The sequence below is a fragment of the Euphorbia lathyris genome, chromosome 7, assembly GCF_963576675.1.
Source record: "Euphorbia lathyris chromosome 7, ddEupLath1.1, whole genome shotgun sequence".
NCBI classification, from domain to species: Eukaryota; Viridiplantae; Streptophyta; class Magnoliopsida; order Malpighiales; family Euphorbiaceae; genus Euphorbia; species Euphorbia lathyris.
In genome coordinates, this window is record NC_088916.1 from 65,190,463 (window position 1) to 65,262,551 (window position 72,089).

General features: G+C 38.2%; 2 protein-coding genes and 1 pseudogene across 3 annotated transcripts; 1 reads left to right on the forward strand and 2 right to left on the reverse strand.

Annotated features, from left to right (window-relative positions):
- Nucleotides 1-20,998: 20,998 nt before the first annotated feature.
- LOC136201345 (uncharacterized) lies at nucleotides 20,999-23,378 on the reverse strand (annotated as a pseudogene).
- Nucleotides 23,379-28,466: 5,088 nt separating this feature from the next.
- LOC136234743 (pentatricopeptide repeat-containing protein At2g33680-like) lies at nucleotides 28,467-31,417 on the reverse strand. Its single transcript, XM_066024217.1, has 2 exons — nucleotides 29,227-31,417; nucleotides 28,467-28,972 (listed from the first exon to the last, which is right to left on the reverse strand). The coding sequence occupies exon 1, from the start codon at nucleotides 31,353-31,355 to the stop codon at nucleotides 29,232-29,234; it is 2,124 nt and encodes a 707-aa protein (XP_065880289.1). The 5' UTR covers nucleotides 31,356-31,417; the 3' UTR covers nucleotides 28,467-28,972; nucleotides 29,227-29,231.
- A 5,342-nt stretch (nucleotides 31,418-36,759) lies between these two features.
- Nucleotides 36,760-42,344, forward strand: LOC136235804 (probable alpha-amylase 2). Of its 2 annotated transcripts, none has more exons than XM_066025842.1 (14): nucleotides 36,760-36,933; nucleotides 37,045-37,094; nucleotides 37,340-37,422; nucleotides 37,646-37,679; nucleotides 37,792-37,829; nucleotides 38,105-38,231; nucleotides 38,333-38,559; nucleotides 38,878-39,023; nucleotides 39,120-39,232; nucleotides 39,691-39,779; nucleotides 40,083-40,205; nucleotides 41,295-41,330; nucleotides 41,830-41,928; nucleotides 42,012-42,344. In XM_066025842.1, the coding sequence occupies exons 3-14, from the start codon at nucleotides 37,411-37,413 to the stop codon at nucleotides 42,201-42,203; spliced, it is 1,236 nt and encodes a 411-aa protein (XP_065881914.1). In that variant the 5' UTR covers nucleotides 36,760-36,933; nucleotides 37,045-37,094; nucleotides 37,340-37,410; the 3' UTR covers nucleotides 42,204-42,344. The 2 variants fall into 2 exon arrangements, with proteins under 2 accessions (XP_065881914.1, XP_065881913.1); XM_066025841.1 differs by having other exon boundaries at nucleotides 36,761-36,914.
- Nucleotides 42,345-72,089: the final 29,745 nt, after the last annotated feature.

Consider the following 72,089-nt stretch of genomic DNA (forward strand, 5'->3'; position numbering starts at 1 on the left):
AGAGGCTCGCCTACCAGTGAATGGTGGAACCACTGGGCAATTTCATCTACTCCGAAGGATTCAATAAACATGTCGTGCATATATTCATGCAAGTGCGCCTCGGGATCCCTTCCTCCACTAAACAAACCCAAATCTGGCACAATAGTCCGAGACGACCCTTCTCCGGTCTCTTCAGCACTATCCTCATCATACGGTGCTCCACCATCTAACCCTTCCCCCATCGGTTCATCCTCTTGTTCTTCACCCAAGAAGGACACATACAGCCCCTTTCCCACATTGCTCTTTTCATCGGAGTCCAACAACTCCTCTACATTCTCCTCGAAGGATTTCATCACTACAGTTTCTGTCAAACCAACTCCGATCGTACTCACTCTATGATTAGGCAATGGATTGCGCCTAACGGAAGGGTTCGCTGACGAGGGATCAGCTATCTTCTTCTCCTCAATTAAATCTTGGATTTCATGTTTCAGCCTCTCACAATTCTCAATTGTATGCCCATAACTGCTATGGAATTCACAATACCCTCTAGCCTGTATCTGCGGAGTAGGTTGAGCTTTGTTATATGGGGTAAGGGCTTTCAACAATCCCTTTTTCTGCAGACGCTCGAAAACTTTCGCGTAGGTCTGATCGAACTTGGCGAACCGCCTCTTTTCAATAGCATTAAGATCAACCACTTTCACTGCTGCGGATTCCGTACTCGCGCTAGGCCCTCCGGCACTATATCCATACTTCGTCCACTTGGTATAGGCTTTCTTCGGTTCTCCATCCCCTTCAACAGTCAAGGCACAACTATACATCTGATTGAAATCCGTAAATGGCATATACCGCAACTCATTTTTGATATACGGCAACGTGTTGCCAACCACCATTCGGATCTGATCCTGCTCGAGCGGCTTTTGTTTCATTACTGCGGCCTTAGCCCTCCATCTTTTCACAAAATCGGAAAAGGATTCCCCAGCCTGTTGCTTAGTGCTCTCTAACTCTTTCAAAGTGACTTCCATTATGGTGTTAAAGCTATACTGAGCGATGAATGACTTTGCTAATTCCTTAAAATCCCTCTTCGTCACCATTGGTAATGCATGAAACCATGTGAGGGTAGCCCCCTCAAGATAAGTGTTAAACAGCCCTAAGACTTGATCCTCAGTAAGGATCGTGTGCTTCATTACAGCGACATACTGAATCATGTGGGCAGTGGGATCCCCAGTTCCATCGAACTTTTTCATGTCAGGGAGCCGGAATTTCAAAGGCAAAGCCGTTGCCGATAAACAATTCTTCAAGTTATAAAAGTCCTGACTTCCGGAACTTCCTCCGTGCAAGTCCTGCATCTCCTGCGTGATGTGTTGCTTCCATTCCTCTTCCTTAGCTTTCTCTTTTTCCAACTGTTTTCGGATATAATCCTGATAATCCTCCTCATTCCCAAAGCGAGGGCCATCGTTTACCTCATTCTCAGCGTGTTTACTGCCATTCTTGTTGTCCTTCAATGCTAACTCAGCTAGCTGGGCCAAGATTGCGGCCAGCTGATCATTGATATTGTTCACATAATTTTCCAATTCAGCCACTTTCTCGTCGGTCGCAGACATATTGATGGAAGACTGAGTATACCCGGATGAAGATGGTTCAGAAGCCACAACTACTGATTCGGAACTGTCTACTCGTAGCTGATCAAACTGTCTGACAAGCCGATTACTCTCGCGAAACCACAACCGCTTAATGATGACGTCTGCTCGAACGGTATCCATTAGTATGTATGCATGATTTTATATGCATGATTCGTGGTGTGTGCGTTTATTTATTTACGATTATATAAGATAAGAAGAACAAACGTTAGTCTAATTACATGTATCACAACATCTCTCCTCCACCCTTATTCCTCCACACACTCGTCGGTCCAGGTCTCTTTTCTAGGATTTTGGTTTTTGGCTCACATTGCGGTCCAGGGGACGCGTGATGCCGTCGATTATTGCGGAAAAATAAATCATTCACCATACAACACAGTTCGTTTTCGACGCATCAGCGTTCAGTGACTAAGAAATCGACCAAGTTGGATTGTCCTTTTGGAATAACTCGTCTTTTGTCCTTTCGCAAGACGCATTAATTCGGGTTTTGACTCCCTTTGAGAGCATCTCAGTTTTTAGACGTGGTACGAGTTATTCTTCTAGTCCAATCGTTCGTTATTGTCAATGACTCGTTCCCTTTTATTCGCGTGGGTTCGTGTCTCGATTTTGGATTACAACGGGATCTTTTGGATCTATCGAGAGACGTAACCACGTGTTTATTTAGTGATGGAATCACTTTTGGATTTATTTTAGGGAACGGACTCATCGCGTAACGCGTTTGTTCTTAGCGTCGAGGATCCGTTTGCTCATTTTGCTACACGAAAAGACGGCGAGTCTTATTTGAGCGCACGGTAATCTTTCGGCTAACAACAATCTCTTATTCTTTTCGATCTACGGGATATGTCACCTTAGTGTGGTTATAGAAAATCAACGTTTCGTTGAATCGCATGTTTATCCGAGGCGAGGATATCACCGTTCTCTTTCCTTTAGGCGCGAATTAAGCAAACACGTATATCGGGCCATATTTCTTGCAGTTTTGGTAACGGTCGAAATGATCGAGTCGTTAGTCAAAACCAGTAGTCTCATCCATATGGCGCAATTATATGGTTTGGCTTAATTTGGCTTCAAAGTTTTAAACAGGGTATACACTCGTTCGAGGCACGTATTCAACGGCATTGGTTTATTTTCTTTAACTACTCTTGAGATTGACATATATCGTAGACTCGGAATGATTTTGGTCGTTTAGTTCATTTTTCTTTTCTTTTATTTTCTTAGTCACCTTTGCGGACACATCCATTTCTCTTAAGAACGACATGAGGCATAACGTAAAAGCTCGTCTTTTATTCGGAAGGGACGGGCTACTTGTGCGAAACTTTTCACGTTACGATAGGGTCGTTCAAGGCAGAAATGTTCTTCGTTTTCATTTCATCGTGATCTCGTTTTATCCCAATTTATCTAAAGAATGTGAATAACGGCTACTGTTAATATAGTCTTCTGTATCGAAATATAACTATCCTTAACACCGAACCGATTCATACTAATACGTGCTTATGTCATAACGCATTTCCTGAACACGTGCCTTCGTCGGGACACCGAAAGGGACAAGGCGGGTCGCACATGTTCATTCATACGAGATAACTAAGTCGTCTTTAATTCAAATCGTTTCGATGTTTTAGGGTAATTAGTATGTCGATTCATGAGTATATATTAACGCATCGTCTCATTTTCTTTACATACTCTAGGATTAGACACGTATCATGGCGGTTTGAAAACACGAACTGATTCATTTATCACATCAAAAATAGTAACGGGTGATCCTATGGAAACTTCTAAGGCTACTATATGCTGACACGGCTGACCGCGGGACCTCACAGGACCGCACAAATTCGCCCCTAACGAATGGATGGGGACCCTTTGGCGCCTTCCTGTAAGGGGGAACTTACACTAGCCTCTTTCGAGCGACGAATGGACTCTCGCTAGAGGTTTCGCGGAAATTACCCAAAGGGTTTGCAATAATGCACATGAATGCATACGAAAAGAAGTAAAACGATCCGTCCCCGTTAAGGGCTTAATACACGCCTTCCGGAATGAAAGTGGGAGGAAGCATTTATTCAGAGATCCATTTATGGACTCAAGCAAGCATCTAGAAGCTGGAATAAGCGTTTTGACGAAACCATAAAACAATTTGGTTTCGAACAAAATTGCGAGGAAGCTTGCATTTACAAGAAAGCAAGTGGGAGCTCTATAGCATTTCTCATACTATATGTGGACGATATACTATTAATGGGAAATGACATTGCTCTATTACAATCGGTAAAAGTTTGGTTATCTGGTAACTTCTCAATGAAAGACCTTGGTGAAGCAGCATATATACTTGGTATAAAGATCTATAGAGATAGATCGCGTAGACTGCTTGGTCTTTCACAGGCTACATACATTGAAAAGGTGCTAAATCGGTTTAGCATGCTTGAATCGAAACGAGGTAACTTACCTATGGTGCATGGAGTGAAGTTAAACAATCATCAATGTCCTAAAACTGATGATGACAAACGACGCATGGTTGTAGTCCCGTATGCCAGCGCGATCGGTTCGATTATGTATGCTATACTATGCACTAGACCTGACGTAGCGTTCGCGTTATCAGTAACGAGTCGTTACCAAGGGAATCTGGGAGACGAGCATTGGATTGCCGTCAAGAACATTCTTAAGTACTTGAGAAGGACTAAAGATATGTTCCTAGTGTACGGAGAAGGAGATCTGAAAATTGAAGGATTTTCAGACGCTAGTCATCTCACAGATGAGAATGATTTTAAATCCCAATCAGGATACCTGTTTATCTTGAATGGGGGCGCGGTCAGTTGGAAGAGTTCCAAGCAGGGAAGTGTGGCTTTCTCTACGACCGAGTCAGAGTACATCGCTGCTGCGGAAGCGGCAAAGGAAGCGGTTTGGATTAGAAAGTTCATTACAGAACTAGGAGTGGTGCCTGACATTGTCAATCCCATTACTCTGTACTGTGATAACAATGGAGCCATTGCGCAAGCAAAGGAACCACGGTCTCATAATGCATCCAAACACTACCTAAAGCGATACCACATCATTAGAGAGATTGTGGCTAGAGGAGATGTGAGAATAGAAAGAGTACCTACAGAGGACAATGTTGCAGATCCGTTAACAAAGCCTTTAACCCAGAAAGTACATGATCGTCATTTAACTTCTACTGGGATAAGTTTTAGAAACAATTGGCTTTAGTCCAAGTGGGAGTATGTTGGGGTTTTGTGTCCTATAGTCAATTGTTGCAGGATACAAACTTATTGTAAATGAATTGTTCTTTATATCATTTGTTTTAATGAGATATGTGTTTTATAACTATATAAAGGCAATCCCTTTTAAGCACTAAATAAAGTCTAATAAAAGGAAATCCGTAAGTTTGTTTAAAGTGATTATAAAGTGTTCATACAAGCATGAAGTGAGACAAAACTTTATAATAAACTAATAAACTTAAAACCACCCCAAGTCAAGTGATATATTTAGGATTGATATATCACAGTTGAGACTTGTATGTAACAATGTCTTCTGTCCGACAGAAAGCTGATCTCACAAGCTTCACATATATAGATATCTGGACAGTTACATAGATCCGGTGAAACGTTGTTCATTAGGATTGGGGATCCGACTTGAGATAACAGGATGGGTAGATTCATCCTTGTCACCTGTTCATCTCATTGGTATTAATAGGTATAACTAATCCTCAGACTCAAAGGAATGTTAATTGGTCATCCTGAATTACTGAATGTGAGACTTTGATCGCGTGGTCCCACGATCCTTAACAGAGATGACTCTGGGGTGTGAACTGCAAAGGTTGGGTGTCACAGGAGGTAATGTCAGGGTAGTTATACATTGGATTGAGCATTTATCACTCCCGATGAATGGGAGATACATCCAAGGATCGCTTGTGGAAGACTCGACTCTAAACCCTTGCAAGGTGATAGCTTAAGAGTAGAAATTCGGATTTCACTTAACCTATCTTTTGAGTTGACTCGGCCAATAACAAGTAAAATGAACGTCTCGCTATATGTGACTTGACATTACTCATAGTCATAAGATTCAGTTCAAGGATGTAGTTGATAAAGGATCGTATTATACCGTAACTAATACGGAAGGGTTAACGGCAGAATCAACCTGTCTTCTTAACGGACTCTGGGGGAATGATTACGGACATGCCGATAACATGCTCTGTTCATCATTCCGTTATGCAAGGATTAAATATAATTCTTGAAGAAATTAATTTAATAGTTGCATACGGCCAGAAGTAGTAAGGACCTAATGGATCACACATAAGACTTGGAAACAAAAGAGAGATGGATCTGATTAATAGATGGAAGCCCAATTGAGCCCAGTAAGGCCCACATTGATAGGGGGGTCGAAATTTATATATATGATTAGGGAATGAATTAATTTATTCCACTAATCCTAATTTGATTAGGATTATGAATTAAATTAATTAAGAGATAATTAAAGTAGGAGTTTTAATTAGATTAATATGCTCCTATTATTATCTAACTAGGTTACTTATTATTATCCTAATTATATTAGACATATAGTAAGATAATAATTAGAAATTCTATTCTGAATTGGATTCCTATTAAGTGACCTATTCCCATCTAACTAGGTTTAGATACAACCTAATATATATACCCATACCCTAATGAATTTCGACACACTAATTCCTCCCCCCTTACAAGTGATTTTCGAAATTGCTTAGTTAGAGAGAGAAAAGAATTCCCATCCCCAAGTTCGTGGACAAGAATTCATTCGGCATTCCATCGATTGATTAATCTAATTCATCCCTCTTTCTCCTTGATCTTGTGTTGGTTAATTAGAGGTAATCTATTTTGGTTACATCTCATAAGGGTTGATTCTAATTTAACCTCACCGTGTTCACGAAAGAAGAAAAACAATCAAAAGGGAGAAATTTGTTTTTCTTCGCCTACATCAGGTCAGTTCACTATTTCGAGGATTCCCGGAGATTGAACCGTCGGATCGTCGCGATTTTTGGACAGTAGCTTCTAGACATATTCTTCTACGTTTCCACCGAAGGGATTGTTGTTCGGAGGTCTGGAAGGTCTGTTTCGAATAGGGGCAGATTGGTAAACAGTTTACATCTCCTTTGAAGTTGTGGGCACTTCGTTTGCAACGGTAGATTGATCATCGAAAGGTATATCTTCTTATCCCTCTTTATATGAAATAACGATTAACGGATCCTATGGTTAAAAGGAAGTAGGCTAAAATTTTTATATTTCCGCTGCTATACCTTAGCTCTATTTCCAACAGATATACATATACTTATATTTAAAATAAAATAAAAAAATGATATATAAACATCCCAAATAATTATATAGACCGAATGTCTAAAAATAGTTTGAAAACATACCTTACATAAATATACATATATATATAAAGGATTAAGAGCTTAAAAGTTAAGAAAGATGGACTAAAACAGCATTTTTTACATTCTGGCAGATTTACCGACGGAAAATCCGTCGGTAAACAGCAATTAGTGACAGAAATGGAGAATTACGGCAGCACTCCAATTATTTCCAGATTTATTCAAAAGCTTTAAATTAAATCTAATTCAATCGTTTTGGATTTCCGAACTACCAAAGATGGATCATAGTCAATAACGGAAGTTCCTAAAACGACGTTTTTATTTTAAAACGTTATTTGGAAATTCTTTAAATTAAAACTTATAATTACAACGTTTTCAATACCCGAACTACCTTTTTATCGGATCACGGTTCGTATTGGGATATCAAAACGAGGTTTTTTATTTCAAAACGAAACCGAATTTTATTCAACACGAAACGAAAATTAAATAAATACGCTAATTAAATAAAACGTGACAAAATAAATTAATAACTAAATAAATAAAAACTATGGCATAAAAATAAATAGAAGGAGAAGATAAATAAAATAAAATAAAAGAGTCTAGTCCTCGGATAATACCTTAAATTCGGTATCTGACAGTCGAAGCCGATTGATTCCACGAGTTGCCTTCTTCCGTTTTTTATATTTTTTAGTAAAAATTTAACTTTAGGAAATTCGGAATTTTTGAGAAAAAAAAATATTTTTCTCAAAAAAATTCACTTTCTCTCTCTAAAAATGTTTAGAGTGAGAAAGGCTCCAAAAATCCCTCCCCCTTTAAATGCATGGGGATCCGTGCCTTTTATAGGCAAACGGATCCCCGGAAAATGGGCGACGCCCGAGTAAAATCGGGCGTCGCCCAAGGGGGTTGGGCGGCCGCCCATGGCATGTTGGGCGGCCGCCCAACCCTCCGTCGGGCTACCGCCCAACATTTGTTGGGCGAGCGCCCAACGCAAGGTTGGGCGTCCGCCCGACGTGGTTGGACGCTCGTCCAACGGCCGTCGGGGGGCGTCTTGCGCCGTCGGACGCGCACGTCCCGCGGTCGTCGAGCTCCCGTTCCGTACCGTCGGGCGTCCACGCGTCGTGACCGCCGAACGTGCGTTCCGCGCTGCTGGGCGCACACGCCTCGTGGCCGACGAGCGCGCGTTCCGCGCCGCCGGGCCCGTGCATCGCTCGGATGCCGAGCGCGTGCGATTCGTCGTTGGATGCGTGCGTCCGACGGACGTCGAGCGCGCGCTTTGCGTCGTCGAGCGGGCATCCGACTATCGTCGAACGCGCGCCGGCCGCCGCTAAGCACTCGCACCATGCCGCTAAGCATTCGCGAGCCATCCGATCAACAACAGCGACCCGCCGTAACTCTTTCTTCTTTATTATGTACTTATCATTCTTTATATATTTTTTGTTTTCCAAAACTTCCGGAATCAATCGCTTCAACCGTCTCGTTTTCAGGTTTTCGTCACAGGTCCTCCGACTCGGTGTCTACATCGATATTTTCTTTTCTCTACTTTCTCTCTCCATGTTCCTTTAAAATACTCATTGTTCCTTTACTGACTTGATCATTATAGTGTTTTCCAAAGACCGTTCTCAGTGTTGAAACAAAAGCACACCAAAAACCTCTTGATTCCAAGTTCTCATCAGTACATAATAAATTTTACAAGACGCATGGTTTAAAAGAATGCCAATTATTTCATTACTAATACATTATACTTTTTTGCTTAAAAAAATACATTATACTTCTTTTTTTCAAATTTATTTATGAGATTTCATTTTTGTCCATATCCATTTCAACCCAAATTAATCAATGACTTCTTCAACGACTGCTTTTTTTCATACATTCTTCTTCTTCTTCAATGACTTAGTGGTCTTCTTCTTCAAATGTATAAACATTTGGCATGTGGATTATTATTATTTTATAGCCCTCTAATTTACATTTAATCAAATTTTCTTATTTTATATTATTTTTCGAGTTTAGTTTTCAAGACGTTTTTTTTATTTTACCCTTATTAATAAGTTTAATATTAATTGCACTTTTGCCATTTTGATTTTCAATGCATAAAGAGTGATTCAATTTAATTAATGTCACAAAAAATAAAAATTATTAATGAAATGAAATAAAGCGTCTATATTTTATAGATTTAATACAAATCAATCATTTTATTAATATGTATGATTTGGTAAAATGTGATAATTATTGTAAAATGATATATTTTATATAATGGACACAATATTTGCAGTAAGATGACCAAACTATTTTCGAGGTCAATATTTGTGCGAAAAGGGTGTTGCTATTTACCGTCCCCTACATACCATATTTTCCCTCCTCACTTATTTGCCCCAAAAAATTTGAAAACCCTTCTCTCTTACTCTCTCTCCTGAGCAAAGCACAAAATTGACAGAAAATGGATCCGAGAACTCCGGAATACGAAGACGTCGAAGATGAGGTAACAATCGAGCCTAAAACTAATTTATCTAACAAAAAAAATCAGATTTTAGTGATGGCGGGTCCGGATCCCGCCACTTCAATGGTGTTGGCGGGTCTAGGACCCACTATCACTCTTGTGCGGACGGGTCTAGAACATGTTCGCACAATAGGTATGGCGGGTCCAGGACCCGCCATAACCATGCGGGTGGCGGGTTCTGGACACGACTCGCCTTATAGACATGTGGGGCTTGGACCCACCTATCTATAAAGCGGGCGGGTCCTGGACCTGCCCCGACTATATATGGACCCATTTTTTGGCCGATTTTGTGCTGGTTGGTCTATTTTCCCCCTGTAATTTAATATTTGCTTCAAATATTCATGAATTGCTGTTTATTTTCAGGAGCCAGTTGAAGTTTAGATTGCTGACGGGATTGATTATAGCCCGTGTTTCATTACGAGTATATTTTTTCACACAAGTATAAAAAATGGTTTCGAAATTGTTATTTCTTCGTACAAACACGAAGGAACACAAAAGCTTCTAAGATGCTCATGTGGCGAACGATACCGAGGAAATACGAATTCTTTAGAAGATGATTCACGTAGAAAAACTAAATCTAAGGTGTGTGGGTGTAATTTCTGGCTTAAAGTCAAACAGTTGCAAGATTTTTCGTGTTGGGAGATCATTGTTTATGCCGGGGATAAGGGCAAGCATAATCATGAATTGTGTGTTTATCCACAGGGACACCGATAGATGAGCAGACTCAATCTCGAATCAAAACAAATTATGCGTGAAATGAGTTCGTATCAAGCAAAACCGTGTGCTATTATGACGGTACTTCGTAAGCAACATCCCGGAGACAACCCAACAATAAAGTATGTATATAATTATAGAGACCGATTGAGGAAGGATGGGTTTGAGGGTAGAGATATGATTAGTCAGTTTTTCCATCTTACCGTGGAGAAAAATTATGCTCATTCTACTGTTGCTGATCCGAAAACAGGTGTGTTAACTCATGTATTTATGGCACATCCATCTTCTGTTGAGTTATTTCGAACATATTACTGGTATGTTGGAATGGATACAACGTACAAAACCAACAAGTGCAGAATATTTTTCTTTGAAATTGTTGGGATGACTCCATGTAACAACAACTTTAAGATAGCTTATGCTATTATGAAGGATGAGATCGAGTCAAGCTATCGTTGGGTCATAGAGAGGTTGAGACATTTGATCGGGTTTGATGTTAATCCGACTGTTATTTTGAATGATAGAGAGTTGGGGTTGATGAAGCCTGTTAGTGAGCTTTTTCCAGATTCCACAAACATGTTATGTACTTGGCATATCAACAAGGATGTAGAAAATAGGGTCTATAAACTTATGGGTGAAGACATGAACTTTGCATCTAGTTTCAAGAATGGAAGAAAATAATTAATTCTCTAACAGTAGATGAATTTGACTTTCATGTGGTGAAGATGAAATATTCTATGAGAATGTATAGTCATGTGATATCCTATATTGAGAATACATGGTTATGCCACAAGGAGAAGTTTGTTGTTGTGTGGACGAAAAATTTTCTACACTTTGGCAACACAACTACATGCAGAGTGGATAGTGAATTCTTCTTTAAAGAAATGGTTGAATTCCTCAACTAGAGCCCTCGATACAGTTTGGGCGAAGGTTCACAACGAGATTGAATTGTAAGTAATCAAGATCAGGTATACATTGATTCCATTTTACTATTGTTATCATTATATTTGCATTTATTAGTGATATATTTTGATTGTTAATACAAGTTTATTCGTATTAGTGGTAGTCTTGAGTCTTCAAGACAACGTAAACACGTATTGTACTCCGGATTTCCATTCAGCTACCTGACGTGTAAAATGTCCCACCACTGTTTGGAGTTGATCAGGACTGAATATTTGCGTATGAAAAAGTAGAGTCATGAAATGGATGAACGTTGTGGTCATATTTTGAGAACCTCTCATCAGATCCCGTGTGCATGCGAGCTTAGCAGATTGAAGCTCGCACGTAAACCGGTTAGTATTTCTAAGATACACACATTTTGGAAGACACTTGTCTTTGGCCATTCTGACACTACTGACAATGTCGAGTATGTTGATGGGAATGAGGATCGGGTATACTTTCACTCTCTTATTGATGAGGTCAATAAAAGCGACCCAACTTTTATGCGTAATATTTCTCAATTCATGCACGATCAACTTCACCCGGACGAACCTAGGTACTGTGAACTGAAAGTAAAAATTGATGTCTGAGGACGACCGAAGGGGAGTTTATCAACCAAACATATGCCAAGTGCGTGGGAGTACCATGACATTCGTCGTGGACGTGCTCGATCTTCTAGTTCATCTCGGAGTCGTGGACGTAGCTCTTCAGTCCGCTCTACTGGTAATTTTTACTATTTTTTTAATTTACACACTCATGTGTTTTTCTTTATTGTTTCCATCCACTTATTGTCTAAAAAATTATATTATTATAGGTCCCGATGGGACAACATGTGATATTTCAGATTACTCAAATTCAGACAAACTCGTGAATTAATTAAGCCGTATATTAAATCGTATCTCGATGTCAAAGGCGATGGTAATTGCGGGTTCCGTGTTGTGGCGGACAAAATATTCAGCGGTCAAGAGAGTTGGTATTTAGTAAGAATGGGTATAGCAAATGAAATAATTGCTAAACGTAGCATATACCAGCCAGTTTACTATGACGGTATTGAAGTGACAATTAAGCGAATTTCTTGGGATGGTGGTTCTTGTATAAAAGCACATTGGTTGACAGCTTGGGATGACTTGTATCCGATTGCTTCATTATATAATGCAGTTGTATCTTTTTCGGATACGAGAATGGAAATAGCTTATTTGCATGTGGTATTGTGCTACCGTTGTATGCACCCTCGACCGCTACACGACCACAATGAGAGATTGTTATAGCTCATTTAGGTGCTCAATACGAACATTATATTCAGCTAGATTTATCTAGTAATTTTCCGGTACCTCCTATATTGCTTAATTGGAATAGATGTCGACACAGTAGCATTGAAGGATGGGACTTCTTGTATGCGGATCGACGAGCACAGTGGGATAGACTTGCTAGTATTACGGGATACTGTTAAGTGATGTTAGTGATATCACTGTTTAGTGTTGTAACTATTTAATGAACATTCTTCTTTAGTGATATAACTGTTTAGTGATGTTACTGTTTAGTGATGTTACTGTTTAGTGATGGTACTGTTTAGTGATGCAACTGTTTAGTGATGTTACTGTTTAGTGATGTAACTGTTTAGTGTTGTTATTGTTTAGTGATATTACTGTTTGGTGATGTTAACATTTAGTTATATAACTGTTTAGTGATATAACTGTTTAATGATGTTACTGTTTAGTGATATAACTGTTTAATGATGTAATTGTTTACTGATATAACTGTTTAGTGATTTAACTGTTTAGTGATGTTACTGTTTAGTGATGTTATTGTTTAGTGATATAACTGTTTAGTGATGTTACTGTTTAGTGATGTTATTGTTTAGTGATATAACTGTTTAGTGATGTAACTGTTTACTGATATAACTATTTAATGTTGTTACTGTTTAGTGATGTAACTGTTTAGCAATGTCACTGTCTAGTGTTGTTACTGTTTAATGATGTTACTGTTTAGTGATGTTACCGTTTAGTGATGTTACTATTTAGTTATATAACTGTTTAGGCCTGCTGAAAATACATTTTACTACAAAATACTGTTTAATAACAAAAAGACACAAAATACAGTCCCAAAATACAGTCCCAAATTATTTGGCCGAATGCCAATCACTCATAACCTGCTCCAGGACCTCTGTCCACTCAGCTGACTTATCCGCATCTATCCGTCTGAAATCTGCTAACACGCCACGGCACACGCTAGATAAGCGAGTAACCCACTGCAAAAACAAATAATAAAAAGCACGATCAATTTGAGAATGTTATTAATTAACATTTAATTTAAAATTAACAGCTAAAATCAAAATGACTTACAAGCTCACTGTTCGAACGAGTGAGAACCTCCTGTGGCTGTGCCTGCGTATCGGGCATGAGCTGTGGATGTGAATATCGATAGTACCACGACATGTACGCCTCATCATATGCTGACGGAATCTTAGCGAGAGTGTATATGATCATCATGAGCGTAGACACCGATGGGAAAAATCCCCAACTGTTGTTGGCAACCACAACTGGATGCTCTACCCAATACCGAGAGCTACTCCAAGCACGTACCACCTTCGTGGGTGTGAAAATCTGCATGGGCACGATCTGGACATACCCCAGCTGACGGAGGCATCGATCGGGCATATATGGCTCCATCACATCCCGGTATCGTATCCATCCCCTATAAATAGTCCTAAGAGTGCGGGCTACTACATCAGGACCGTACGGGAGCCACATCACCTGCACACATACACAAGTTAATTAATATACAAGTAAACTAATAAATTTTAAATACATTATTGCTATAATTAAGTGAAAAACGTACCTCGCCCGCAGTCAATCTGTCAAGACGAAGATGAAAATCTCTCAACCGCTGATCAGTCCTGGGCTGATGTGTCGAGATCCAGATCCGAGCTCGTGGATCGTCCGATCCGGGTGTGAGTCCCTCTAGTTGAGGTCTAAAACACGGGAAATACTCGTATATCCACGCCTGAAGAAGAGTCAAACATCCCGCGATCTGTGAACAATCTCCTCTACTAGCAATACCTAGCTGACGGTATAGGTATGCTAGTGTAGCTGAGCCCCATGAGTATCCACCCACGCCCTCTACCCCATTCTGCACCTCCAGCAAGCACGCGGGTCGGATTCGATCGCCACTCTTGTCTATAAACAAGGTGGAACCGAACATCAAAAACATCCACCCGATCGCCTCAGAATCTGACATCCGACCTACGGAACACATAGAGACTATAGAAGTGCCAAATACCCCGCCAATGCTCCAATGGTCACTCTGCAGCACCTCCTTTGTCACCCCAAATAGCTCCATCACTGGGATCATAAAATGCTCTGATCCACTGTCAGCAGACACCAGTCGGCCATCCACTGGGATATGTGAAATCTCCCACACATCATGAAGCATAATAGTCATCTCACCAAAGGGCATATGAAATGATGACGTATCCGACTACCAACGCTCAACAAACGCACATATCAGGGACATATCAATGTGCGGGTACATGGTACTGGGGAGGTGTGACAGTCTCAATCCCCGTATAATCGTCTTGACCTCTGGACTAGCTGTCCTATCCCAATCAATCAGCTTCTTGCAAAATGTCCCCCTAGTATGGCCCCTGAGAGGGGCCCTCAGTTGCCCGCTCCACATCCTAGAAGCAACATGTCCCAAAAAGCTGGGAATCACAGTACCGTCAACTGGTCCACCGGGAACCGGCTCCGTCACTATCCAATCCTCCTCAGCATACCTGGATCGCTTGCTGCTCCCTGTAATCGCTTGCTGCTCCCTGTAATTACATTACACATATAACATTTAAATAATTACAGTTCAATAGTTATAAAAAAGTAAACTAATAATGTAAAATATTTACTAGATGACTCGGAACGAACAAAACGACCGCCTCTCCCCTTCGGCACCCGGCGAACTGGGACAGTATCGACCGCGAGACAATCCTCATCAGCATCCACAGTAACGTAATCCTCATCCTCACTCATGGGCCGATGCACTGTCTCGTGCGCCCTCTGTGCGTCTGCCATGAGTTTCTCTACTGCTCGGTTCCTCCGAACGGAGGTTGTGATACCACGCCTATTCGGGTCACGATGCCCAGCAGCCTCTAAATCGTCGGGCTGCAAAAATATTTAAAAACTGAACGTTAGTATGTAAAAAATATAAAACATTATATTAAAAAATTTAAAAACAATATATAAAAAAATAAAATAAAAACTGAACGCCTATTCGGATCACCGTTCCGAATAGGCCGCGACAGGTCAAGGACATACCGGCTATACGGTATGGCGGGTCTAGGACCCGCCATTCTATAGTACGGGCGGGCCTATAGGCCCGCCCCTGCTCAAAGGATGGCGAGTCTTGTGAAAGAAAATAGGCTAACGTATAGCAGCGGAAATATAAAAATTTTAACCTATTTCCATTAACCCCAAGATCCGTTAATCGTTATTTCATATAAAGAGGGATAAAAGAAATACCTTCCAGAAGTTCTATCTACCGTTGCAAACGAAGTGCCCACAACTTCATAAGAGATAGAAACTGTCTACCAATCTGCCCCTACCCGAAAATACCTTCCAGATCTCCGAACGACAATCCGAACGGTGGAAACGTGGAAGAATATGTCTAGAAGCTCCTGTCCAAAAATCGCGACGATCCGACGGTTCAATCTCCGGGAATCCACGTAATCGTGAACTGACCTGATGTAGGAGTAGTAAAACGAATTTCTCCCTTTTGTTTGTTTTTCTTCTTTCATGAACACAACAAACAAAACAAGTAAACGAGTAGAAATCAACCGATGAATAGCAACCAAAATAGATTGCCTCTAATTAATCGACACAAGATCAAAGATAAAGAGAAAGAGATGAAATCAATTGAATCGGTAGGAAGCGGTGGATTATTTCGTCCTCAACAAGGGGTGTCGAAATTCTCTCTCTTGCTTTAGGGTTAGAATTCGAAATTCACTATCCTTGGATTTCGAAAATCCTATATGTGGTTATTTATAATCTTTCTTGTATCTAATCCTTAGTTAGATAGAATTAGGTTATTGAAATAAGAATTCAATTCGGAATAGAATTCTTAATTATTATCTATTAACTAGTCGAAAACCCGTGCGATGCACGGGATATGGAACTTTTATATAATTTAGATAAATAAATAAATTGATATATTTACTTTTAAGTAATTTTATATCATCCTATGAAAAAAAATTTATATTATGTATATTTGAAATTAATATATATTTTTTATTGATAATTCAATTAAATTAAATTAATTTTGAAAATAATTGATTAATTTTTTTTATAGAATTTTAATTAAAGGTGAATGATTTATTTATTTTTACAAAATTCAATGATTTGTACTTTTTAATAATTTTAATATATTTTTATATAATTGGAATTCTGTGAAACAATGATAATAAAATAGGAGATTAATTAAAAAATATATTAGAATATAATGAAAAACAAAAAATTGAATTAAACTACAATTAAAATTAAATATTATATCTAGGATACAAAAGAATTACAATCTATATTAAACAAAAATTGAATTAAACTACAATTAAAATTAAATATTATATCTACGATACAAAAAAATTACAATCTATATTAAAATGGAAGCAACATCAATATATTATGCTATAAACTATTACAATCAATACTTTTCTAATGTTGCACATGAAGAAACTTTATCAATTCAATATATTACATATAAAAAAAATAAAATTCATAAGAATTAGTCACAAATTCACCTTGATGATAATCATTTTGCTTGATGGAATTTCATGATAACCAAGTATTTGAATTTAATTATTCATTATGCTACAATAACTCAATATATCCAATTGAATCAGCTTAAAGTAATGATTTCTCCTATTTTCATCTCGTAATATCTCATCGAGACATCAATCAATTTGTTCTTCATTCTTTCATTGTATAGAATATCAGTCACACTCGCAGATATCACTTATTTGAGTTCATTAATATTTTCTAATAATTATATATTCTTGAATTTCGTAAGCAAGAAAAACAAACAAAAGAATAGAAAACAAAAATGAAAGGACAAAAAATATAATTAGGAGAGAACTATCTTCTTCTTGTTTTTTTTTCAAAAATAAGAGAGAGTGTCAAGATATAAAGATATAAAGAGGAGAGTGAAAATACTTTTTGCACATTAATTAATTTTTTTTATTTTTTTCTTAATGAAGTATTAAGTCTATAAATTAATTTTAGTTAAATAGAATTAAATCGCAATTGTAACCACTCAGTACAAAAAAAAATTTTATAATTAATATGTGAAATTAATTCTATTAATTAGAATCATTATGCTCAATATTTGAGAATTTGAAGAGATTCAAATAATATTATTTTTTAATTAATATTTTCCAACAACTTGTTCTATGATCATGTTTCATTTTCATCTGTTAAAAACTCTTGAAATACTAACAATTTTGTACAAACCACAATATAATAGTTAAAAACTATATAAACCAATGTTGCAAAAACAATTATCTCAATATCTCATAATTAATGTACATTTTTAGGATTTTGAGCATGAAAATTTATTTTTATTTACCTTCATTTTGAATTCATATCTAGCATAATCCAAATTCTTCAAGAATAAACATCTTATCAAGTATATTAGACGCTTACAATCTCTTTGTCTAGAGAACTGAGAAAAAAATACCTTCTTGATAATAATAGTAATAATAATAATAATATAACATAATTTATAATTGAAATAAACTTCATTATAAGTATAACATTTCAATTCCTCTTTAATATTTTCTTCAATATGTCTCTAACTTCAATGAACAACTATTGTGTGAAACTTTATATCTATTTGTACCAAAATGCATAAAAATAAAAAATATAATCCATATCAGTTAGATAAACTCAAACTAAAAAAAATGAGTGAATTTCAACAGGTTCTGAATTAGAAAAATTAATCTAACTTCAATTAAAGCTTACAATTGAGTTCATATAAAGCCGAAAATCTAAATTTTAGTTAGAGTTAACAATCGAAACGATAACACCTAGCAACATATACTAAAAAAGAATGCAAATATACAAAATCTTTATTTTAGTCATTTTGAAAAAAAAAGACAAATAAAAAAGAAAACATAGATAAGGTAGCGAGAGGTATGGAACCTGGGTAATGACAGAAATGGAATTTCATCTATGAAAGATGAAACTATAATATCTATTGTTTAATAAAAATAAAACAACACAATTGAGAACAAAAATAACTACAACATATGAAAAAAATCGAATAATTACCTTGAGAAACATAATAATTTCTTGTAATTTTTGACACCTTTGTGTTTCCCGATTTTAATTGTCCATACATCTTGTATTTCTATCAGATTTCTTCAATTTGAGATATCAGTTTGGAAAAAAAAAGACAAATAAAAAAGAAAACATGGATAAGGTAGGGAGAGGTATATAACCTGGGTAACGGCAGAAATGGCTTTGAAAGATGAAACTATAACACCTATTGTTTAATAAAAGTAAAACAACAACACAATTGAGAACAAAATAACTACAACATATGAAAAAAAATCGAATAATTACCTTCAGAAATATAATACTGTCTATCATGGCCAATGAATATAATGGTGGAATACTATCTATCAGGCTTTATATAGAAGTTTATTTGTGACTTTTGGATTTCCTTTGCTTTGTGTTTTTTCATCTTCCTGTAACTCTTACTGTCTTTTATTATTTTAATTAATAGGGTAATAATTGTTTAATATATTATAAATATAAATTTATTATTTTTAATTAATTAAATCTTTTTTATTTTGATTTTATACTATGATGACAACTCATCAAAAGGGCTTCTAAAACACTTTTTCTCATTTCTCTCTGCTTCCGCTATTATATATAGTATAGATATATCTAAATATAAAAGATAATAATAATAATCTTATTGGATAATAATAGGAGTAATATAATCTAATTAAAACTCCTAACTTATTTATCCTTTTAATTAATTTAATTCATAATCCCAATCTAATTAGAATTGATAAAATCAAATTAATTATTTATGTATCTCCATACATAAAAATCGCCCCCCATGATAATTGGGCCTTATTGGACTCAATTGGGCTTCCGTCAATTAATTAACATCTGTCTCTCTTTTGGGTTCCAAGTCTTATGTGTGACCCATTAGGTTCTTATCGCTTCTAGCCGTATGCAACGTTATTAAATAATTTTCAAAGAATTATATTTAATCTTTGCATAACAGAATGATGTACATAGTATGTGATTAGCAAGTCCGTAATCATTCCCCTAGAGCTATAAGAAGACATGTTGATTCTGTCGTTGACCTTTCCGTATTAGTTACGGTATAATTCAATCCTTTATCAACTACGTCCTTGAACTGAATCTTATGACTATGGGTGATGTCAAGTCACATATAGCGAGACGTTCGTTTTACTTGTTCTGGCCGAGTCAACTCCAATTAGATAGGTTAAGAGAAATCTCATTTCAATCTTAAGCTATCACCTTGCAAGGATTTAGAGTCAAGACTTCCACAAGCGATCCATGGACATATCTCTCATTTATCGGGAGTGATAAATGCTCAATCCAATGTATAACGATCTCGCAATCACTTCCTGTGATACCCAACGTCTGATGTTCACACCCCAGAGTCATCTCTGTTAAGGATCGTGTTACACCAGAGTCAAAGCGTCACATTCCGTAATCTAGAATACCAATTAACATTCCTTTGAGTCTGAGGATTATTTATACCTATTAATACCAATGAGATGAACAGGTGACAAGGAAGAATCTACCCATCCTGTTATCTCAAGTCGGGTCCCCAATCCTAATGAACTACCTTTCATCGGATCCATGTAACTGTCCAGATATCTATATATATATGAAGCTTGTGAGATCAGCTTTCTGTCGGACAGAAGACATTGTTACATGCAAGTCTCAACCGCGATATGTCAATCCTAAACATATTGCTTGACTTGGGGTGGTTTTAAGTTTATTAGTTTATTATAAAGTTTTGTCTCACTTCATGCTTGTATGAACACTTTATAATCACTTTAAACAAACTTACGGATTTCCTTTTATTAGACTTTATTTAGTGCTTAAAAGGGTTTGCCTTTATATAGTTATAAAACATATATCTCATTAAAACAAATGATATAAAGAACACTTCATTTACATTAAGTCTGTATCCTAGAACAATTGTCTATAGGACACTAAAACCCCAACATTTTGGACCCGCAATCCTTGAGAGAGTGGCGGGTCCTGGACCCGCCCTACCAGTAATTTGTTAAGAATTAAAAAAATTAAAAACTTACCGGGATAATCATCATGCATTTTCCTGTGCCTCCACAACCCACCATGAATTGTTGTTCGGGTTTAAGGTTGAAATGAGGAGAGAAAAAGGGAGGGGGGGGGGGGGGGGGGGGGTTGAACTATTTTTTTCAAATATAAGAGGAGAGAAGGGGCTAATATGTCATTTAGGAGGCGGTAAATAGTAATTTACATGCGAAGCGGTAAATAGTAATTTACATGCGAAGCGGTAAATAGTAATTTACATGCGAAAATTGGGGGAACTTAAATCTGAAACACTCAAAAGCCCTAAAGAAAGACATTCTCTTTACTTTTTTTTTTGTAAACCCTAACCTAAACAAGTTAACTCAATCTCTATGGTAGAAGAATGAACAGAAAAGTCGCAAAGAGAAAGTTAGACCTCAATTTTAGCTAATGTTTTATTGAATTTTAATGTTATGTGATTCTTTAACCACTGTATCCCTATTTGTTGAGGGGTGTGAATAAAATATTTGCCAAGTTGAAGAGTGTAAACCGTTGCTCACAACAAAGTTCAGAGTCGTATCAAGTTTAAGGATGTAACTATATATATAATAAAACCTTCAAAAATTAATAAGAGTAAACAGCTTAAACAAACGACCCTAATTATTTCTATCGTTATGGTTTCACAATTTTCATCTATGAACCTAAAAACTAGATACAATTATCATTTTAGTAAAGCATGAAACATTTAACCAATAAACGGTCTGTAACGATATCTAAATCAAAAAAAAAATCCTCAAAGTGAGTAATTAATTCAGAAGATAAAAAATAAATAGTAGTGAGACATGTATTACAGTGTTCTACATTCCTCAGCTATGTTCTCCACTTGACCACTTACCTTGCAATTAGCATCTCCTTGCTCAATGTTCTCCACTTGAGCACTTTTCTCGGCATTGGCATCTCCTTCCCCATTCATGCTCTCCACTTGAGCACTTATCTCGCCATTAGCATCTCCCTGATCAGTCATGTTGTCCACTTGAGCACTTCTCTCGCCACTGGCATCTCCCCGGTCCGTCATGTTCTCCACTCGAGCACTTTTCTCTCCATTGGCATCTCCCCGGCCAGTCATCTTCTCCACTCGAGCACTTGTCTCGCCATCATTATCTCCCTGCTCAGTCATGTTCTCCACTTGAGCGCTTTTGTCACCATCTTTATCTCCCTGCTCTGTCATGTTCTCCACTCCAGTACTTCTCTCACCTTCACTATCTCCCTGCTCAGTCATGTTCTCTATTGGAGCACTTTTCTCGCCATCCACATCTCCCTGGTTGCCAATGCGCAGATCAGGGTAATTGCGGTGGTTTAAGGAATGCAACCACAGGGCTACAGCTCCTTCCTTATGTTCTGTTGAAGCAATGTGAGAGTATATATACGTCATTTTGAAGTCCTTTGCCACTTCTTCATAATCTTTCATTGAAAGTTCTTCATGGGTGTCTTTCCATTTCTTGTTATATGATGTGAAAAAGCACTCATCCAAGTACAACCCAACTTCAGGCGCTGTAGGTACAGTAATGTTCACATTCCTACAGATTTCAATCCGACACAAATTAGAGAAATATAGAAATTGCAATTGAAATAATGATGAATGTGTGCTTACTTCTGTAATGCAGTTGTTATCAATGACTCAGGGGCGCAATTCCTCATAATTGCAACAGCAAGACCAATCATTTTTCTTATCTGATGAAGCATGAAACTCTGCCCTATAATCTCACACTTGACGAACTCAATGCCTTCAACTGTGACAATTGTCTTCGCATCGAAGGAAATAATGTAACGGACTGCAGCCAGGTCTTCAGCCTTAGTTCTAGTAGTGAAATTATGGAAGTTGTGACTTCCTACATAGTAATTCAATATTCGATTGAACCTGTCCTTCTGCTCTTCCCCATAAATGAACTCATTCCCTTTCATCACTTGTTCCCCTCCATTAATTTCATCTTTTACAGCAACAGAATCAGAGCCTTTCACTATGGCTTCTGATTTTGAAGTTCCGTCTACCTCGTTGTCCACACAAACTGCATTTTCCTCTCTACTATCACATATGGAATCAGCATGTATACTATCAACAACAGCATTGTCTATATCCTCACTAGTTCTAGATTGTACAGTTGCATCTCCATTGTTCGACGAAATGGTTGTTCCAGAAACCACAAACTTCGATTCAGAACTGTGCTTTCCCACCGCACCAATCACCTTCCGACCTCTCTCGGAACACTCAAAACACTTTGCAAGCTCACTATCAGACCCTAAACTAGCCAGGACACTCTCCCTAGCAGGATGGGAAGATGGATCAAGAGCAAAAACAGGAATCAGATACACATACCTCCTACGATCGCAAAATTTCTTGGAATTAAATGACCCCGTCATTCGCTTGTACCCAAACATCTTAAACTGAGATGGAAGAATCGAATTCAATCATTGAATAAGTCCAGGAGGGTCGGTATAGAAGCGGCCGGAAACTACCTGTCCCACGGCGCTCACGCCTTTGTCAGTACGAGCAGAGCGAGCCCAATCATACCGCTTGGGGTTGCCTCGGTCTTGCTCAGGGATGACACCTACGTGAAAGAGGGCTTCTTTGAGTTCACCTTCTATAGTTTTGGCGCCTGGATTTTTCTACATTCCCTGGTAACCCACACCGCAGTACGCGAAGAATATCGCGATTTTGCGGCGCTTGTATCTTTCCTTTCTGGTCGTGGTTGAACCGTCAGCGGCGGTTGCTTCATCGTCAGTGGTCGTGGTGGACATTCTGGGTATTTTAAGCTCCGGTTCGTCTTGTGGTGGTGGGATTGTGGTGGTTTTTGAATCTGGATTCTCCATTTTAGTGATTAGAAAAAGTGAAATTTTTTTCCATGAAAGCTTGTGCCCCGATAAAACCCTAGAAATGTTTAGTCATTAATTAACTATATCTTCAAAGAAATACTAGTGCGCGAGAAGTAGTAGACAAATACACTATGTTCTCGAGTTAAAGGCAGTTCAATATTCGAGTTAAAGAGTTTATATCGCGTGGAACTCTAGCAACCATTGGATTCCTGCCATGTGTCCTTTCATATATGGTAAAAACTTGTTAGGGACTGTTTGGTTCAGCTGTTAGCTAATAGTTGTTGCGGTTGCTGTTAGCTGTTTGCAGTTGCAGTAAGCTGTTAGCGATTGCTGTTAGCTGTTTGTTATTAGCTGTTTAATTACAAGTGTTTGGTAAAATTATATTGAACTGTTGTTGTTCGGATTTAAAATGTCTAAAATGGACATGTTTTAAATTAATCAACGATAAAATTATAAAAGGGAAAATGTGAAAAAATGCTCATAACATTTACAATTAGGAATAACTTTACTCTTAACGTTTAAAATGGTGCAATTTTATCCATAACGCTGACAGCTAAGAGCAATTTTACACCTAAAATTGACAAGTTGGGTGCACATGAAGACTGATAAATTATTTCTCAAATTGATCAAACTTGTCAATATTAGAGGTAAAATTGTTTTTGGCTTGCCAACATTATGGGTATAATTGTCCTATTTTAGACGTTAAGGATAAAATTGCTCATAGCTATAAATATTATGGGTATTTTTGCACATTATCCTATTATAAAATAAAAAATGTGTTACACAAATTAATAAAAATAATCTATATAAAAAATAAAAATTTATTGAACGCAACAAAACCTTGTTCTTTTGGTAATTATGTTGTAGAAATATAAATAATGTTAAAGAATAAACATATTTTGTGGAAATAAGAAGGATAATTCTGTCAATAACAACTAACTACAAACATCTGTTTATGAAAAGCTCAAAATAGGAGCTTTTCGTGAGACGCTCCAAAACGCTGCAGTTTCCAAAGAAAATGTTAAACGCTGCTGTTATATAAACCTAACCAAACGCTATATTTTCTGCGGTTTGGAGTGAAACGCTAAACGCTCCTCCGAAAAGCTGAAACAAACACCCTCTAATTCTTGGGGTTTTTTTTTCAACCCGAATGTTAATTCTCGTTTTTTTAATGGCAGAGAAGATAAACTCATGGATCAAGTATCCTTATTGTCGAGGATAGTTGTTAACTATGGATGACAAAGTAGATAAAACTTTAAGAAGATTGCTTTTAGGTGTCGTTTGGTTCGCGGAATGGAATTGAATAGCTATTCTAAAGAAATAGAATAACAAAGAATGGAATAGAAATTCCGTAGAATAACTATTCTTATGTTTGGTTGGTGGAATAAGATAGAGTGGAATAGATAATTTTTTTATTCAAAAATAACATTACCCTCAAATGTAATTTCTTATTTCTTTTAAAATTTTAATTATTACTATAAATTGTTCAAATATTAAATATATATTGTTTTAAATATATATATATATATATATATATATATATATATATATATATATATATATATATATATATATATATATATATATATCAGTAGTGTTCACATGGACCCTAATGATCACGGGGAATTTGGTCATTCACCGTTAGATGTAGGCTGATTAAAATCCTAAGGTAGAGATTCAAAGTATCATAAGGTTTAGATTTAATCAACCTACATCTAACGGTGAATGACCAAATTCATGTGGTCATCAGGGTCCATGTGAAAAATACTGTATATATATATATATAGGAGATGGCTCTTGTGAGAACCCTTTTTTAGGTGAGGACATTTCCTTAGGTGAGAACCACTCAAAACTACGTCGTTTTGAGTAGAAAAATTAAAAAAAACGGAATGCAACTAGTATGGTTTGAACCCTGGCCACTTCACACATACTCCATACTACTTACCACCAAGCTAATTGTTTCCCTTGTTTATTATGGAGCGCGCTGATTAATATACCATTATCCATGTAGCTTCTATTGTTTAATATTTGACACATGCACCTATTAATATCGATTAAATGTGCATAATAATAAATTATGAATAGAAAAAAAAAATGTGCATAATAATGAATTATTAATAGAACAAAAAATCCAAAAACATGCTCCAATTTTTTATTTATTTAATTTCTCTATATTTTTTTGTAATTTATGTTTTTAAATGTTAAGGACGATGTTGTAAATATTGTTACATACGTTCTAACTTTTATAATTTGCGTTCTAAAAATTAAGTATAATGTTTTAAAAAAATCAGTAAATATATGGACCATTTTTACATTTGTTCTATAATATAATTTATAACTCATATTCTAAATAACATAACGTATGTTCTAAAGTTTATAGTTTGTGTTCTAAAAATTAAGTATAATGTTCTAAAAAAATCAGTAGATATCTGGATCATTTTTTCATTTGTTCTATAATATAATTTATAACTAATGTTCGAAAAAACATGACGCATGTTCTAAAAAATATAACGTATGTTCTAAAAAATATGTCGTATGTTCTAAACTTCATAGTTCGTGTTTTAAAAGTTAAAATATATGTTCTAACGTATTTTAAAAAAAATATATTTTCTTATATAAATAAAATATTAACATGAAATTTTATTAAAATATATAATATATTTTTACTTAAAAAATATTATATGGACCATTTTTGCATTTGTTCTATAATATAATTTATAACTCATATTCTAAATAATATAGCGTATGTTCTAAAGTTTATAGTTTGTGTTCTAAAAATTAAGTATAATGTTCTAAAAAAAATTAGTAGATATCTGGATCATTTTTGTATTTGTTCTATAATATAATTTATAACTCATGTTCGAAAAAACATAACGCATGTTCTAAAAAAACATAACGTATGTTCTAAAAAATATGTCGTATGTTCTAAACTTCATAGTTCGTGTTTTAAAAGTTAAAATATATGTTCTAACGTATGTTTAAAAAAATATATTTTCTTATATAAATAAAATATTAATATTAAATTTTATTAAAATATATAATATATTTTTATTTAAAAAATATAGTATTGGATTTTTTTTAGCATCAGATGCACTTAATAATATATAAATAAGAATTGTATAACGAACAAACTAAAGCAAACGTATTTTTATTTAAAAATTATAGTATTAGATTTTTTTTAGCATCAAAAGCACTTAATAATATATAAATAAAAGAATTGTATAATGAACAAACTAAAGCAAGTGTATTTTTATTTAAAAAATATAGTATTGGATTTTTTTTAGTATCAGAGCCACTTAATAATATAAATAAAGGAATTATACAATGAACAAAATAGATAAGTGGCCCAGCGGTAGATGGTGTGTGTGCGTCTCTCTTACTATGCCCTAGTCCCAGGTTCGAATTCCTCAACCCTCATTTTTTTATTTAAACTTTAATTAAAAGCACCAAAACTACGTCGTTTCATCTAGTTCTCACCTATCAAAGTGTCCTCATCTAAGGAAGGGTTCTCACTTGATCTCTCCCCTATATATATATATATATATAAAACGGAAAAATGGAAAACATGAAAGACGAAAAAAAATACGAAAAATAGAAAAAACATTAAAAACAAAAAACATGAAAACGGAAAAATTGTAAAAACACGGAAAATAAGAGGTGGAAAACAGTAAAAATACAAAATGTAAAAGCGCAAAAAACATTAAAAACACAAAAAAGAAAGAAAAAAACGAAAGAAAAGTGGAAAAAGGTGCAAACGAGAAAAACCTATAAATGGGTTAACACAAAAAAAACACGCAAAACATGAAAAAAACACAAAATGTACAAACGGTAAAACACAAAAAAAAATGCAGAGAAGTGGGAAGCTATGAAAATGAAAATATAGAAAAAATCCATGAAAACAAGAAAATGCAAAAAAACATAAAAAAAAAAACGCGAAAAACACGAAAACCTGAAAAATATGGAAAACTTAGAAATGCAAAAATTTGTTTAAAACACGAAAACGTGAAAACACAAAAAGTGGAAAAATTCAAAAATCACGAAAAGTAAAAAATATTAAAAAGTGAAAAAACACGAAAATTTGAAAAAATGCGAAAAACACGAAAACTTCAAAAAAATATTAAAAACACGAAAATGTGAAAAATGCGTTTATAACATTTTTTCACATTTTCATATTTTTTGCATTTTTTTTACGTTTTTCGTATTTTGCAAGTTTTCTTGTTTTTCGCATATGTTTATATTTTCGTATTTTTTGCGTTTTGTCACGTTATTGTATTTTTTTCATTTTTTCATTTTTTCATGTCTTCACGTTTTAGTTTTTCGGCTTTTTCTTTTTTCATGTTTTTATGTTTTTCGTATTTTGTTACTTTTTCGTGTTATTAATGTTTTTCATATTTATTCACATTTTCGTGTTTTGTTGCGTTTTTCGTATTTTCATGTTTATCGCGTTTTCACGTGTTGTCAAGTTTTTGTGTTTTAGCATTTTTCGTGTTTTTCACGCTTTTGTATATTTCGTGTTTTGTCACTTTTTCGCTTATTCTTGTTTTGTGTTTTTTCGTGTGTTTGCTTCTTCTTCTTTTTTGTGTTTTCTTGTTCTTTGTGTTTGTTCACGTTTTCATGTTTTTCGCGTTATTTTTTCATATTCTTGTGTTTGTAATGTTTTCACATTTTTCGTATTTCATATTTTTTGTATTTTTATATTTTTTAACGTTTTCATCATTTTTCCATTTTTCACGTTTTTTTATGATATAAATTATGGATTGGCCAAAATTTATAGGATTTGAGAAAGTTACCAGACAAAAGATTGAGGATTTAATGGAGGATAATTTTGTAAATTACAAAAATACAATATTAGGAATATGTTATTCCTAACCTAAATTGAAGAATAGTTATTCCATGAAATCAAGGAATATGGATTCCATGGAATAGCTATTCCATAAAAAAAAATTCAACCAAATGTGAGAATAACTATTCTTTAGGAATAGCTATTCTATTCCGCGAACCAAACGAGCCCTTAGGGTTTGTATTTTAAACTTTAAAAATTACTAATTTTGAGATTAGTCAAATCTTCAAAGCAGCTATTAAATGTTTTTTTTACGAACCTTGATTAGTTGAAAGTTAAAGTCGATAACTGAATACTAATTTTCTTTTTTTACCTTATTTTGAATTAAGAAGTTCAGGCTCTTTGTTAATGTCTCAAGCCGATCCCGAACTCGAGCAAATTCGAATAGTATGGGAGGTAACCTAACTCATTAACACCCCTAGCGTCAACATTGCAACAAGAAAATGATGTCTGACTCATAATTCTATTTTCCCATTCCCATTTCAAAATGGCGTCATTTTAGTTTGGGTTGGAAGATAAAAAGAAAAGCAGCAACATTATGCTCCTTGACCAGCCACCATCCGCCACGCCTCCATGGAGTCTCCGAGGTCCCGACCATCAGCCAATCCATCCTCCTCTCCGGAAAGTCACATTCCGGATCTTAGGAACCATTCTAAAAGGAGTTCCAAACCACTTGGAGCAAATCTGTTGTAGTGGTGCAATTGCACCCCAACACATGAGAAAGATGTTTCGTGGATGGGCAAAACAACGTCGTTTAGGATTGAGTAGAAAGTCACGAATAAAAGAAGCAGTAGTCTGCTCCTCAACCAGCCACTGTCTTCCACACTGTTGTGGGGTCTCCGAGGTCCTGACCATCAGCCAAGCTGTCCTCTTCTCAAGAAAAATCACCATAATTCAAATTTTGCTCTACTTCTTGACCTCATCTAATAGCTAAACGGGAACATACATATTTTTTCCTTTTTCTGAATGTATTACTCATCCAGAAACTCTAGATGTATATATATGAGGGTCAAAATTGAATGCGTATTAAAAAATGAATCCCTATAGCCTCAAAAAAGGAAAATAAGAAAAATGAAATCGTTTTTGACTAGCAAATGAATTGAATTATTGCAAATGCACCATACCAAGTTCATGAAGACATAAGCGCTAAATCAGAAGCAGCTAGGTAAGTTTCATCCTTCATTTCTTTGTTTAATCTCTTAATCTCCGCCCGTATTTTCCCAATCTGTGGGTGCTTCTGGTCTGCTACTACAAAAACATGAACATGGCTCTTAAGTTCAATCCAGCTACACCCAGGCTCCTTAATCACTCCTCGAATTCTCATCATGCTCCTCACCCGTTTCACATCTTCTGCCCTGCCCAACGCAGAGTAGATACTTGCCAATAACACATAAGCAGACGATTCTTCTGACCCTAACTCCATTAACTTTTCACCTGCACAGGCTCCCAACTCGTAGCTACGGTAGTTTCGACAGGCACTTAACAAAATGCTCCACAAGCACAAGCCATGGTCTATGGTTACTGACTCTATATATTCTTTTGCTTCATTGAGCTTCCCTGCACGACTCAACAGAACAACCATGCAACCATAGTGCTCTACTCTTGGAAGTATACCGAATTCATCAAACATCGCGTTGAAATACATCCACCCCCTCTCCACCATTCCCATGTGACTACACGCAGAGAGAACATTCACGAATGTAACACTGTCCGGTTTTGTTCCCTCAACTCGCATTTCTTCAAAGAGGTCTAGAGCTTCGATACCATGCCCGTTTAGAGAAAGCCCAGATATCATTGCATTCCATGAGAGTACATCTCGCTCTGGCATCCTTGAAAAGACGCGATTCCCCTCTTCTAGACTCCCACATTTGGCGTAAAACGTTGAAAGAGCACTTCCAACCGGAACTTCCAAACTGAATCCATACTTAATCATACGACCATGTATTTGCCTGCCTTGTTCTAGACCAGCAAGGTTTGAACAAGCTTTTATTACACAAGCCATTGTCAGCTCATTAGGCAAAACCCCTTCCATTTGCATTATACCATACAAGTTCAAAGCTTCTTCATTTTCTCCATTCTGTACATACCCAGCAATCATAGACGTCCACACAACGATATCAGCTTCCCGTAGATACTCAAATCCTTTCCGAGCATCTTCTGTACAACCACATTTTGCATACATATCAACCAAAGCTGTCATGATGTACATTTGGGATTCAAATCCCAACTTCAATAAATAGTTATGCACTTGTTTTCCTTCATCAACGGCAGCCATATCACTGCAAGCGTTAAGTACTCCGACGAGGGCGAACTCAGAGGGATAAATTCCAGCAGAGTGCATCTTAGAAACGAGCTTCAAAGCCTTATCAGAATCCCCAAATTGAGCATAACCAGTAACCATAGCTGACCATGTAATAGAATTCTTATCAGTTGACATCTCAAACAATTGAAGAGAATCATCTAAACTCCCACATTTAGCATACATTGTAACAAGTGCATTTAAAGTAGGAACAAATAACAAAAGCCCCTTTTTAATTGCAAGGCCGTGTATCTTCTTCCCACCATCAATACATTCAGGAACAGCCACAGCACTAAGAACACTAGTGAACACAAACTCATTCATATCCTCATTTTCAACACGCATCAATTCAAAAACTTCCAAAGCCTCCCCGGAGAGCCGTTGAATTGCATAACCAGAGATCATAGTAGACCAAGTAACCGCGTTTCTTTCAGTCATTTTATCAAACACCTTGCGAGCATCCACAAGCAATCCAGCCTTACAATAGAAATTAAGAAGAGAACTTCCGACAAAAACATCATGAAAATTGGCGATTTTGATGGCAAGAGCATGCGCCTGAAGGCCACCCAAAATGCTGCAGGAGTTGGTAGCTGCAGTGAAAACACCGGCAAAAGTGTGGGCATTTGGGAGAGTATTTTCGGCTCTCATTTGCTGAAAAAGTTCCATGATGAAGGAGAAGGAGCCTGCAGAACCCTGTTTTGAGTAACCATTGATTAGGCAATTCCATGAAACCACGTCTCTGTTGCAAATTCGTTCAAAAACAAGCCTTGCTTTGGTTAGATGGCCGCACTTGGCGTAAAAATTGACGAGACTATTTGCAATGTATATGCAAGAGGAAGAAGAAGCAAGCTTTATAATTTGAGCGTGAACTGCTCTGCCTTTCTCGAGGCTTTTTTGGTGGGTATATTCAACAAGGGAATTGTAGAAAGACCGACTTCGAGGGAGGAGATGCATCAGCTTCCAATTTCCCGCCACTTTGATTAATAATTACATTACATTTTATTCTTACCTATAAGAGAAATTTAAGATAAATTTTTACTAGCTGTTTTTATGTATTCCTAACATATTTATAAAGGCAAAAAAAAATAAAGGCAAAAAAAAAAAAAAAAAAAACATTATTAGATTTATGATCTTTCATTTTTTAGTTCATTAAATTCTTGATCTTTTACGGTTACCCTTTACGCCAGTAGTTAAGGATCAGTTTCAGCGTTGGTTAGGACCAAAGGTAAATGCCCTATTCGTGCTTAAGCCGAAAATTTTCACCACTGTATACAAGATTCTAAGTGGAAGATAATTTTTTCTCTTTAATAGTCTTTTTCTCTTTATTGAGTGAGTTATGCTTTACACGCGTTTTTTGTAAGGTAGTGGCACAAGCTAGCCATGGTTCTTTCTCGGAATCGCCTATCTACCATGGTTGCAACCGCAAGCTTGCTGAGCATAGGAATCCACCCGCCTTACTAACCGATGATAAGATGCTAGGATGCATCTTTCCTATGGTGGTTAGGTGTCATCTAAGCCTTTAAGTTGACCAATTCCCTACCCCACTCAAAGTAGTTGATCTCAAGCACTACCTATTCGTCTTTTCAGTAGATGGTTGTTCTTACCTTTCGCTTGAAGCTGCTTGTTGAAAGGAATGTATGGTCAGCGACTGGTGGTCTTGTATATAAGAGAAAGGCTTTATTTAGGGGCTCATCTTCTTTCGAAATATCATAGGAGAATCAAAAGAGAAGTCTTACGCCTGGTTCACGAGGTTCTACCACTTTTGTTATAGGCCCAATCATAGTCAAAAGAAGAGTTTGATCCTGGCTCAAAAGGAACGCTAGCTATATGCTTAATACATGCAAGTCGAACGTTGTTTTCGGGAAGCTGGGCAGAAGGAAAAAGAGGCTCCTAGCTAAAGGTAGCTTGAACCCCTGATCATTTATTTTTGATCTCATTAATCCCCCGATAACCAAAAAAAGGTAATTTTGAACATAAAATCCGGTTAACATAATGTTATTCATTACACATGCATTTGAAATTTGTATAGTTTCACTGTTTGAAAGTAGTTTTAGATGTGTAATGTGGTTATAAAAAACTATAAAAACCTTAATTCAAGATGTAAAAAGCATTTTTTTTAATAATTTCAAATTCATATGAAGTTAATAACGTCTTTTTAATAGAATTACATATTCACAACTTATTAATTTGGTCATGAAGGGCTTAATGAGACAAAAAAAATAAAATAAAAGATCATGGACTTAATGTATCCAAATAAAAGATCAAATGCTTAATAAACCAAAAAATGAAAGATCAGAGACTTAATGATGCTTTTTGCCATTTATAAAATTATTAACATGATTATAAATAAAAGGTCAAAATACACGAAACGATTTTAGTATATTGATAAATTTGTTTGGAAATTCGATATGACATTCAAATAACGTTCAAACTAACATGTACAGATTTTCGATTGGATAGAGTTAAAATTGATTTTAGTTGGAAATATTAGCAATAAATTTTTACTTTTTGATACGTTAACGACAAATTTATGCATTCAAGGCTTATCTCACATATATGTTTAAAAATAAATCCGGACACATAAATAAGGTGGTGTGAAAATGTATAATAAAATCTAGTTGTGAGATAGTAGTTAACGTAAGGTATCTTATATCAATACGTGTTTATTTATAGGGTTTTGATTTAAGGTTGTCACCTCTTTAGGAATCCTTATGGGACTATGATTTCTTATACTTCAAAGAGTCTGAATCTTGGGAGGAATCGTTTATCTCATAGGATTCCAAAAGATTCATTTGTAATTGGAGGTTAGATCTCCATTAGCCGTGTTTAGGCCTCCACAGGCATATTTGGGCTTCCATCGTTGATCTTGAGCTGTTATTATTTGGACTTGGGTCACTTTCGTTGTGTTTGGGCCGCTAGTTTCCACACGTGTCTTTTAACTTTAAGGAGGACGGAAATGACATCATCCACGTGATGTCATTTTGCATGATATCAGTATGCAAATTACAAAAGTCGTTGTATGGATTAAAAGAGGATATTAGGCAATTGTTTGTTAAGTTGCATGTCTTTCTTTTTAAATATGGGTATAAATGTGATTAATAGGACATTATTAACTACTTTATTAGTTTAGTAAATGATATCATTATGATAGGAAATGATGTTGGTGATATTAATAATCTTAAAAATCTCATAAATGATGTGTTTAAAATTAAATTTTTAGGATCTTTAAAGAAATTCTTAGACTTGAAATTGCTCGTTCATTGAACGAGTAAGGATAACAACAAGGAAGTAAGTGTTGGAGCTTTAGAGGATGCATGATTACTGGCTATAAAAATATGTTTTTACACCAATGGATGTAACTTTGAGGCTACCCGAGGATTAAAGGGGTGTTTTGGAAAACCCTATAAAATATAGTTTGATAGGCAAATTGTTTTACTTGACAACAACAAGATCATATATCACATTCTCTATCAACATTTTAAATCAATTTCTAGTAAAGCCAATAAATCTCCGTCTTCAAGCTGCCAAACTGATTTTACAATTTGCTAAAGGATTATTATATTCTACCAAATCTAAAAGGAAGCTTCAAGCTTAGAACAGTCTTTAGTTTTCTAGAAAAAACGAAGAAGCAAGCAACTGTCTCTAGATCATTCACATAAGCAAAATACATCTCAATGGCTTCTATCGAAACTAAAATACATTAACTTGTATACCTTTTTCAAGTTCTACACGTGTGTCTTCATCAACTTGTCCCTTTATTCTATGATAATTTGTCTGTTATTTATCTTACTACCAATTCTACATTTCATGAAAAGACAAAACATATTGAAATTGATTTCATTTTATTTTAGGGTAATTAATTTATTAGTCCCTATATTTTGACAAAATACACTGTTTAGTCCTTGTATTTTCAAAAACACATGGTAAGATCCCTAACCTTTTTCTCAGTGAACTGTTTAGTCTTCCGCCTGTTTGTTAGATTTTCTACCGTTTATGACTTCGGAAATGACTAAATTATCCTTTACTATTTACATTCAAACTTCAGAAGAAGAAATCCAATTTAGAAGAAGAAGCTATTTGCATGAAGAACAAGAAAAAGAACAGACCCAATGCTTACGAATTTGAACGATTAAGAAGAAAATCAAGAAGAAGAACACTCAAAGTTGATTTTAGATGCATTAGAGTTTAAAGGAAAGGAAAATAAAGGAAACGAATAATGCAAATTCAAATTAACTAACAGAATCTTCATGAGAGTCTAACGGCATGGACTAAACAGTTCACCGAGAAAAACATCAGGGACTAAACAGTTTTCCGAGAAAAACATTAGGAACTTTACCGTGTGTTTTTGAAAATACAGGGACTAAACAGTGTGTTTTATCAAAATATAGGGACTAATAAATTAATTACCCTTCATTTTATTATAAAGAAGTCGTCCACTGGTCCCATTCATCCTTTGTCAGCTTCCACAACAAATTACTCTTTATGTTCCATAATATTTGTCTTTCTAGAGAAATTTTTTTGTTCCATATTATTTGACGTTTTGATTCAATCTATATACATTAATTAATGTTTTACCAAATATACCCCTATTTAAGTTGCATTTTTATTTTAGGAATAGATAAAAATTAATTAGATGATGCAATTAATATAAGGGTAACAAAGACTTTTAATTAAAATTAATTACATTTCTTATTTTTTATGCCTTAATCTTAAAAGATAAATATAGTGAAACATAGAGAGTAGTTAGTAGTCAGTCTTGATCACATGCACCTTAATGAGCAAGTAGAATTTGCTCATTCACCGTTAGATCTAGACTTATTAGAATCCTAAGGTGGAGATTCAAAGCATCCTGAGGCTTAGATTTAATAAGCCTATATCTAACGGTGAATAGGCAAATTCACTTGCTCACTAAGATAGATGTGAAAATTCCTGGTAGTAGATGTCTTTATAAGACATTAACAATGAAATTGTTTCAACCTATTAATGGCAAGCTTGGAATCTTAACTAGAACATTATTAGGTTTAGGGTAAGTTTTTTTTTTTTTTTTTTTACTTCTTTGTATTCTCTCCGTCTATTTATCAGATATTAATCTTCAACCAATTGTGAGTTCATTTTGTTCTAAATCTTTTGTGCTTTTCAGTTCAGTTAATTAATATTGTTGAATTGAAGGCTTAAATCTTGAAGCCGTATATCCACGAGAAATTTTACGGTACTCCAGTAGTAATATATATATGACTAATGCAAATCGTGTTGTATACCACTACATGAGATGATTGGTGTAAATAAAAAAGACATATACATGTAATATTAATTGATTCGTCAAGTGTATTATTCTGAGGCCCTGTTTGTTTGCCGGAGTTTTTCTCTAAGAAAACATTTTGCTTATTTTTCGATCTTTGTTTGTTTAGAAAAATAAATCTAACGGAAAATTTTAGATAGTCACCAGAAAAATATACGAAGAAAATGAGAAAAATGTTTTATACCAGAGTAAAATATTTTTCCAAACTTTTTAAAACCTTACTTCAATTTTTTATCCATTTAAAAATATTAATTACTCATAATTTTGTCTCGTTTTTCTTCAATGTTATAGCCGGAGAAAAAATTTGGGAAAATTACACAGAGATTCATCTTTTAAAAACTATTTACAACTATGTCAAATCATAATTTTAAATTATGTCAAACTAGTAAAATCAATACTTTTAATATATTTTAAGGATTAGAATTTATAAATTAGAAGTCTAGAATATATTTTCTAGAGTTTATGATTTATGAAATAGAGTCTAGAATTTTTAAATTATGGCATAAAATCATAATATATAAACAATAATGACATATTAAGAATTAAATTTGGTGATGCAACTTAGTTGTAATTTTATGTCATGTATTTGACCCAAAAAATTTGGTTAGCCAATATTCTCCAAAACACCATTTTCCGGTAAATAAATGAGGCCCAAAATGCCTAAATTTATGGGGAAATTATACAGAAATTCAGCTTTGAAAAACTATTTACAACTATGTTAAATCATAATTTTGGATTAAATTAAATTAATAAAATCAGTATTTTTAATATACTATAAGAATTGAAATTTATAAATTAAAAATTTAGAATATAAAGAATAATGACATATTAAAAATTAAATTTAATTATATGATTTAGGTGTAATTTTGTACTTAATTATGATATTGATGTATTTGACCTAAATTTATTGCATATCCACCTGCCCTGCCCCAATATTTTCCCGCACAGTCGCTTACTAGCTAAGTTAGGTTTTCCTGTTACGGTGAAATGAAAGTATACTTATCTCAATCTCTCTCTCCCAATCAGAAATTAGCAACTGCCCTCCATTTACACCTACTTATGAATTCTAGCCGTCAAATTGGCTGATTAGAATGATCTGCCCCAATTAACCGTTGAAAGAAAGCATGGAGAGTCTTTTCTTATTCTCCCATTTCAAAAAGCTGATTCGCTTTTTCCCAAATTCCCCATTCCCATATCTCTATCGTCTACAATCTGTAATATTCTCCGTCCAAGGTTGCAATTGCGCAATCGAATTCATTTATTCGCTCACATTCAATGTCCCCCTCTTGTTTTTTCCTAATTTATGGATGCAACTGCCTGATTCCAATTTCTTTCTATTTAAAGTCACAGGGTACAAAGACAATTCCACGCTGCGATCGCCTCTTCTAATTCTGGTTAGTGTCCCTCTTTTCTTTTCCTTGTTTTGTTCAATTTAACTTTCTCTTTTCTCTTTTTGATTACTAAAAAGAGGAAGAGCATTTTGATGTTTCCTAACCCAAATGATGTTGAATTTGTATACGGTTGATGTTTTTTTTTTTTTTTTTTTTTTATGCAGTTGTTAGTTCCTGCTGTTCTTCTTTTCTCATTTGATAATATATGCAATTGAAACTCATTACATTGATAATACACTATTGCGTAGGTTGATACTTGGTTGGTGCCCCCAGCATATACGATCCAGACGAATTGTGAACAGCTACTGATTGAATTGACATGGGTTATATGGTAAACGGTCTTGCAACAACTCTTCATTTTCTTCAGCAGCTGCTTAGAGTACTGTATTTTGAGTTTTGTGTTCAAATAGCAAATTTTCTGGGGATTATTTCCATGTTTAGCTATTTACTCTACTCCCTCTTCCAGAATCTAGCAAGTCCTTCTGTTAGTTGCATTTCTGTTACTAATTCTAAGACCATTCTCATTTTATTTCTGCTCTTTTCCAAAACAACAGATATCTGATCAAAATAACCAGCAGACTGATCTTGGTATATTGCTTCTCTTACTCTCACTATTTTTAGTTTTAAATGTGGAGGAATCAATTTTACATAGTCCAAGCTTATGTCGGTCTTCTCAATTTTAGTCACTATTTCTCTTCAGGTGCAACTCTACGTAGTGGAAGAGAAATACTTCTGCAGGTATATTGGAACGACAACAGTTTTTTTGTGGGCTTATTGATGCACATGAGATTCTTATTGTTTCCCTGGGGTACCATATGATAATCTGTACAGGGAACTATTAAATGTGTAATTCTTTCTGCAGTTGGCAATATATAATTGAAGAGACATGTTATTAAAAGAGAGAGCAATGAATTAGCTAACGGTTTTGCTAATACAAGTAGTGCTAAAACCTCAATATTTGAGAGCCAAAACCTGCTACGTTGTGCATTTTTGACTAGAATTATGCTCAACAGGCCTTTAACTGGGAGTCTCATAAGCATGACTGGTGGAAAAATTTAGAGAGTAAAGTTCCTGACATTGCAGAATCTGGGTTTACGTCAGTATGGTTGCCACCACCATGTCAATCCTTCGCACCTGAAGGTTAGTGGTATAAGCTATTCAAGTTAGAATAATGTATGGTCTTAGGTAGACACCTAATTAAGAGGTGATTTGTCTTTTATCTGCTATTCTTGTCATCACAGGTTACCTTCCGCAGAACCTTTACAATCTCAACTCTTCATACGGTTCAGAGCATCTATTGAAAGCTTTACTGCAAAAAATGAAACTTTATAAGGTCAGATCAATGGCTGATATTGTTATCAATCATCGTGTTGGGACCACCCAAGGACATGGAGGAATGTACAATCGCTACGATGGCGTTCCATTACCATGGGATGAACGTGCTGTGACTTCTTGCACTGGTGGACTGGTAACTATATAGCTAAACTGTCAAACTTCCTAATGCATATGGTGCGCCTAGTAGTCAGGCAGTCTATCATTTTGTTGTTTTATTGTTTATGACAAATTTTTGGTGCGGGACTTGGTTTCTGCATGTAGGAAGACTGATGTTAATCTGCCAATGAGTGATTTCCATGAGGTTAGGAGAGGGATTTTGCATGCAACATTTACAAGTTACTAACAGAGCATAATATTCACCTACTAATGTCACTTGATCAATATTTTATTATTTCTTGAGACTATTCTGGATGCAAATTATGAATTTACAGTTCTTGAACGTTAATCCCAGGGTAATCGGAGTACAGGGGACAATTTCCATGGGGTTCCAAATATTGATCACAGCCAACATTTTGTTCGAAAAGATATTACAGGATGGTTGCAGTGGCTACGTAAAAATGTTGGTTTTCAAGATTTCCGTTTTGATTTTGCAAGAGGGTACCATTCTCTTCTGCACCTGAGATTTTTAATCTTGTATCTGGTTAATTGTTTTCTACATCAGTACTTATGTCTCTATCAATGTTGTGCTTGTAGTTACTCAGCAAAATATGTGAAAGAATACATTGAAGGAGCAAAGCCAATTTTTTCTGTTGGGGAGTATTGGGATTCTTGCAATTACAATGGCTCCTATTTGGAATATAACCAAGGTATTACTTTCCTTTTCATGCATGAAGAGAAGATTTTTACACCCTAGAATTGCACAAGCATATTGTTTTCCATAGGCAGTAATGAGCTGAATTTGATTCCTAAATGATGCTAAAAAGTTCCATGGTAAACTTGAACAGGCCGTTTCAAAAAGTAAGGTCTTCTACATATTCTTTTCAATGTTTGTCAAAATACTTTTGGTGTGTTTTCTTTCATTGATGATAGTTTTCCTAGGTTAGAGAAGCTTATTGGCTTCAAATTGAAGAATTTTTCTTCAAAAAGAACTGGTGTAATCTGCTTTGCATCTTGATATGTGGTTGAATGTTTTGTTACTCGAATTTTCCATTCTTGATATTTCTTCGCGAGGAGAGGAGCTTATTTCCTGATATAGGAGAACTTTTTCTTCAAAAAATCTGTAATGCTCTGGTTGCTTAAAATTTTATGTTAATTCCTTTTTCAGATAGCCACCGTCAGCGGATTATTAATTGGATTGATGCCACAGGACAGCTAGCAACTGCATTTGACTTCACAACGAAAGGGATTCTTCAGGTAGTTTTAAGAACAGATTCTACTTGCAGGAAATGACAGGTCCACCCTTGTGAGGACTAGTAGAATTTCACCTAGGAATTATATTTTTTCCCCAAATGATTGCATTATTTACCATTTTATTATTTAGAGGTTATTAAGAGTTCCACTTTTTGGTGTTGGTTGACATATTTCTTCAAGAGAGGAGTAAAACTTTCACTACTTATACAATATATATATATATATATAGAAGGCATCAGTATGAGAAGTTACATCTTTGCATGACGATATCAACCTTGATGTATCTTCATTATTATTACCATGTAGGAAGCTGTTAAAGGACAATTATGGCGACTACGTGATTCGCAAGGGAAGCCACCAGGTGTAGTAGGTTGGTGGCCTTCCAGGGCTGTCACGTTCATCGATAACCATGACACTGGCTCTACACAGGTGCCAAAGATGTTTATTTTATCATCATGCAACTATTTTCATATTGACATATATACTAAATTTTCATTTATAATTCTCAGTGGCCTTTAGGAATTGTTGTGGTATTCGTGCAATATTTCTGAGTCTAGACACTAGGACAAGCAATAAATTAAAAATGACTTTGTTACTTTGTTATTTATTTACTTTTCTGCTATATGTGTTTTTTTCAATTAAGGTTGTTAGTGTTATTCTCATGGCGCAACGGTAAACGTTGTTGTCGTGTGACCAAGAGGTCACAGGTTCGAGTCTTAGGAACGGCCTCTTGCCAAATAAATTGGCAGGGGAAGGCTTGCCCCAGTACACCCTTGTGGTGGGACCCCTCCCCGGACCCTAGCTCATCTGGGACGCGTAGTGCACCGGGCCGCCCTTTAGTGTTATTCTCATAGAACTAGACTAGGCTGAATTGGAAACATGGGAGAATCTTTAAGCATTAGTAACCAGAAATATCCATTTGCTTTGATGCTTAAAATGCCGTGTTCTAGGATTCTTCTCTCGTAGTGATAATTAATTTAGTGTTGAATGCATGAATGTCCAGTGTTGAATGCATGAAAGTCCTTGGTTTCTCCCCTTAGATAGACGCTGGACTGGCATTTCTTTATAATAATGGTAGAGACAGAGTAAGGCCATTTGTTAGCTTTTTCAGACAAATTTAGGTTGCATTTTCAGTTCAAGAACCAGCTTTTGGATTCAGGAGTAGCTGATAAATAACGTCGAAGAAATTTGGTTAGTTCCCATATTAATTAAAGAGTTTGGTATTCATTACTAACTGCTACGTGGGATGAAGATTTGGTTAGGTAGTCTTCTTGAATTGTTTTGAGTTAGTTATCTTGTGTATTGAGTTTATTATGTCTTCTGAACTTTGGTTTTGTTTGATTACTAACTCATTGCCTAGTTTAGCTAAAACCTTTAGATAGTGTTACCGACGAGTTAGATTTGTCTTGAGATTGCTCATCTTGGACCGAACTGTTATTATCATCGCCATAAATGGTGTTGCATTGCTGTGTCCTTAAATTGGAAATAACTATCTTGGTGATCAATTTGCTCTTGCAGGGTCATTGGCCTTTCCCTTCAAATCATATTATGGAGGTTAGTCATCTTTTTTAATGATTTGCATCCTTATGGATCCACTCAACTGATAGTTAACGAGCTTCCCTTTTATATTTGTAAACAACTCCATTTTGGTTTGATTCTAATACTCCTTAATTCGAAGTGTTCCTCAATTTATTCATTTTACCTGGTCACTTATTCGAAAAGTGAGACACTGCCTGCAATGGACCATTTTAAAAGCATAGGTTTATAAAAGTGGAAGATGCGTATTTCTGTGTGATCTTTCATGCATCTAATTTTAAATAAGAAAGGGAAACTCGTGTAATATCAAGCTGTGTAATGGGGGAGAGTAATTAGGTAATCGGGGGCAGTGGCGAGTGAGATATTGTAACATTTACTGTCCCTGAGCCTCGAGTTGGCGTAAGAAACACAGTAGGGGGATGAAATAGTGCAATTTCACATTATTCTTCATTCATGCCACTAAATGAAGTTCAGCATAACTACTTAATACCTTATTATGTGTTAAAATGTTATCCAGGGTTATGCATACATACTTACACACCCAGGAATGCCGTCAGTTTTCTATGACCATTTTTTCGACTGGGGTGACTCTCTTCATAGCCAAATTGTGAAACTGGTACGTTTCCTTCGTGTTGCAACCTATAAACTTCATTGGTTAAGCAAAATCGTATTCTTACGAAGTTTTCGCCACACCTGCAGATGGAGATTAGGAAGAAGAATGACATCCACAGCCGATCATCTATCAGGATCGTTGAGGCGCAGCCTAACCTTTACTCTGCAATAATTGGGGAGAAAGTGTGTATGAAAATTGGAGATGGTTCCTGGTGCCCAGCTGGGAAGGAATGGACACTGGCAACCTCTGGCCATAAATATGCTGTATGGCACAAGTGATTGATTTGGTAGATTCCATTCCATGTTATAATTATGTATTGTATTAATAAATGGTCATCTTATCTCCAATTTATTAGTTGGAAATTGCTCAATAATTGTTATATCCAGAGCTAGAATAAAATCATCTAATGGTTGCTGCAATTCTTTGTTTGCTATTGCTTTCCTTAAACAAATATATATATATATATAGTTTTTCTTGGTAATATTGGATATTCAATTAACCCAGTTTATACTTTTATGTTAAATTCAACTTTTCTCCCAATGTTTTGCAGTATTTACTGTATTAGATAAGGTGAATGACCAAATGGTCACCAAACTTGCTCTTTCTATATATACATATAAAACATTAAGGTCCAAATCGCTATTTCTTTAGACATATGAAACGAATCCGGCCCAAATGGTTCGGTGATTGGAAGGAGACAGCGCAGTTGAAAAGCAATAAAAACATGTCATATAGTGTATGCATACTCACACAAAGAATGTGAGATGGGGACATGAAAATAAATATAATAATAGAGTAGAGAGATTTTATACAAGAAAATGGTAATAATGGCTCCCAGTTGCAACTGTTGCATGGCATTCATATTATAATGGGATATAGTTGCAAATTTACCCCTATGAGCAAATTTAAGTAATCTTAAATCATGTTTATAGATGATGTAATTTTAGTTTTATTAAGGCTTAATAATCATTTGTTTCTAAACTTGTCTAAAAAGGTTGATTAATTCCTAAACTTTCAAAGTGTTTCAATGGCTCCTTGAACTTGCATAAAATATTCAGTTAGCCTTATGAGCTTGCATAAAATATAATCAATTAATCACTCGGTTGCAAAAAAAAGTAAATTAAATACGGAAGATGTGTAATAAAAAAAGTAAAATGACCAAGATCAAGTATGCAGTTATAATATTAGAAAAGACAAGTTTTACTGTTGAATGAGTAAGAACTTTCTTTTTAATCTATTATGTAAATTATGTAATAACATTCTAATGCGCGTGGAATACATCTTCCGCATACAACTTTTTTTTTTTTTTGCAATCGAGTGATTAATTGATTATATTTTAACGAAAGTTGAAAGGGTTAATCAAGTTTTTTTTTGGATAAGTCTTTAAGCTTTTTATTACGAAAGATGAGTTTTTTTTTAATTACCACAAAATATACAATTTGAAATCTTATGTTTGTAATGGTAAAGGTTAAGGGTCCGTTTGTTTTACCTACTGTTTGCTGTTGCTGTTTGCTGTTACGGTTTACTGTTTGCTGTTACTGTTTGCTGTTGTTGTTTGCTTTTCGGGTGTAAAAGGCAAACAGAAGATCACTAATCAAACACCCAATGCTGCTTTTCAAATGTAAAAAGCAAACAGAAGATCATTAACCAAACACCTAAAACTCTCCCTTTTGAAGTGAAAAGGCAAAAGGGAGACACCCCCTAAATTTAAAATTGTACAGTATTGATAGAAATAATTAAATATGTACCTGATCTCTATTATATATATATATATATATATATATAAAAGTGTGTGTGTTTGTATTGGAAGCAGATAAGAGTTAGAGAAGGGGTTGACATGATTGAAGAAGAGTTGGAAAGAAAGATGCTTATTGCTCCCTATCTTCATCGACCTCATCATTTCTGTTTTGAAACTCAATCTAACAAATCCTTCCCCACCCTCTCCATACCCTCTTTTGTTTTTTTAATAACCATTTTCTTTTTTCTATACTTTAATTCTCATCTCTCTCTCTCTCACGTGAATTGCACACTCTATCCAACTTCAATTGTGTCCTCCCAATGAAGATTGTGAAACATAAAAAAACACATATTATTGATGTTTTGAGTAAAAATTCCGTTGGCTGGACGGTTCATTGTTGATTAGAATCGTAAGAATCTATAAAAGAGAGAGGAGAAGGTGCCGGCATGAAACTCTACTATGCCTAAGTCAGTAAACTTTTTAAAAAGAAAGTATACAAAACGAAAGAATAATAAAGAGACGGGAAGTAAAGAAATATTCAAACTTTGGGGGGGATTAAGAGCTTTATTTAAAATGAACATATGTGGCGGTGCCAGGACTCAAACTTCTGGGCTTCATATACCATTTTTTTCCGTATTACGACTGAAGAATTTGATTCCTACTAAAAATGTGTCTATGTACAAAAGCTGTTCTAGATTTTTTTTCCCGATATGTTCAATGTTCACTAGCAATTAATTGAACTAAAATTTAAAAATTCCTACACTAATAGGATTCTATTTAATTTTATCACATTTGGTTATAATGGGATTCTTAGTTTAGTTTATTTAATTTTATCACACTTGTTTATAATGATTAGTTTAGTTTATATTTTAATTTTATCACATTTGGTTATAATGAGATTCTTAATTTAGTTTATAGGTTGATTTTATCACATTTAGTTATAATATGATTTTATTTTTTTAAATCAAAACCCCTAAATTAGAAATCTATATATATATATATATATATATATATATATATATATGTATATATATATATATATCTCTTTCTCTCTCTCTCGGCTAGGGTTTATGGTGAAGCGGGTTAGGGATAGATCTAGAGAAAGGGTGGCTATGGGTGGTGAAGGGTTGGAGGCGGCTGGTTTCTGGTCGGATCAGGAAGGGGTTGTCGGCAGGGAAGAGGGTGGTGGCCTGGTTGGAGTGGGCGCAAGGTGTGGGGAGGAGTTGGTTGGAGGTGGGCGTGCGAAGGATGCGGCGCTGGGTGGGGCGATCAGCAACTCGGCAGTGGTTCGGGCGGTGCCGCGGGATCTGCAGGAGGAGCCTAGGCGGGATCCGCGGGCGGAGCTGCGGGATCTGCGGGAGGTGGACATGCGGGATCTACGGGCTGTTCAGCGGAGTCCTCGGGAGGATTTACGGGAGCCGCAGGAAGCTCTTTTGCGGGATCCGCAGGAGGAGCCCTTACGGCTTGGGGCGGATCTACGGGCTCTGCGGGCGCCGTTGGTGACTGATGCCGGAGGCAAGGCGCCCCCGTTCTCGGGGGTTGATGCGGGGCGAAAGATGCCTAGCGCGGGGCTAAGCGCCGCTAGCGCCAGGCACGGCCCGGGTTCTGCCGGCTCCTTTGCCGGGCGGTGGGCTGGGGCTGTCGGTGTTGTGCCTAGCGCGGGATGTAGGAGTCCGGGCAGCGATGGGTAGGCTGAGGTTGCGGCAGGGGGGCAGGCTGCCTCAGGGCAGGTTCTTTCTAATAAAACGACTAGGGTTTGTGTTGAGGGTGGAGTTCAAGGGAACGAGGTTTCACCCAGACCTAGGGTTCATATGAATGAGACTGGTAAAGTCTCTTGGAAGGATATGGTTATGGGGGTGGTTGAGGAAGAGCCGGGTTTAGAGAAGATTTTAATGGTGGGGGATTCTGATGACATGTTCTCTGATTCTGATGAGGAGGATAGTGGCCAGGACGATCCTCTCTGTCCTGTTATTAGACTTTCCGCTGCTGAGAAGCGTGAGCTCAGAGAGAAGTGGAAGGTTTCTTTAATTGTTACTGTCCTGGGTAAGAGAATTAGCTTTAACTATTTTGCCCAAAGGATACAAGCTCAGTGGGCAAAGAAAGGTAAAATCAGTATTACTGATCTGGAAAATGACTATTATGTCATTAAATTTACCAGGGTTGAGGATTACAATTCGGTAATCAAGGGAGGGCCGTACATCATCTCCAACCATGTTCTGGCCCTTCGGCCTTGGGTTCCTAATTTTAATCCTCACGATTGTTTGGTTAACAGGATTTTGACTTGGGTAAGGTTCCCGGGCCTTCCCATTGAGTACTACAGTGAAAATTTTCTCAGTAAAATTGGAGGCCTGGTCGGGAAGGTCCACCACGTGGACAAAACTACAATTGGGGCCATTAGGGGCAAGTTTGCTAGGGTTTGTATAGATGTGGATCTGGCTAAACCTTTGTTGTCAAAATTTTGTGTTCGTGATAAAGTGTTTTTTATTGAATATGAAGGCTTACATAACATTTGTTATGATTGTGGCATGTATGGTCATTCTTAGGAGGGGTGCCCTAAAAGGGAGAAGGTCGTTGAGAAGATTGTTGTGGATAGTGTGGGAAGAACTGAAGGGAATCAGGGGTACGGAGGGAACTTTGGCCCCTGGATGGTGGCAAAAAGGCCCGCTAGACGTAGAACTCAACCCTCAGTTATTCACAATCGTCCTCCTGACATCAACACGAATTTCAAGTCCTCTACTCAAAAGCCTACTGTTCTTCCAAATGTCAAGGAGAAGCCCATACTCAAAGCTAGGGAGAAGCCTGGTGATTCTTCAGCTGTCATGCCTGGGTCTAGATTTGGGGCCCTGACTATTGAGGAAGTTCAAGGGTCGGACCGGGAGGAGGATCATATGGACCAAAGCATGCTAGGCTTGGAGTCTGTGGATCCAGTCGAGAAGGTGGTGGAATCTGTTAACCCGCTATTTGTCTCTAAAGATGAAGCCCAGGGGGGGACCCTGGCCCTGGCAGCTCGAAGGATGAAGAAACCTAATGAGGTTAGTATTCCTATTCTTATTGGTGATCCTGGGATTGGGAAGTCTATGGGAGTTAACAAAACTAGTATGAAAAAGCTTAAAGGAAAGCAAAAAAGTGCCCTAAACACTATGGCTTTTCCAGAGAAGAGGGGGCCTGCGGGTACCTCGGCAAGGCTCTCAGGAGCCCCTAGTAAATACCTGGCTTAGGGGTGGGGGTGCGGTCATTTGTCCTCCTTTCTATGGACTTGTTATGTTGGAATGTTAGGGGTGCGGCTAGCAAGGCTACCCGTATCCATATTAATGATCTTATTAAACAGTTTAATCCATCTTGTTTTGCTCTTTTGGAAACTAAGATTAGTGGAGATAAAGCAGATGAGGTGGTTAAGAAGTTTAAAAACTGGTACTGTGTTAGATCGGAGGCAACTGACCAGGCTGGTGGGATTTGGCTTTTTTGGAGGCCAGATCGGATTCATTTTGATGTTCTTAGCATGGATAAGCAGTTTTTTCATTGTAAAGTGACTATCTCCGGCAATACTCCTTTTTTGATTACCCTTGTGTATGCTGACCCTATCTTATCTAATCGAAAATGGCTCTGGGAGGTTCTCTACTCTATGAGTGTCAGCATTTCTGAGCCCTGGTTTTTGGTGGGGGACTTTAATGATATCGCCTTTATGAGTGATCAGAGAGGGGGTTCCAATCATTATGTTAATCGCTGCCTTCACCACAAAAATAGTATGGATTTATGTGGGCTTTCCGATCTGGGGGCTTCTGGTCATAAATTCAATTGGAAGCGTAATAATACCTTTGTTCGGTTGGATAAAGTCTACGCTAATGTTTTAGCTCAGACTTCTTTCCCTGAGTGTTCTGTGTTGAACCTCCCGTTCCGTCATTCGGATCATTGTCCTATTTTGTTTAGACTTTTGAGAGGGAAGCGTCCTAGGGGTAAGAGACCGTTCCGGTATCAGTTGGCTTGGGAGTCCCATCCTAAGTTCAAAAAGTTCGTTCACGAGAATTGGAAACCTCATTCGAATGTCCTGCAAGCTGCTGAAGGGTTCAGGAATAATGTGCAGGGGTGGAATAGAAACGTCTTTGGGCATATTATTAGAAGGAAGGACAAGTTATTAAAGAGGATGGAGGGCATTCAACGCAGGTTGGAGGGGAGGTTTGATCACAGCCTGGAGGGCCTCCTTAGAACCCTTCAGAAGGAGCTGGAAGCTGTGCTTAGGCAGGAGGAGTTCCTTTGGTTCCAGAAGTCTAGAAAGTCCTGGATTAGAGATGAGGATCGTAATACCAGGTACTTCCATCTTTCTACCTTGATCAGAAGGCAGAGGAATAAAATTGAGGCTATTAAGGATTCTAATGGTGATTGGGTTTATGAAGATAAGGTTATTCGGAATTTGGCCCTGGAGTTCTACAATGATCTGTTCAAAGAGGAACCTGTTCATCTGAAGGGGGCTCACTCTGTTGCTACCTTTCCTCTAATCAGTGAGGAAAGTAGTCAGGATGCCTTTCAACCTATTTCCCGAAAAGAGATTGACCAAGCCATCTTCAGCATTGGGGCTTCTAAGGCTCCTGGGATTGATGGTCTGCCGGCGGGCTTTTACCATAAGCATTGGGAAGTTGTGAAGGAAGGCATCTATAATTTCATCTTAGGGGTGTTCAATGGTTCGAAGGATATTGAGCTGGTTAATAGAACCCTCCCAGTTCTGATTCCTAAGATTGATAAGCCTTCTTCCTTTTTGCATATGAGACCCATCAGTCTTTGTAATGTTCTTTACAAAACAGTTACAAAGATAGTGGCTAATAGAATTCGGGGCATTCTTCCTGCGATCATTTTTCAGAATCAGGGTAGTTTTGTGCCTGGTAGACAAATGATGGATAATGTGGTGATTGCCCAAGAGATGGTCCACACGATGAAGAACAGGAAGGGGAAGAAAGGCATTATGGCTCTGAAGCTAGATTTGGAGAAGGCCTATGATCGTATCAATTGGGATTTCCTGATGGAGAGTCTTGAGAGAGCTAGAATCCCGGACAGCTGGAGAAGGTTAATTAAGGTATGTATTTCTTCTCCTGTGTTTCAAGTTATGGTCAATGGGGATATGTCGGATGAGTTCTCCCCGGGTCGGGGAATTCGTCAGGGGGATCCTATGAGCCCCTTCCTTTTCGTTATTGCTATGGAGAGGCTCTCTCACCTGATTCAAGATGCGATTGATAATGGGAGTTTCCACCCAGTGGCGATCAACAGCTTCTGTCCCCAGGTGACTCACTTATTCTTTGCAGATGATGTCATTATCTTTCTTGAAGGCAATGAGGAGCAGTTGAGTGTCATTATGGATATTCTGGATTGTTTTTGTTCGGCCTCTGGACAGAAACTTAATATCCAGAAATCTAGGATGATGTGCTCAAAGAATATGAATCCGAGAGTTTGTAAAAGATTAAGTGATTTGTCAGGTATTCCTCTTACTGATTCTCTTGGGAAGTATCTAGGCGTTCCCCTCCACAGTGAGCGTGTGTCTAAAGTCTCCTTCAAAGATACTTTGGATAAAGCCAATACGAAGTGTGCCACGTGGAAAGCCAAGACTCTTTCTCTCGCTGGCCGCCTCACGTTAATTCAATCTGTTAACTGTGCTGCTCCCAATCACATCATGCAGACTTGTCAGCTTCCGGACCCTGTGCTTAATGATCTGGATAAGATTAACCGTAGGTTCCTATGGGGGGAAGCTGCGGAGGGAAGAAAGATCCATCTAGTGCCTTGGAGTGAGGTTTGCCAGCCAAAAGATTCTAATGGTCTGGGCATTAGGAAAGCAAAGGACAATAATAAAGTTTTATTAATGAAACTCCTTTGGCGTATGTGGTAATGCCCCTACTCTCTTTGGGTTCGCCTTCTTTGTGGTAAGTATCGGAAAGACAAAATCTTCGGGGGCCCTAAGGAGAGAGTTGTCAATTGCTCCTTCCTCTGGAAAGGGCTTAGCGCTGTGTTTGCTGAGTTCTGCTTGGGGGTTGGTCTGGAGGTGGGTAATGGTAAGTCCATTAGTTTCTGGTTTGATACCTGGATTGGGGATAAACCATTAGTAGATGTGTGTACTTCCCCCCCCCTAGTGATATCCGTAACTGGAGGATTGCCGATGTGGTGGACTCGGAAGGGGACTGGATCTGGTCAAAGTTTGATACTTTCTTTAGCATCGAGACTCTCCTTAGAATTCGGGGAGTGAAGGTGAGTAATCAAGAGGAAGACATGGATAGGCATTACTGGGCGCTGACTAACAATGGAGTTTATTCTTGCAAATCTGCCTTTGAAGCTTTTTCCCTCAATAGGTCTGATCCCCCCTCGGATGTTTGGAAGTCCATTTGGACCCTCAAAGTCCCTTACCGTATTAGGAGTTTCCTGTGGCTGGGCATTAAGGACAGGTGTAGACACCGAGTCGGAGGACATGTGATGAAAACCCATAACAAGACGGTTGAAGCGGTCGGTTCCGATAATTTAAAGCAAAAATAATAATAAGAATCACGAGAGGGTCTGTAGGGGTTGCGGTCGTCGAGTGGATGGCTCATGGGCGCTCAGCGACGATGGGCAAGCGCCTAGCGGCAGCCGGCGCGCGTCCGACGGCAGTTGGACGCGCGCCCGGCAGCGGCGGGGCGCGCGCGCCCAACCTACGTTGGGCGTGCACCCAACATCCGTCGGGCGAACGCCCGACATTCGTTGGGCGCACGCCCAACACTAGTTGGGCGTCCGCCCAACCATTTTGGGCGTAGCCCGACGCCCTTCGGGCTACGCCCAAAATTTTTTGGGATCCGTGCCTATAAAAGGCACGGATCCCCATGCATTTGAGGGAGAGGATTTTTGGAAGCTTCTCACTCTAAAACATTTTTTAGAGAGAGAAAGTTAATTTTTGGGAAAAAACATTTTTTTTTCCTAAAAATTCCGAATTTCCTAAAAGTTAAAATTTTACCGAAAACACAAAAAAACACCGGAAAATCACGATTCGTGGAATCAACCGACTTCAACTGTCAATACCGATCTTGAGGTATTATCCGAGGACTAGACTCGTTTTATTTAATTTAATTTATTTTCTTTATTTATTTATTTTTATGTTATAATTTTATTTATTTAGTTAATTATTTATTTATCACGTTTTATTTAATTTTCCGTATTTATTTAATATTTGTCTCGTATTAAATAAACGTTCGGTTTTGTTTTGAAATAAAAAACCTCGTTTTAACATCCCAATATGAACCGTGATCCGATTCAAAGGTAGTTCGGGATTTAGAAACGTTGTAATTATAAGTTTTGAAAATATTTCTAAATAACGTTTTAAAAATAAAACCTCATTTTAAGAGTCTCCGTTATAGACTATGATCCTATTTGGGTAGTTCGGAGATCCAAAACGATAGAATAGATCTAATTTAGAGTGTTTGAACAAATCTGGAATGTTAGGTACTGTTTCTATAATTTTCCATTTTCTGTCACAAAAGGTAGTTTACGATGAAATTTCTGTCGGAAAAGCTGCTGAAATGTAAAAAATGTTGTTTTGGTCCTTCTTTCTCAACTTTTAGACTTTTGGTCCTTGATACATATATGTGTATAATTATGTAATATATGTATTCAAATTATTTTTGGTTTTTTTGTATATATTTATTTAACATGTTTAGATATTATTTTTCATTAATTTGATTTGATAAGATTATATGTATATTTATAGATTTTCCATCTAATTCATTTAAACTATACATATTTGTTATTTTGGAGTTATTAGGGGTTATTTTCTATATATACTTATCATAAACCATTTTGGGGTTAAATACCATTTTCTTCTTTATGAATCTTATTCATTTCTTACATGTTTATTTAATTAAAATAAAAGTATATTATATCTAGCATTATTTTCATTACCATTTTTACCTATTGATAATCATAATATATATATATATATATATATATATATATATATATATATATATATATATATATATATATATATATATATATATATATATATTTTCTCTTTACCTCCTCTTTAATCTATAGGTATAGTCACCATTTCTACTAAAAATATATGTATATGTACATATTTCTTCTTTTCCTTTTAAATTTCCTATATATATATATATATGTTTTGAAAGTGTTTTGGTTGGGTGAATTTGGGTTTAATTCATTAATTGTTGTAATTATGTTCAAATGGAGGTTAATTGAGTGAAAAGGGGAAAATAAAAGACAAAAAGAGATTTCAAGTCGCTCGTTTAAATTAAAGTTCTTCTAGATATTCTTCAAGTGCAAATAAAAGATTTTTGTCATTTTAAACCATTTCTAAAATATCACGTGTTGAAACCTTAATTCGTTCCAACGGCGGATTAAGCGAACCTTGTAATTAAAATCGTTTTCTATTTGTAAATAATAGAGTTTTGAATCGTTTCCTAATTAAATGGTTTTGTACAAAATAAATTGACTTGTATGATTAATCACGTTTTTAGATTAAAATGGTTTGCTCAATGTTTTCAAACGCTCGAGTCGTTCCAACGGTGATTCGAGGGAACATCATTAACGGGATTTTGAAACGTACCTAAATCGTTTCAACGACGATTAAGGTACGAACCATGTAAATAAACTCATTTTTTTTGGGGGGAATGAGATGAGCTTAGAATTAGTGTATAGACTAAGGCATAAAATCACACTGTGAATAAATCTATTCTTTCTTCTCCCCCTCTCTTTCCTATGTATTTTAAATTGATGCAAAATGGGTGATTCTTTACTAAAGTGGCTTTTAATGACATGCTCAAAACGGTTTTCAAAGCGAGAAAGAAAAGGTTTCAAATGAATTTCAAACTTAAAGAAATATGCGATTAGTCCGTTATCGCCTAACACGCTGAGTAGGAGGCCGGTGGTTCATAACCGGGCGATATCGGGGTGCCTAGTAGCCTTTCTCTGGAAAGGAGCTAGCCTTCTCGGCTCGTACCTAAGTTTTCCGAACCCTCACCGGTCTCCCGCAAGGGATCGGTGTTCATTTTCCCATTCGTGGGTGGCGACTCTTCCATACTCCAGGCTCCGGCCCTGCCGAGCAGCTTGATTCCACGATTGGTTGCTTTCGGCGCCAATCACCGCTTACATCGCCATGAGGTGTCCACCCCCCGGTCCGCCCGGGCAAGGCCGTTCGGCACCTTGTCTAACAAGTGGCGACTCTGCTGGGGAAGCGAGAAATTTGATTCCGAAAGGCGTGTATTAAGACCTTAACGGGACAGATCGTATTATTTCTTTTCGTATGCATTCATACGCATTATTGCAAACCTTTTGGGTAATTTCCGCGAAACCTCTAGCGAGAGTCCATTCATCGCTCGAAAGAGGCTAGTGTAAGTTCCCCCTTATAGTAAGGCGCCAAAGGGTCCCCATCCATTCGTTAGGGGCGAATTTGTGCGGTCCTGTGAGGTCCCACGATCAGCCGTGTCAGCATATAGTAGCCTTAGAAGTTGCCATAGGATTACCCGTTACCATTCTTGATGTGATAAATGAATCAGTTCGTGTTTTCAAATTGCCATGATACGTGTCTAATCCTAAAATATGTAAAGAAAATGAAACGATACGTTAATATATACTCTTAAACCGATATACAAACTACCCCAAAACATCGAAACGATTCGAACTAAAGACGACTTAGTCATCTCGTACGAATGAACTTGTGCGACCCGCCTGGTCCCTTTCCGTGTCCCGAAGAAGGCACATGTTCAGGAAATACGTTATGACGTAAGCACGTATTAGTGTAAATCAGTTTGGTATTAAGGATAGTTATATCTCGATTCAAAAGATTATATTAACGATAGCCGTTATTCACATTCTTTAAATACGTTGGGATAAAGCGAGATTATGACGAAACGAAAACGAAGAACGTTTCTGTTTTGAATGACCCTGTTGTAACGTAAAGAGTTTCGCAAACATGGCCCGTCCCTTCCGAATAAAAAAAAGAACTCTTACGTTACGCCTTGTGTTGTTCTTAGGAGAAATGGACGTATTCGCGAAAGTGACTAAGAAAATAAAAGAAAAGCAAAAATCAACAAACGACCAAAATCATTCTGTATCTACGATATATGTCGATCCCGAGAGTAGTTAAAGAAAATGAACCAATGTCGTTAAATACGTGCCTTGAACTGGTATATACGCCGTTTAAAATCACGAAGCCGAATCAAGATAAAAAACCGCGTGATTGCACCATATGGACGAGACTGTGGGTTTGACTAATGGCTCGATCATTTCGACCGTTACCAAACTACAAGAAATATGGCCCGACATACGTGTTTGCTTAACTCGTGCCTAAATGAAAAAACGGTAATATCCCTGCTTCGAATAAGCATGCGATTCAATGAAACGTTGATTTTCTATAACCACGCTAGGATGGTATATCCCGTAAATTGGAAAGAAATAAAAATTGTTAATAGCCAAAAGATTATCGTGCGCTCAAATAAGACTCGCCGTCTTTTTACGTAGCCAAAACGAGCAAACGGATTCTTAACGCTAAAAAACAAACACGTTACGCGATAAGTCTGTTCCTTAAAAAGTGATTTCATCACTAAATAAACACGTGGTTACGTCTCTCGATAGATCCAAAAGATCCCGTCGTAATCCAAAAATCGAGACACGAACCCACGTGAATAAAAGGGAACGAGTCATTGTCAACAACGAATGATTGAACCAGAAGAATAACTCGTACCGCGTCTAAATCCGAGATACGCTCAAAAGGGAATCAAAACCCGAATGAATGCGTCTCGCGAAATAACAAAAGACGAGTTATTTGAAAGGACAATCCATTTGGTCGATATCTTAGTCACTGAACGTTGATACGTCAAAACGAACTGTATTGTCTGATGGATGATTTACTTTTTCCGTAATAATCGACGGCATCACGCGTCCCTTAGACCGCAATGTGAGCCCCAAACCAAAATCCTAAGAAAGAGACTTGGACCATCGAGTGTGTGGAGGAATAAGGGTGGAAGAGAGATGCTGTGATACGTATAATTAGACTGGCGTTTGTTCTTCTTATCTTATATATCCGTAAATAAATAAACGCACACACCACTAATCATGCATATAAAATCATGCATACATACTAATGGATGCCATTCGCACAGACTTCATCATTCAACGGTTGTGGTTTCGTGAGAGTAACCGGCTAGTCGGGCAGTTTGATCAACTACAGATTGACAGTTCCGAATCGAGAGTAGTGGCTTCTGAATCATCTTCGTTCAAGTCAGCTTGATATTCTGTCAGTATGTCTACATCGGATGAGAGGATTGCTGGGTTAGAAAGAGTCGTAAACAATATCAGCGATCAGTTGACTACAATTTTAGATCAGCTAACTGGGCTGGCATTGAAGGATAATAGGAGTGGGAGTAAGCGTACTCAGAATGACATGAACACTGGTCTCCGCTTTGGGAACGAGGATGACTATCAGGATTACATCCAGAAACATCTTGAGAAGGAGAAAGTTAAAGGAGAGGAATGGAAGCAGCACATCACTCAGGAGGTGCAAGATTTGCATGGAGGAAGCTCCGGGGGTCAGGATTTTTATGATTTGAAGAACTGTTTATCGGCAACTGCTTTGCCTTTGAAATTTCGGATCCCGGACATGGGGAAGTTTGATGGAATAGGGGATCCTACCGCCCACATGAATCAGTATGTTACAGTAATGAAGCACACGATCCTGATTGAGGATCAAGTCCTGGGACTGTTTAATACCTATCTGGAGGGAGCTGCCCTCATATGGTTTCATGCGTTGCCGTTGGTAACAAAGAGAAATTGGAAGGAACTAGCAAAGGCATTCATTACCCGATATAGCTTCAACACTATGTTGGAGGTTACTTTGAAGGAGCTAGAGAGCACCAAGCAGCAAGCCGGGGAGTCCTTGTTTGACTTTGTGGGCAGGTGGAGAGCCAAGGCGGCAGTGATGAAGCAGGAGCCGCTTGAGCAGGATCAGATCCGAATGGTAATTGGCAACACATCGCCGTATATTAAGGAGGAGCTGCGGTATGTGTCTTTCACCAATTTCAATCAAATGTACTACTACGCCTTGACAGTTGAGGAAGAACCGAAAATGGCTCATAATAAACGGAGGAAGTTGGGGAATGGTGCCGGAGGGCCGAGTGCTCACATAGAATCCGTCATAGTATGAGTGCTTGAACTTAATGCCATCGAGAAAACTAGCCATGGGGTAAGTGCAATTGGATCTAAGTTGGAGGAAAACTTGGGGGTAGGGTCATTCTGCGAATTTAAGGAGGAGCTGTTGGACTCCGATGAGAAAAGGAATGTGGGAAATGGTTTATACGTGTCTGTTTTGGAGGAAGAGCCAACGGAAGAAGTGATGGACGATAGAACTAAAACTGAGGAAACCGAGGAAGTATCATCTCGGAGGATCATGCCTGTGTTGAAATTGTTTAGTGGGGTAGAAGACCCCGAAGCTCATTTGTATAGGTACGTGTGTGCTATGTTTGGGGAGCCATACAAAGTGGAAGAAGTCGCTCCATGGTTCTATCTTTCGCTGATGGGCGAACCTTGGAAGTGGTTTCAATCGCTACCTGACTCGACTAAGAATGATTGGTCACTGATGTCAAGCTTGTTTTTGATGAAGTATCGAAGAGATAAAACACAGGCAGGGGAATATAGCGCGATGCAAATTGGGCCTATCAAACGTCCGTTTCCGAATGTCAGCAAGTATAATGAAGGGAAGGACCCCATGGAGCACCTGCATTTTTATTTGTCGGCTATGGGTCCTCTAGGTTTCAAAGAGGAGGAGATTACGAGCTTGTTTTGCAACTCATTGGCAGGAGAGTCACTGGTGTGGTACATGTCTCTTCCAATGCACGTTAAAACAGATTGGGCAAAAATGACTAAGAGATTCGTCAAGAAATACGCCACAGGGGAATGTCCAGAGGAAATGCCTGCGTTACCCGAAGAGGAGACACCTGAGGCCGTAACAGCCATGTCTAAGTATAAGGGAGATGAGAACCCCATTGATCATATAAACCGTTTCCGTGCCTACATGTTTGACGCGGGACTCTACCGAAGTGAGTTAGTCCAGCATTTTGCAAAGACACTCATAGGAGGAGCTTTGATGTGGCACCGAATGATCTCGGCAAAGACAAAAGGGGATTGGGGATCCCTCATGGAGGCCTTTGTGCAGAGGTATGAGATGTACATTCCGTGGACAGGGTCGTTGGAAGATTTAGAAAGGATCAAGCAATTCCCCGAGGAAGCATTCGTGGATTATGCTAGAAGATGGAGGTTCAAGTATGCCTCATGTCGGGTCACCTTGAGCGATCAGGAGCAACTCATGTGCATCCAGAAGGGTGCTATTCCACTCGTGGCTAGAAGAATGAACGGAGTGTTCCTCAAGGACTATGAAGAACTGATAGGCTGGGCTCGGTATGGATCATCGGACCCTTCCTACGTAAATCCGAATGTCCCTCACATAATGGATCTAATGGTCGTGGACATTTGGGGAAGTTCCTTCGATGAGGAAGGCATCAATCAGAAAGTTCCAATCAACATTTGGGATGAGTCTGATGATGAGTCGGAAATGGCTGCGGGCACCGAAGGAAATATTCTGCTACGCTTTGAGATCTTCAATGATGTCACCAGCTGGGGCAAAGGAGAGGCGAGCTGCTTCGTCGAGGAGATCATGATGTTAGATTTGAATGCCGAGGAGCAGGTCATCACTATTGAAGCAACTGTGGGAGCGGTGGACGAGCCCAACACCTCCAAGGCTTATGAGAAACCCGAGAACCCTGTCGATGACAATTGTATTACTGCTTTATTTGAATCCGATGATGTACTCGCCAACACTATCAATGAAATGAATTCTGATTTTGCTTACTTGCTTGATGTTAATTCTGATCATTCCATGCATTCTCATTCATATAACATGCCTACATTTGAAATCAATACAATAGAAATGTCAACTTTCAATCTTGGCACGGATGAAAATCCTAAACTTATACAAATTGCTCAAGAATTAACTACTGAAGAGAGGAAAGAATTTGAGAGAATAATTAAAAAATACGAAATAGTGTTTGCTTGGACATACGAAAACATGCCAGGAATCGATCAATCAATCGTAACTCACCGTATTCCAACATACCCCGATGCTAAGCCCGTGAAACAGAAACTCCGACGCATGAGGCCGGAATGGGCAGATAAGATCCGAGAGGAAGCGAAGAAACAGTTAGAAGCAGGGTTCATCGAAGTAATCGACTATCCCCCTTGGGTCGCAAATGTAGTGCCAATCGCGAAGAAGGACGGTAAAGTGAGAAGCGTCGATTATAAAGATCTCAACAAGGCTTGCCCTAAAGATGAATTCGCATTGCCTCACATCGACGTATTAATCGACAGTGCAGCATCGAGCGTCTTGCACACGAATGTTGACGGCTTCATGGGCTACATGCAAGTTCAGATGGCAGAAAAGCACAAGGCAAAGACCTCGTTCACAACTTAGTGGGGAACGTACTGCTATAGGGTAATGCCGTTTGGTTTGAAAAATGCCGGGGCAACTTATCAACAGATGACTACGGCACTGTTCCATGATATGATACACAAAGAGGTGTAAGTTTATGTGGACGATATGATGGTCAAGTCGGAGACGAGAGAGGGGCATTTCGCTACACTTGAGAAGTTTTTGGCCCGAATTGCAGAATTCAAGCTAAGGTTGAACCCGAAGAAGTGCTTCTTTGGCGTTTCATCGGGGAAGATCTTAGGCTATGTGATCAGTAACTAGGGGATTGAGGTGGATCCCGACAAGGTAAAGGCCATACAGGAAATGCCAGCACCCAAGAATGAGAAAGAAGTGAGAGGATTTCTGGGGCAGGTTCAGTATATCAGTCGGTTGCTACAGAAAGATCAACCAACGGTTTGGAATGATAAGTGTCAGCAAGCATTAGAGAGTGTCCAGAACTATCTGTCTAATCCACCGGTTTTAAGACCGCCTAAACTTGGAAAACCGCTTCTCCTCTATGTAGCAATCGAGGAGCGATCTATTGGGGCAATGCTGGCCCAAGAAGGGGACACCGGTGTGGAGCACGCGGTGTATTATCTGAGTAAGAAGTTCCTGGAATACGAGCTTAAGTATAACATGATCGAAAAGACGTGCGTGGCAGTAGTATGGCTAACAAAGAAACTACGACACTATTTTCAATCCTACAAGGTGATCATTATTTCCCGGATGGATCCCGTGAAGTATCTGTACCGAACTCCGTCTCTAATAGGGAAGCTAGCCCGATGGTTGTTGCTCTTGTCCGAATTTGACATCGAATATATAACGAAAAAGGTTATTAAGGGGAGAGCCGTAGCGGAATTTCTGGCCAATCAGCCTCTAAATGCGGAAGAGGAAGAGATAAACTATGATTTCCCCGATGAGCACTTGAATGCAATCAAAGTGATACCGTGGAAAATGTTCTTCGATGGAGCGGTTAACTCAAATGGAGCCGGGGTAGGAGTACTACTTATCTCACCAGAAGGAGAAAGGGTCCCAATGGCAAAGAAGTTATCCTTCCCTCTCACCAATAATATGGCCGAGTATGAAGCGTGCATCTACGGGTTAGAGTCGTTAGCAGCACTGGGAGCATCATATGTTGAAATCTGGGGCGACTCAAAACTGATTATCGAACAAGCACAGGGAAACTGGGAAGTAAGGGAAGAAAGGTTGCGTCCATACCTAGACCAGTTGGAGGGACTGGTGTAGAGATTCAGCGAGTGTCGTTTTTATCACATTCCTCGAGCACAGAATCAGGCAGCGGATGCTTTGGCCACTTTGGTGTCGGTATGGGATAATCCCCGGAACCTTGCCTCAAAGCCTTTGGTATTGAGGAGGTCTCACAAACCATGCTACGAAGATGTAATGCTGTTGGGGGCAGATGAAAAGCCTTGGTATTTCGATATCGTAAACTTCATGAAAAGTGGAACATACCCGGCAGAATCAGAACTTAGGGATCAGGCCGTGATCAGAAGGTTAGCTTAGCAATTTGTCATCCACAATGACTTGCTTTACAAAAGACACGCCGATGGTTTACAATTGAGATGCTTGGATGAGGGAGAAGCCCGTGAGGCAATGGAGTCAGTACATTCGGGAATTTGTGGAGCCCATATGGGAGGAGCAGTATTGGCAAAGAAAATCGTGAGGCAAGGCTTCTATTGGCTCACCATGGAAAGAGATTGTAACGAATATGCGAAGAAATGCCATGATTGTCAAATCTACGGGGATTATAATCACTTACCAGCTATGGAACTACACGTGCTAGCACCCATTTGGCCGTTTGCAGCTTGGGGCATTGATATCATCGGGGAGGTGAGGCCTAATGCGTCGAATGGACACAAATTCATTGCAGTCGCCATTGATTACTTCACCAAGTAGGTAGAGGCAGAATCATTTAGCAAGTTGGGGTCTAAGCAGATGAGGAAGTTCATTGAAAAGCACTTGATCACCAGGTTCGGAGTGCCTCATCACATGATCACGGATAATGGGTTCCAGTTTCAGGGAGAGGTGAGAAGTCTCTTCCAAGAGTACGGTATTGAGCATCATAGGTCTTCTCCGTATCGCCCACAAGCTAATGGCGCAGTAGAGGCGGCTAATAAGAACCTTAAAAGGATTCTCGTAAAGACAGTAGAATCGCACCGAAATTGGCATGAGCAGCTTCCACTCGCTTTATGGGCTTATCGGACGACGGTTAGAACGTCAACTGGGGCAACGCCGTTCTCTTTGGTATATGGGGCCGAAGCCGTCCTCCCAATTGAGATTGAAAAGCGATCGTTAAGAATCGCAGTAGAAGTAGAGATTCCCGAGACGGAATGTGTGAAGAAGTGATATGAGCAGTTAGCATTGGTGGACGAGAAAAGGATGGAGGCCCTTTACCATGTGCAGTTATATCAGAGAAGAATGGCCCGAGCCTTCAACAAAAAGGTCAAGGCTAACCCTATCAAAGAAGGGGACCTGGTGCTGAAACAGATCCGAATGACGCACACCGACCCTAGGGGCAAGTTCAGGCCAAACTGGGAAGGACCATTCCTCGTGAAGAAAATCCTAAGCAAAGGGGCGGTGAAGCTAACTACTATGGACGGCATGGAGTTCTCCGAACCTACCAATCTGGATAGGCTTAAGAAATACTTTTCGTAAAAAAAAAAAGAGAGAGAAAGAAATGAAAATTCCCGATAGGTTGAAAACCCGCAAAGGGCGATCTATGCAATAATAAGGGACATCCCAATGGGTGAAAACCCGAAAGGGCACTCGTTTGAAAATTCTGGGATAATAAAAGGAGAGATGAAAAATCGCTGGGATCTGAAAACCGAAAAAAGGCGGGTCCTGGTAACAGTAGTTATATCTTGAGCAATCATGAAAATAATGTGTAAGCGGTTGAGTATTTCTATTGTTTGTAAATAAATAAAGGCATGAATATATTCGAAGAGGATGATTGGAATCATTACAATCTACTGAATGCATTGTATTATGAATCATGAGTTATACATTTCCTACCTCTTTCACATAAAAAGCCTACGTCCTATCCACCCCTCTCCCTATATACAAACTATACATCGGGGTAATACTAATGAGAAAACTGCAAATAATGAGCCTAATGAGGAGGAAAATCCCAGAAGTCCTCAAAGTCCCTCAGATGAGAAGCCCGCTCCGCAGATAAGGCCTCCTCGGCAACCCGACGACCCTCCTCGGCGGTAAGGCGCCCCGCGGCCTCCACTCGCGCCATCTCCTCTGCGGCAAGATGCCCCTCAGTCTCAACTCGCACCCTCTCCGACCAATGAGCATCTCTCTCGCGATAGACATGCCCGACTCTAGTATTGGCATCCCGCTGTGACTCACTGAACCGCTGCTCATTTGCATGAAGATCGCTCTGCAAATACATAAAAAAAAGGGAAGAAATATATCATACATACATATGTGCATCACATGCATACATTTCACTACACTAATACAGAATAAGAATACTCACCAGGTGGCCGACGCAGGGTAGAGTGAGCTGCTCTCTGAAATAACCGGACAATCCCATATAATCAGTACATGTCTCCCTCGGAGTATGGAGAGCATCAGAGGGATCGAACGGTATCCTTGAGGTAAAAATCGAAGGGGCTGTCTCGATGCCGGAGTAGGCCACACCCGCCTCGCCGTAATGAATCACTGGAAAATCTCTCCCTGGGATCGGGAAGGGTGTGCCGAGGCGAAGCCGCTTGGGTTGAGCAACGCCGGAGGACTCACCTGCATAATAGGAAGGCTCGCTCGCAGAAGTCCGGGCCCGAGTGCTCCTCAATGAACCCTCTTGCACGTAAAGACACAATAAATACCCATAACCACCTCGTAAATAAAGAATAAATAGGTCAAAGAACTCACCGGAATCTCCTCCTGACCAAAGACCACGGCAACAGCCTCCGCCGAAAACACGTCATCTGTAGGGTCCACATCCATCGCGACCTCGGGAGGATCCAACGGGGTCAACAGAGTCGATAAATAGCGGGCACGACTCCCTGCGTGGTCCCAAATATCCTGAGAGGCAAATCGATGGGTCAAATCACAACAGATGTCCGACAAAGGCATGACCCTCACCGTAAACATGGACACGGGAATCTCACCTGGCGTCCAATGTGTGGCACTAACCCCGGTAAAACCCCGGTCCCCCAAATACCAGGCTCGCACGCACGGGCCGGTGAGCACACACTACTGCCCCTGAATGCGGGTAACATAAGCATAATCGGGACCGAAGTCGAGGTCGTCCCATCTAAAGGAAATCTGAAAAAACAAAAGAAATGTCAGACAAGATCAAACAAAATCCATCATGGTTAAGAGATGTTCACCTGTCCCAAGCTCCACGTGTCGATCTATGATAGGAGTCGGGCCACCGTCTGCCTCCTCTCAGTATGCAAATCAAAGTCACTCCACCTCGCCATAAGTGGAAGCCTGACCGTGCGTGGCCTACTCCTGTGAGTGCATGGCAGAATCCGCCTCTCATAGGCCCAAACCTGCTCGTAGAAACGGATGTCAGAAATAGAAATCGCAGAAAGAATAAAGGGACAAGCCAATGATAGAAGGCGTACCATGAGGGCAAAGGTGTAACCGTCGAAATCCTTGCGCTTCCGGCAAGTCAGGTCCAAGAATTTATATAGAAAAGCCAAGCCGGCTCCTGACCAATCGTAGGACGACACCGCATCCAAATCACGGAAAGCATGGATGAGACCCGCATGTATGGTCCCGCTCTTAGTGCGGAAGATCGTCTCGCCCAATGCATACAAAAGGAAGCTGCGAGTGGCCTGATCCATGTCATCTCGGTCACAGAAGTCCCTGCGACTCAATAATCCGCAGGTGGTGACAAACTTCGTCGGGGTAGACTTGACGCCGGTATAGACTCCGGGTCCGATCAAAGCAGATATCTCGGCACGGTCAACCCGAGGACGCACCATGTCAAAGAAAAGCGGGACCGGGATGCCGCTACCCCCGCAATCCGGTCAGCAAGGAGAAGTCGCGGGGCGAGATCATCATCTCCCCAAAAGAAAAGTGAAAGGTGTGGGTCGAGTCTACCCATCTCTCGCATAAGGCATGCAGGCCGAACCGGTCGCACACCCCGTTGGCGCGAGGCAGCGCCAGGATGAAAGGCTCGAAGCCCAACTCTCATACCCGAGCTTTAGCCGTCGGGCTAAGCATGGCATGCCAGATGTGAATGCCCTCGGTGGTCCCTGAAATACCAATGACCTAGAAGGAACGAAACGGGTAAGGCAAAGGGCCAAACTAAAGTCATTACTCCTCGAGAACCTCGCTTCTATGCATACGTCTAATAAAAGTTTGTTAACCTAGCTATTCTTTCGGTTATGTTTAAATCTAACCTAGAAGTTTCTGTCAGTTAAGATTGTTACTCTGTGAGATTTCGTTCGTAGAATCATTTGTATAAGATTTGGTTAATCCTTTATTCTTTGGTGTTCCACTCTCCCGCGTGCTTGCGAAGAGCTTAACCTAATTCTAACTTGAGTAAAAAACGTTTAATTTAGTTGTTTACGTTTTTACTATTCACGTGCACTATGCATGTTTTTACTATTCATGTGCATTATTCATGTTTTTACTATTCACGTGCATTATTCGCGTTTTTACGGTTGGCACGCATTGTCCGTATTTTTACTATTCTCATGTATATAGTTCATATTCTTTCAACAAACAAAAAGCATAAAGCATTGTTCACGTGCATAATATTCGCGTTTTCTAACTAAAAGTCTTCTAAGCAGTCTAAAGGTTAGCATGCAAACGACGTTCAAAATGGGGCTGTTAAGGCCTAGAAGTCTTGTGAAAAGATAAAGATCAAGGGGGTACTTACCGGATTGATGTTGGTCCGGCTCAGATGAGAAGCAGGGTGCTGAAAAGGAACCACTCTAGTCAAGTTCTCAAAACCCGCATCCATGCCCTTCGTGCCATCGTGCCTATCCGAATCCATCAAGAATGCTCTAAGTTTAGTGCTAGAGAGAGAGAAGAGAGAGAAGGTGTGGGGTTGAAATGAAACCCCACCACCCTATATAGGAGAAGTGAATGGCATTCCCGTAAATAGTGAAAAAGGTACGACGTGACATAAAGGTGAAAAGTAAATAATTAATTACCAGGTGCACAGACCTCCGATTCATAGTCCGTTTCAGCCTACGTTTCTGCCAGGCGGTGACCAATACCCTAAGGACATAATTCCAGACGATAGTCAGAATTTTATAGAACATTTGCACCAGTCAAATACAGACAACAGTTAGCAGAAAAATGATTTTTAGTCAAAAGCGTTCCAAACAAAAGGATAAGCACGTTCCTATCAATAACTCAAATACCCGAGACGATAACCCTAGTAAAACACAGACGACAGTGTTTTAAAATTCAGAATTGCTATTGAGCCATTTTGCCTGCGGTCGATTTGGAGACCAGGGTTGCTTTTGAGCCATTTTGCCTGCGGTCGATGTAGAGACCAGGGTTGCTTTTGAGCCATTTTGCCTGCGGTAGATTTGGAGACCAGGGTTGCTTTTGAGCCATTTTGCATGCGGTCGATTTAGAGATCAGGGTTGCTTTTGAGCCATTTTGCCTGCGGTCGATCTGGAGACCAGGGTTGCTTTTGAGCCGTTTTGCATGCGGTCGATTTAGAGACCAGGGTTGCTCTTGAGCCATTTTGCCTGCGGTCGATTTGGAGACCAGGGTTGCTTTTGAGCCATTTTGCATGCGGTCGATGTAGAGACCAGGGTTGCTTTTGAGCCATTTTGCATGCGGTCGATTTGGAGACCAGGGTTGCTTTTGAGCCATTTTGCCCGCGGTCGATTTAGAGACCAGGGTTGCTTTTGAGCCATTTTGCCTGCGGTCGATCTGGAGACCAGGGTTGCTTTTGAGCCATTTTGCCTGCGGTCGATTTAGAGACCAGGGTTGCTTTTGAGCCATTTTGCCTGCGGTCGATTTAGAGACTAGGGTTGCTTTTGAGCCATTTTGCCTGCGGTCGATTTAGAGACCAGGGTTGCTTTTGAGCCATTTTGCCGGCGGTCGATTTAGAGATCAGGGTTGCTTTTGAGCCATTTTGCCTGCGGTCGATTTGGAGACCAGGGTTGCTTTTGAACCATTTTGCCTGCAGTCGATTTAGAGACCAGGGTTGTTTTTTGAGCCATTTTGCCTGCGGTTGATTTAGAGACTAGGGTTACTTTTGAGCCGTTTTACCCGCGGTCGTGGACCAGGGTTGCTTTTAAACCGTTTTACCTACGGTCGATCTAGAGATCGGGGTTGCTATTGAGCCGGTATACCAGCAGTCGATTTAGAGACTAGGTTCCCCAGAAAGAACGTCCATCCGCGGCCGATTTAAAGGCAAAAGCGGGACGGACAAGGCAAAGATCGAAGACGAAGCCAGAGCATGCGACATGGAGATCAGGTATTGTTCCTCCTACTCTATACGTGTCTTTTACTTTAATATATTTACATTGCATGTGTTGCGTTAGCAAAAAACGTTTTCAAAACACACACATCACTGTCAACATAGGAAAGTAGGGGCAACTGTAGACACCGAGTCGGAGGACCTGTGATGAAAACCCATAACAAGACGGTTGAAGCGGTCGGTTCCGATAATTTAAAGAAAAAATAATAATAAGAATCACGAGAGGGTCTGTAGGGGTTGCGGTCGTCGAGTGGACGGCTCGTGGGCGCTGGGCGAGCGCCTAGCGGCAGCCGGCGCGCGTCCGGCAGCGCGGGGCGCACGCCCAGCAGTGGCGGGGCGCGCGCGCCCAACCTACGTTGGGCGTAGGCCCAAAATTTTTGGGCGTAGCCCGACGCCCTTCGGGCTACGTCCAAATTTTTTTGGGATCCGTGCCTATAAAAGGCACGGATCCCCATGCATTTGAGGGAGAAGATTTTTGGGAGCTTCTCACTCTAAAACATTTTTTAGAGAGAGAAAGTTATTTTTTGGGAAAAAACATTTTTTTTTCCTAAAAATTCCGAATTTCCTAAAAGTTAAAATTTTACCGAAAACACAAAAAAACACCGGAAAATCACGATTCGTGGAATCAACCGACTTCAACTGTCAATACCGATCTTGAGGTATTATCCGAGGGCGAGACTCGTTTTATTTTATTTAATTTATTTTCTTTATTTATTTATTTTTATGTTATAATTTTATTTATTTAGTTAATTATTTATTTATCACGTTTTATTTAATTTTCCGTATTTATTTAATCTTTGTCTCGTATTAAATAAACGTTCGGTTTTGTTTTGAAATAAAAAATCTCGTTTTAACATCCCAATATGAACCGTGATCCGATTCAAAGGTAGTTCGGGATTTAGAAACGTTGTAATTATAAGTTTTGAAAATATTTCTAAATAACGTTTTAAAAATAAAACCTCGTTTTAGGAGTCTCCGTTATAGACTATGATCCTATTTGGGTAGTTCGGAGATTCAAAACGATAGAATAGATCTAATTTAGAGTGTTTGAACAAATCTGGAATGTTAGGTACTGTTTCTGTAATTTTCCATTTTCTGTCACAAAAGGTAGTTTATCGACGGAATTTCTGTCGGAAAAACTGCTGAAATGTAAAAAATGCTGTTTTGGTCCTTCTTTCTCAACTTTTAGACTTTTGGTCCTTGATATATATATATATATATATATATATATATATATATATATATATATATATATATAATTATGTAATATATGTATTCAAATTATTTTTGGTTTTTTTGTATATATTTATTTAACATGTTTAGATATTATTTTTCATTAATTTGATTTGATAAGATTATATGTATATTTATAGATTTTCCATCTAATTCATTTAAACTATACATATTTGTTATTTTGGAGTTATTAGGGGTTATTTTCTATATATACTTATCATAAACCATTTTGGGGGTTAAATACCATTTTCTTCTTTATGAATCTTATTCATTTCTTACATGTTTGTTTAATTAAAATAAAAGTATATTATATCTAGCATTATTTTCATTACCATTTTTACCTATTGATAATCATAATATATATATTTTCTCTTTACCTCCTCTTTAATCTATAGGTATAGTCACCATTTCTACTAAAAATATATGTATATGTACATATTTCTTCTTTTCCTTTTAAATTTCCTATATATATATATATATATATATGTTTTGAAAGTGTTTTGGTTGGGTGAATTTGGGTTTAATTCATTAATTGTTGTAATTATGTTCAAATGGAGGTTAATTGAGTGAAAAGGGGAAAATAAAAGACAAAAAGAGATTTCAAGTCGCTCGTTTAAATTAAAGTTTTTCTAGATATTCTTCAAGTGCAAATAAAAGATTTTTGTCATTTTAAACCGTTTCTAAAATATCACGTGTTGAAACCTTAATTCGTTCCAACGGCGGATTAAGCGCACCTTGTAATTAAAATCGTTTTCTATTTGGAAATAATAGAGTTTTGAATCGTTTCCTAATTAAATGGTTTTGTACAAAATAAATTGACTTGTATGATTAATCACGTTTTTAGATTAAAATGGTTTGCTTAATGTTTTCAAACGCTCGAGTCGTTCCAACGGCAATTCGAGGGAACATCATTAACGGGATTTTGTGTAACGACCCGGTCCGGAGTGGGTGGCGCTGGGGTAAGAAGGCCTGAGCAAGGAGCGGCCCTAAGGGATGGCGATGGGGACAGGAATGAACTGAATCCCACATCGGAAATGGAGAGAGAGTGACTGGGGCTTATTAGTGAGATGAGAATCCAATACATGCAGACGCGTTTTAAAGCCGTGAGGCCCAATGTGTTGGAATTGGGCCAGAGCGGACAATATCTACATGGTATTGGACCAGGGTGTTACAATTGGTATCAGAGCCGACTCTCCACATACGATGTGTTGTTCAGGGACGAACCAGGCGGAAGCTGGTGGGCCTGTAACGACCCGGTCCGGAGTGGGTGGCGCCGGGGTAAGAAGGCCTGAGCAAGGAGCGGCCCTAAGGGATGGCGATGGGGACAGAAATGAACTGAATCCCACATCGGAAATGGAGAGAGAGTGACTGGGGCTTATTAGTGAGATGAGAATCCAATACATGCAGACGCGTTTTAAAGCCGTGAGGCCCAATGTGTTGGAATTGGACCAGAGCAGACAATATCTACATGGTATTGGACCAGGGTGTTACAATTTGAAACGTACCTAAATCGTTTCAACGGCGATTAAGGTATGAACCATGTAAATAAACTCGTTTTTTTTTGGGAATGAGATTAGCTTAGAATTAGTGTATAGACTAAGGCATAAAATCACACTATGAATAAATCTATTCTTTCTTCTCCCCCTCTCTTTCCTATGTATTTTAAATTTATGCAAAATGGGTGATTCTTTACTAAAGTGGCTTTTAATGACATGCTCAAAACGGTTTTCAAAGCGAGAAAGAAAAGGTTTCAAATGAATTTCAAACTTAAAGAAATATGTGATTAGTCCGTTATCGCCTAACACGCTGAGTAGGAGGCCGGTGGTTCATAACCGGGCGATGTCGGGGTGCCTAGTAGCCTTTCTCCGGAAAGGAGCTAGCCTTCTCGGCTCATACCTAAGTTTCCCGAACCCTCACCGGTCTCCCGCAAGGGATCGGTGTTCATTTTCCCATTCATGGGTGGCGACTCTTCCATACTCCAGGCTCCGGCCCTGTGGAGCAGCTTGATTCCACGATTGGTTGCTTTCGGCGCCAATCACTGCTTACGTCGCGATGAGGTGTCCACCCCCCGGTCCGCCCGGGCGAGGCCGTTCGGCACCTTGTCTAACAACAGGTTACTTACTAATTCGGATAGGCACAGAAGGCATTTGGCTGACTGAGGAGCTTGCAGTAGATGTAGAGGCCATGTTGAAACTTTGTGCCATCCTCTTAGGGATTGCTCTAAAAGTAAAGAGGTTTGGAAGAAAATTCTCCCACACCATATTTTCTCTTCCTTCATGGCCCATTCTGGAGACGACTGGTTCTCTGATGGTATTAGGGGTAAGTTACTCTCTTACATGGAGCATGGTGACATTTTCTTTGCGATTATCTGTCACCAAGTTTGGAAGTGGAGAAACGAGGAGATCTTTGGAGATAAAACTGTGTTTATGACAAACTTAGCTGAGTTCTTCTTGAAAAAAATTTCTTCTATTATTTATAGTTTCAAAGGAGAGTCCCTTGCCAGATCCTCCCAGATTTGTGATGTCCATCTCGTGGGATGGAGCAGACCGAGAGAGGGGGTTGTGAAGCTGAATACTGATGGTTTCTGCCTCAGCAATGGTAAGATTGCGGCCGGAGGTGTTCTTAGAGATGGGGGGGGGGGGGCGCCTGGCTTTCTGGGTTCACCCAGAATTTGGGGTTGGGTTCTTCATTCTCAGCGGAGCTCTGGGGCATTCTCACTGGTATCAATCTTGCTAAAAGGCTGGGTGTTAAGAGGCTTGCTGTGGAGTCTGATAACATGGAGGCCATCAAAATGATTTCTGAAAATCATACTATGCGTCTTAATAGTCGCAACCTTATCAAAGCTATTATAAGGCTTTGTTCCTCCTTTGAGAGCTTAGAGTTCAGTCACATATTTAGAGAGCAGAACCGAGTTGCTGATCGCTTGGCGGCGGCGGGCCATGAGGGGACGTTAAGTATTACTACCCTTTTTGTGTCCCATAGCTTTATCTCTCCTCTTCTTTTAGAGGATAGGATTGGGGTTAGCCTCCCTAGGCTTTTCCCAGGGTAGTTGTTGTTGGTTGTTTTTCCTTTCCTTTTCTACCAAAAAAAAAAAGAAATCTCTATATACATTAAACTCTAAATTAGAAATTCCTAATTAAACAAAAAATTATAAATCTCAAATTAGAAATCCATACAAAAACCTAGATTAGAAAACCCTAAAAAAACTAGAGAGATAAATAATCAGAAATAAAACTTATTTGACTTGAGAGATGAATTTATAGAAAACTTTGAGATGAATTTATAAATTAGTTGGAACAAATGGGTGTATAGTGATAAAAAAAAATCAGATGGAATTTTGAGCTTTTCCCTTTTTCATTCTCCCTCTTTTCTTTCTCTGTGTAAATGAAAGAAAGAGGCGAGAATAAGGAATATTTCTTCTTTTTTAGGATGGAAAAGACATTTTTACCCTTTGCATCCTACATATTTTAAGTCAGATAGTACAAAACTACGTGGTTTTGTGCCATTTGAATTAAATTTTTTCCCCAAAAGATCATCTTCTCCATTCGGTCGTGGCCATGGCGGCTCCTCATGGAACCAAGAAGGAAAACCCCGCTCTAGGGTTTTCCGACAGGGTTGATTGACCCTCTCTGCCCCTGATTTTTAGTGTATAGTTGGAAAATAAAATGAAATAAAAGCTTAAAAACAAAAAAGAATAAAAGAAAGAAATAAACATATGGGAATAAAACTGCTATTTTCTAACAAATCCGACCATCCATCTTGGATGAATTATTTGAGGCTCAAGACAGTAGAATTTTGGAACATTGGGGACGAATTTTGGAAGTTCAAATGGTAAGCTTTCTAGGGACTACTCATTGGCATCAAACGGACCTGCAAAGAATGAGCTATGAATTTTCAAAGTTTGTTGCAGAAACATAAAAATGGAAAACATACCAAATCATGGCTTCAGGTCAGATGGATGTTAAGACAACTTTCATGAATGGAGACCTAAATGAAGAAACCTATATGGAACAACGTGAAGGTTGTATAGCTCCATGTCAGAGAATAAAAGTCTGTAAATTGGTGAAGTCTTTATATGGATTAAAACAAACACCGAAACAATGGCAAGAAAAGTCTGTAAACGGCTATCAAATAAATAATTTGACAAATGTATTTATTTCAAAATTACAGATGAAGGATATATCATCATGTTTTGTATGATGATGACATACTTGTTATAGGAAGTAATGACAAGATGGTAATGAATACTAGCACATGTTAAACCCACAATTTGATATAAAATATATGGGATTCACAGATGTGATTTTGGGCATCCAAATCAAACGTTCACCTAATGGTTTCATCTTGACTTAGTCAAACTATGTGGATAAGATTCTTGACAAATTTAGTAAGGATGATTCTGTTATAGCTAAAACTCTAATCAACCTTAGTCACTATTTGTAAGAAAAAAAGTGAAAGCGTTGATAAAGTGGAGTACACAAGGTTTATAGGTAGTCTAATCTATCTTATGAGTTATACAAGGCCTGATATTGCTTTTATTGTTAGCAGTTTAAGTATATACACGAGTAACTGGAAAGCCATTATAAGAATACTCCAGTATTTACGGTACACTCGTGATTATGGGTCACACTATACGAGAATGATTTTCTAATGCAAGTTGGATATCCGATATAAAAGATTCTAAAGACACCAAATATGTGTTTACTCTAGTAGGACGAGTGGTGTCCTAAAAATCTTCAAAGAAAACGATTATAACAAGATCCATTATGAAGTATGATTTTGTAACCTTGGTTAAAGCAGTGACTAGATGAAATGTTAAAATTGTGCACACTTATCAGAAAAGCAACAAAACAGTGACTGGATGACAAACTATGCATAGAATTTTCATTTGAATCATCGTCATCTCCTGTAGACATTCAAGATATTATATTTGCTGACTTGAGTGAAGTTATTACCAACATGATGATTTATCTGTAGCTAGTTCTTTTTGTGTTTGTTGTTTAGTTGGGTGTGTAGCCTCCCTTTGTAAAAAAAAAAAGAACTTAACTTTGGGAGTGATCTATATGGAACAACGTGAAGGTTGTATAGCTCTAGGTCAGGAAAGAAAAGCCAGTAAATTGTTGAAGTCTTTATATGGATTAAAGCAAACACCAAAATAATGGCTTGAAAAGTTTGTAAACGGCTATCAAATAAATGAATGTGACAAATGTATTTATACAAAACTACAAATGAATGATATATCATCTTGTTTTGTATGTTGATGGCATACTTGTTAGGAAGTAATT

Coding starts and splice junctions, on each gene's coding strand:
- LOC136234743 (XM_066024217.1), bottom strand. CDS start 31,355: ATGCATCTCCTCCCTCGAAGTCGGTCTTTCTACAATTCCCTTGTTGAA.
- LOC136235804 (XM_066025842.1), top strand. Junction 38,232..38,332: donor TCAATCCTTCGCACCTGAAG/GTTAGTGGTATA, acceptor TTGTCATCACAG/GTTACCTTCCGCAGAACCTT. Junction 39,780..40,082: donor CAACGAAAGGGATTCTTCAG/GTAGTTTTAAGA, acceptor ATTACCATGTAG/GAAGCTGTTAAAGGACAATT.